Genomic DNA, 72089 nt, shown 5'->3' with positions numbered 1-72089 from the left:
GGAGGAAGAGCATTAGACACTTATTTTTTTTTAAATTTATGGTGCCTGTTAAATAAAGGTGATTGAAGGGTAAAGTAGGTCAGATTTTAGGAATTTAAGGTTAGTGATGATGAACAAAGACTATGGGGCATTCAAAAAACATGTTCTATGAAGAAATATCCAATTGCATGTTTATACCCATTCTCTATTCTGTAAAAGATTGTTTCCTAATTAAAATTGTGTATGTGTGTGTGTGTGTGTGTGTGTGTGTGTGTGTGTAATAGGTATGTATTCAGAAAATTCAGTGGTATGGTATGTAGTAAGGAAGCCCATGTACTTTTATTAAATAGGACACTATGCTTCTCTAAATATAGCTATAGTCACATAATGAGCTAAACTGCAATGTCACATGAGGATGCAGTTCAGTAAAATACCTTCTTCATATAGCATATCTAGGAGATTTGTGACTGATATGGAAACATGAAAGGTCTACAAAAGGGCCTCAGGACAAAGACAAGCTATAAGCAGTACAATCCTTGAAGTGATAAGGGCTGTCAGGCAGTGTTCCTTCTATAATTGAAGACAAAAAAGGTGCTGGCTCGACACCTGGGTACTTAAGAATCTGACTGGAGTCCTGAATCTGGCAGAATAATTCTAGACATTAAACTAAAGCTTATCAGCAGGAAATGGAGCAGCTCTAGTGCAGAGGCCAACACCCACAATAAGACTCCAGGGGACAGTCACAATTTAGGATTATGGCTTACTTTGATAAAATGGATCTACTCCCAGCAACCTCATCCAGAACTGCAGTAGCAGATGGCATCCAGACTATAAAGGGGCAGGTGCAAACAAGGCCTGACCACTCTATACAAGGGATATAATTTGATTCTGGCCAAAGTCCCAATCTAGGAACCAAGACTAGGGATATGAATAAATAGAAGAAAACTACAGATAAACTGAAAAAAACTACCATGATTAAGAGAAGTCTAAAACATAAATACAGAAGAAGAGACTAGTTCTAAAACAAGTTTAAGAACTTAAAGAGAAAAGAATAGTTAGCCGTAAGAATTCCCACATTGGCTATAAGAAATGAAGGAACTTTTTTTTAACATAGTCATACTTTTTTTTTTAATTGATATTTTATTTTTCCAATTACATGTTTGTTTGGGGTTTTTTTGCAAGGCAAATGGGGTTAAGTGGCTTGCCCAACGCCACACAGCTAAGTAATTATTAAGTGTCTGAGACCGGATTTGAACCCAGGTACTCCTGACTCCAGGGCCGGTGCTTTATCCACTGCGCCACCTAGCCGCCCCTCCAATTACATGTTACAGAAGATTTTTACCTTTAATTCACTTGTATAGTTATGTTACACTCTGTGTTTCAAATGCCCTCTAATTTATCTTTACTTTTCTTTTTTTAGAAAGATATTATTTATTTTGAGTTTTACAATTTTCCCCCCATTCTTGCTTCCCCCCTACCCCTCCACAGAAGGTATTCTGTTAGTCTTTACATTGTTTGATGGTATACATTGATCTCTGTTGAATGTGATGAGAGAAAAATCATATCCTTAAGGAAGAAAAATTAAGTATGAGAGAGAGAAAAATTACATAATAAGATAATGTTGGATGTTTTTTTCCTAAATTGAAGGTCTTTGTTCTTTGTTCAAATTCCACAATTCTTTCTCTGGATACAGATAGTATTCTCCATCGCAGATAGCCCAAAATTGTCCCTGATTGTTGCACTGATGGAATGAGAAAATCTATTAAGGTTGAACATCACCCTCATGTTGCTGTTAGGGTATACAACGTTTTTCTGGTTCTGTTCATCTTGTTCAGCATCAGTTCATACAAATCCTGCCAGGCTTCCCTGAATTCCAATCCCTCCTGGTTTCTAATAGAACAATAGTGTTCCATGACATACATATACCACAGCTTGCTAAACCATTCCCCAATGGGACATTCACTTAATTTCCAATTTTTTGCCACCACAAACAGGGCTGCTATGAATATTTTTGTACAAGTGATGTTTTTACCCTTTTTCATAATCTCTTCGGGGTATAGACCCAGTAGTGGTATGGCTGGATCAAAGAGTATGAACATTTTTGTTCCCCTTTGGGGCATAATTCTAAAATGCTCTCCAGAAAGGTTGTATGAGTTCACAGTTCCACCAATAATGTATTAGCATCCCAGATTTCCACATCCCTTCCAACATTGATCATCATCCTTTCTGGTCATATTGGAATGAAGGAACTTTTTGAAGGGTGTGTAGATTAAGATTTGGAAGGGTGGAAGGACTCTTACAGAGGTGGGTAGAATAAACAATTAGAAGGTAAAAGAAGAAGAAAAGTTATTCTTTAAAAGGATTTGGATTAGTAAGTATTGGTTTAGAAGAGACTAAGAAAAAGTAAAGAGAAAAAATAGGATAGAGGGGAATTATAACAGAGTAATAACTGAATATGAATGAAATGAGCTCTCCCATAAAACAGAAGCAGATAGCAGAATGGATCAAAAATCAGAATCCAACAATGTGTTGTTTAAAAGACTGTTTAAAGATTGTTTAAAATGAGAGATAAAGTCAGGTGGCTAGGTGGCATAGTGGATAAAGCACCAGCCTTGGAGTCAGGAGTACCCGGGTTCAAATCTGGTCTCAGACACTTCAGTAATTACCTAGCTGTGTGGCCTTGGGCAAGCCACTTTGCCTTGCAAAAACCTAAAAAAATAAAATGAGAGTTAAAGAGTTAAAATGAAGGTCTGGAGTAGATTTTTTTCTACTCCAGCTGACCAAAAAAACAGGTAGCAAGCATGATCACAACATGAGATAAATAAAATAGATTTAATTAAAAGAGATAATCAGGGTAACTACATTTTGATAAAAGGTATCATAGACAAGCTATATCAATACTAAAGGCATATGCATCAAATACTATAATATATAAATTTTTTAAAGACAAGTTAAATGAATTACAGGTAGAAATAGATAGTAGTATGATATTAGTGGGGGACTTAAATCTGCCACTCTCTGAACTAGATAAATCTCAACAAAAAAATAAGAAGTTTAGATAAGCTAAATAGCATAGATATCTGGAGAGAACTGAATGTAAATAGAAAGGCATATACCTTTTTCTCAGTGATTCATGTTGCCTTTACAAAGATTGACCATATAAAAATTTTATATTAAGAGCAGAAATATTAAGTGCATCCTTTTCATATCACGATGCAATAGAAATTGTATTTAATAAAGGAGCGCAGAAACAGAATAAAAACTAATTGGGCTTTAAACAATTTAAGCTTAAAAACGAGTGGATTAAGAAACAAATCACACAAACAATAACTTCATTAAAGAAAAATGACAATAATGAGACAATATATCAAAATTATGGGGGGGGGGGGAATGGCTAGATTGTGCAGTGGATAGAGCACCTGCCCTGGAGTCAGGAGTACCTGAGTTCAAATCCAGCTTCAAACATTTAATAATTACCCAGCTGTGTGGCCTTGGGCCCACATTGCTTGCAAAAATCTAAAAATAAATAAATAAATAAAAATAAAGTCTAAGTACAATCCAAAACAAATTAAAATATAATTGGAAAAGTTCAAAAAAAATAACAAAATAAAATTTAACAACAGTTAAAGGCCACAGTAATATTAACATGTGGTTTTCTAATCCAACATGTAGATCAAATGAATACATTTCTATTTGAGATTGACATCACTTGCTTAAAAGGTAAGATGAAAAATCTTACCCAAGTAGTAGATTATCTGAAAATAGATTGTTTCAGATGTAACTCAATGATTCCATAAGAAGTATTACTGCGGGTGGCTAGATGGCACAGTGGATATAGCACTGGCCTTGGAGTTAGGAGTTCAAATTTGACCTCAGACACTTAATAAATTACGTAGCTATGTGGCCTTGGGCAAGCCACTTAACCCCACTGCCTTGAAAAAAAATCTAAAAAAAAAAAGTATTACTGCAAAGACACAAAAATTTAAAATTAAAAGAACAATTTTTACTACCAAAAAATTGATCTAGAAAACAGAATGAAAAGCAGAAATTTGGAACTTCTAGAATGCATAAACCAGGTCCAAACAAAAATCCTGAATGCCATATTTCAAGAAATCATAATTTGCCAATATATATTAGGACTGGAAGTCATATTAAAAATAGAAAAATACAATGTCACCCCCAGAAAGGGTCCCAAATTGAAAATGTCCAGGTTTGGATACCATAGTCAAAATCCATAGCTTTCCCATCATAGAAAAAATATTGAAATTAGGCATCAAGAATGTCCCAAATACCAAAGAGCCATATTCAAGACCACATAATCCTACATTGTAACAAAAGGATAAAAAAAATCTGGTAATATAATATTTCAAGCACAAATTAAAATTTTTAATGTTAAGACTAACTTATTTTACAAAATTGAATATAATTCTAAAATGGGGAAATTGAACCTTTAATTGAAGAACTTTCAAGTATTCCTGATGAACAAACCACACAGAAGAGGAAAAACTTAGAAAGTTAAAAAGGAAGAAACTGGAAAGTGAGAAAAAAGCTAGCTATATGATGGTAATGTATTTAGTTGTTTTTTTATTTAGGTTTTTGTGTCTGAGACCAGATTTGAACCCAGGTACTACTGACTCCAATGCTGGTGCTTTATCCACTACTCCACCTAGCTGCCCCTTCTTTAGTTCTTTTTTAAAAATTTAAATTAGTTTAATACTAAAATGACAGGTAAGGCAAAACATACCTAGTCAACAAGTCTTTAGAAGCATTATAATTTAGCAGCCAAAACACCAAAGGAGTGAATCTTATAGTAACAGACTCCTATAGCTTAAAATATTTTTCACATAAATTTCTAAATGGGTTTTTAGTATTCAAACCAAAAAAACCCTCAAAATTTAATTACTTCTTACATTAAATTAAATTAATTAGATGATTGAGATGGTTTCAGAGTAGTGACTGAGAATTGAGACCTGGTTCCAGGAAGCAAGTAAAAATTTGACCTATTAAAACCCATGGTTCTGAGAAAGGTTAAGAATAGAAGGGACTGAAGTAAGGAAAAAAGAAAAAGATGAAGCATGGTGTGCAGATAGTGACTGGGAAGTTGGATTATAGTAAATATTGTACAGAAATCACTACTCTTAATGTATGTAATATATCAAATTATATTGCAACACATTCAATAGACATATTAGCAGAATGCTAAAAAATTCTCTAGTTTGTGCTAAAAGATAGTTTTCATTCATAGTGACTTAATGTAAAATTCATTTGACATCACACTCAGTTTTCTTAGAAGATTGTTGCCTTTAGCAAGAATCCACAGCTGAGAATTTTTTTATAATCAAAATGAGTAATAAAGAATTTCCTCCCAAAATGTTCAGTTCAATGGTATTGTGAAATAATTCCTGGTTATACTGAACAACTTTTGTGACGATTTTAAAGTTCCTTTCATATGAAAAAAAAACAAAAAGAACAAAAAATTATTTATTTTCATGCTATCTTAGCTTTAAAATATTTGAGAATGACATTCTAGTGAATGTTGGAATTTGAATTAGGAAGATTGTGATTTGAAATTCTTTTTCTTACTAATAAAGTTAATTCTCAAGGATTCTATTTTCTCCTTTATAAAATTAAGTATTAGATTTAATGAAGCCTAAAGTTCCATCCATCTCATTTTAAATAATTCTAATGGTTGTGAGTGTAGCTGGGAAAGGGCATACGTGTCACCACTCTCTCCTCCCTATCAGCCATATTCTATTTTTGCTTTTTTTTTAATTCTAAAAGAAACATAATGGTTCATTAGGTCCAAAACCCTCCTTTTCTTTCTCCTTCATGGAGTTTATAGTAATTGAAATTTAGGAATACAATCACAGTAGCTTTGAAATGAGTTGTAGGAAAATGATTAATACTGGCATATGTTTGTCCTAACTCCTAATTTGAAATTATGAAACCTCTGACTCTTTATTGTTGAGGCAAAAATCCAGGTCACTGGAAATATTGAGGTTAAAAAAAAAAAGTATAGTAACTTACAATATATGCTAACAAACAAGCACCGGGTAGAGAGGACAGGAAAAAGAGTCAACCTTTTCTTGGAACTTTCCTTTATGTAGGAAGAAGCAGATATACCTGCTAGCCTCTGGCAAAGAATTCTATTTTGGGATGCCTATAGGGGGACAGGGAGACTCTCCTCAATCTTTTCCTTCTCTGTCAAAACTCAGTCTATGTTCAGGGCAGTTGAGGACATCCTCCTCCTCCTTAGCCTATCTCAGACTGTATATTTCTTGGGGGGAAAAAAAAAGGTTCAACATGTGACTCAATTCTACCATTAATATATGTTACTATAACACCACTTACAAATCATTTGCAATGACAGGAGGTGAATGTTTGACCTTCTAAAGTATAAACTCCAAGATGCCAGTCTATTTTCAATTCCTATTAGACTAAAAAAAAAAAATTTCCAAAGAAATCATTTTTTTTTGGCCTCCCTGTTTTAGGGTCATTCAAAAAACAGTCTGAGCCATACTTCCACAATGCCCCAACTGATTTATTCCACCTTGTTGGTTTTAATAAAGGAAAGGAAACTTGGTTTTAATAAAGGAAAGAAAGTAGAAAGGTTGAAAAGCATTGGGAAGAAATGCAAAAGAATAGGGGCGGCTAAGTGGCGCAGTGGATAAAGCACCGGCCCTGGAGTCAGGAGTAACTGGGTTCAAATCCAGTCTCAGACACTTAATAATTACCTAGCTGTGTGGCCTTGGGCAAGTCACTTAACTCCATTTGCCTTGCAAAAACCTAAAAAAAAAAAAACCCAAAGAAATGCAAAAGAATAAGAGAGGATATACTGTCTCTCCTACTTGGGGGTACAAATATCCTACTTGGGGGTACAAATATAGAGGAGCACGTGAGGGGAAAGTGCATCTCATGAGCCTCAGTCTTATTTGAACTGAACAAAGGTTTGCACATAAACAAACAAATGAACACACACAAAGACACACACACACACACACACAAACACACAGGACACCTTGTATTGTTGGTAATTCATCAAATCAGAAGTCTTAAATTCCCCAAAAAGTAATTCTACCCACCTTGATCCAGTTGACTGAAGGTCAATGAATCAAAACACAAGACTAGAAAATAATTAGCATCAAAGGAGGATATGTCACCAGGTGCATGGATAACAGTGTCCTGAATAACAGGAGATAAACTCATAGAGTTTTAACAGCCTTAGGCTGACATTACAAAGGACAATCTTAGAGTTAGAGCATGCTAATTTGGGGGGTTCATGAGGTATGTTCAGTGAGGTAATGGTAATCTGGTTAATCTCATCAGAATACTCTATTTTGATAGGAAATCTCTAGATAGAGGAGGCCTCCTTCAAGATAGAATCCTATCCATGTGGCCTACAGGCTCCATTTGACACAAATCTGGTGTTATTTTTTTTCCCAAAAAAAAACCTAATAGCACACTGTTTCAACTATTTTTTACACAGATAAATATATTAAATTAATGACAAAAAAAGTGCGAATTGGAATAAAGAGAGAAGAATTTAAGGAGGGTAAAATCAGGAAAGGAATATTCATAAGCAAAACAATCTTCAATTTTGTAGAAGGGGATATAAAGGAGAAGGTTAAAAGAATAGAGTGAAAGTAAAAACTGGTGATCTCGATCAGGCCTAAGGCTGGAGAGACAGAGAAGAGGCATCAGAACACTTAAGTTAGAGATAACTAGTATTGACCAGATTCCTTCTCTATTATCACTTTCTCCTTTGGAAAGAAACAGGGGACAAAAAGAGTAAGTATAAAAGGATTTGGGCAGCTAGATGGTTCAGTGGATAGTGCCCGTAGTGTCTAGTTGAATCAGGAAGATTCATCTTCTTCCTGAAATCCAATCTAGCCTCAGTCATTTATTACATGACCCTGGGTAAATCACTCAACTCAGTTTGCCTTAGTTCCTTATCTATAAAATGAGCTAGAAAAGAACTGACAAACCACTCCATTATCTTTGCCAAGAAAATCCAAAAATGGGGTGACAAAGAGTCCAACATGACTGAACAATAAACACAATAAAAGGATGCAATGGAGTTGCTAACATTAATAATCACAAATGTGAACCTGAATGTGGGGGGGGGGGGTAACAGAAGAGTTCAGAAAGTAGAATCCAACAGCAATTTCTTAGCTGGGGTCTTAGGCTAAACAAAACAGAATTGTTGTCATCTTTTCATAGCTTCCAAAAAGCAAGGGGAAAAACAACATTAATTCAAAATAATACCTAGACTCAAAATGGGTCAACAGTTTGATGAACAAATGAGTGTAAGAAAACTAATAGTTAGCTTTTCCTAGGTAATTGCCTTAGATATTTTCCCTTTGCTATTGTTGCTGCCTGTTGGCAGTTTTGAAAGGAAAAATATTCCCAAAGTCAGGAGCCTAGGGAGTGACCAGAGAGAAAATATATACCCCAAGGAGAGACCAGGAAGAACAGCTGAGGAGTGATACTAACCACAGAAAGGAAGATATCAGAAAAGGGAGTACCTTGCTAACTTATAGAACCTACTACTACACAGATGACTATCAGCACTGTTAGGAAGACCAAAAAAAAAAAGACATGGAATTGATACAAAGTAGGAACTATTTCAATAATAATTTCCTATTATTTTAATATCAGTTATCAACTATTAAACAATAACAAATCCATTTTCCATTTGACCACCATATTCTTTAATTTTATAAAAAAAGAAAAAGCAATTTAACATATTTCAGGATAAAAAAAGAATTTAGAAAGAATGAAGAAGAAATAAAGGTGATTATTAAAAAGTATTTTTGACTAATTATATATAATCCTAGGTCCAGTGAAGCTCTCTCCTCATTGGAGATGAATAATACCCTTCCTATGTGAGGGGCAGGAGAGAGTTATCAAGATCAGGAGAGTACCAGTCTTTCTTAGACTTCTTCAATTTGTCCTTAAATTGCTTGTAGTTCCTATCAAGCTTTGAGTCACTGCCAGCACTTTTAGTTTCCAGTTTCAAGAGGGAAGATGGAAAAAGTCAACTTCATTTCAAGTTGCTGAAGGAAAAGATTCTGGTATGACAGTAGAAGAGTCTTCATCAGGGCAGCTAAGTGGCAAAGTGAATAAAGCACCGGCTGAGTCAGGAGTATCTGGGTTCAAATCCAGTCTCAGACACTTAATAATTACCTAGCTGTGTGGCCTTGGGCAAGCCACTTAATCCCATTTGCCTTACAAAAAAAAAAAAGCCTAAAAAAAAAGAAGTCTTCATCATGTCTCCATTTCCAATTTGCTTCACTAGAAACTTTGGGAAACTCCCTCAGGATCTCTTCCTTGGTTGAGCCAAATTACTTCTCTCCAAAATGTGAGAACTCTTTCCCTCTATCTTGTCTTATATGTATTCTTTTATATATACTTTTTCTGATTTCCATTTTGCTATGATTTGGGTAAATGGGTTTCTATAACAATTTCAGTATATTCATTGTGGAACTGGTATTTGGTAGAGAACAGAGTTAAGCCTTGGTCTTCCAATATTGAAACATTGCATAAAAGTTAGTTTGAACCTGAAGAGAACATTCCCTAGATTAGGGATGGGGAAACTTTTTTTCTGTCAAGGGCCATTTGGATATTTATAACATCATTTGCAGGTTATACAAAATCATCAGCTTAAAAATTAGCCTGCTATATTTGGTCAAGCATTTAATTCATTCACCCCTAAAATGTTCCTGGATTTAATGAATTTTACAACCCATCTGCTATTGAAGTGGCAGTGCCAGACTAAAGATTTCTTGGGCCATGTGCCCTAGATTAACAATATCTAAGGAAACCATAGATATAACTATAGCCTGGTAGCCTCTCACTGAGGAAAGCTGAGTGGCCTCTAGTCCCTGCTCACCTGTTTCCCCTCCTGATAGAAATTAAAATCTCTATGTGAGAAGGGGATAGGGGAGAAGAGGCTAGAGATACCCATTCTGCTTCCCTTCAAGTCACATAATGAAACTATCATGTAGGGCCCCCTCCCCATATATGGGGCCTCATAAAAACTAAGAAGCTAGATTAACAGAGAAATAAATCATTCAAAGAACTCAATCTAAAAAAGCAAAAATAATCAAGACAAAAAAAATACTGAGTGGAAGAAATTATAAATTTATGATCAGGTAGATTTCCAAATGTATATTAGCACATAATCAAAGAATAATTAACACAAATATATAAAATGTTTTTTTGGTAAAAATAGCAGAAGGAGACATCCTATCCAGGTCCTTCCATCAGTCAATACTAATTTATAAAGCACCTACTATGAACCAGTTACTGTGCTATACTTATATCAGGCATACAAAGAAAAGCAAAATACAGTCCTGATCTCACGATCTAATCAGAAAGACAACATGCAAATTACTATGTACAGACAAGCTATATACAGGATAAAATGGAGATAATCAATTGAGAAAGAAAACTTAAATCAGGAGAGATTAGGAAAGATTTTCTATAGAAAGTGGAATTTTAGTTGGGTCTTAAAGGAAGTCAGGGAAGCCAAGAGTTGACATGAGGAAAGAAAACATTCCAGACTTGGGGGACAGACAGTTGATGAAAGGAATGTCTTGTCTGACTGTCAATAGATCACAGAGTAAGGAGATGGGGAAAGAGGGAGAATAAGGTTTAAGAAGACTGGAAAGGGAGGAGTGGGACTATATCAACTGAATATCAAGCAGATTTTATATTTTATCCTGGAAATGCTTGAAGTCACTTGAATTTATTGAGGAAAGGGTTTCATGGTCCAACCAGAACCGTATTATGACCACTTTGACAAGTAAGTGGAGGATGGACAAAGAGACATATAGGAAGGAGACCAGCCAGCAGGGTATTGCAATAGTCAAAGCATGACTGTAGGGCCTACCCTACACAAAAGTAGTCATAGCATCAAAGGAAAGAAGGAATTTCAAGGACAGATGTTGAAAAGGTAAAATCAACAGCCCTGGCTTTTTCTAAGAGCCAAATATGATACTATTACCTAAAAGTTGGAGAAAGTTATAGATCAAGACATTGCACATATACTGATACAAAAATATTGGATCAAATGTTAGCGAAAGGAGAACAGCAACACCCTAAAAAGATCATTCACTCTAAATATGTTGGAATTTTACTAGGAAATTATAGTTGTCTCAATATTAGTAAAACCATAAACATAAAAAGTCATGATGGCAAAACAATAAAAACTACATGATTATATCAATAGAAACAGAAAAGGGTTTTTGACAAAATGCAATAGTCATTTACGGGGGAAAATAAAACTTAGGAATTAATGTCTCCTTAATATATAAATAAAATCTATCAAAATTAAGATTTGCCATTTTTTTGTTATGAGGTCAATTCAATAAGATGGAGGGTGGGAAATGAAGTAAATGTGCTCCTTATTATTCATATTATACTAGATAATTATAGCATATTGAGAATTACAAAGCACTTTACAAATATATCATTTGATTCAACAACCCTGGAAAACAGGTATTATTATTATCAACTCCATTTTATAGATAAAGAGACTGTAGCAGATGGAAGCTAAGTGACTTGTACAGGATCACACTGTTAGCAAATGTCTAAGATAAGATTTGAACTCCAGTCTCTCTGACTCTAGGTCCAGAGCTCTAACCATTGTGACAACCAGCTGCCTCATAATAATGTTTCTAAAAATGCTGGAATGAATGAAAGCAAGGGGGGGAGGAAGGAAGGAAGGAAGGAAGGAAGGAAGGAAGGAAGGAAGGAAGGAAGGAAGGAAGGGAGGGAGGGAGGGAGGGAGGGAGGGAGGGAGGGAGGAGAGAGGGAGGGAGGGAGGGAAGAGAGAGAGGGAGAAAAGAAGGAAGGAATGGGAGGGATGGAAGGAAGGAATAGGAAAGAAGGAATAGGAAGGAAGAAAGGAAGAAAGAAAAAGGAGGAAGGGAGGAAATAACAGCTAGTATGTATTGAGTATTTTAAGATTTGAGCTTCACTTTACATAGATTATCCATGATCCTTGCAACACTTCTTGCAGCTAATTTCCAAGGAGTCGGTCCTTCTGACCAGACACTTCCAGCTTCCATCCTGGGTGCAGTGTGCCCCCTGGTGGAAGGTGGCAAAGGGCCTGGTCAGGCACCTTTCCTCTGTTAGCACAAGGCAATTTCTACCTCCTGCCGAGGTATTTCCTAAATCAGGTGCTAAGAGAAGCAACTTTCCTTTTGACCTCAGGTCTTCCATCTGCTGCACCCTTTCCTGAAGAATCTCCAGGCTTCAGAGGGAAGAATAATAGTGAAGTTGTGAGACCTCCTATCTGAACATCTGAATGTGATTTCCATTTCATTATGCACTTGCCTCTAATCTAGTCACCAGTCTCATTTGAGAAGAGTCACCCTCTACTCAGTGATGAACATTCTCAAACCTAGTCATACCCTTCACTTCCCAATGATTCTGAACCCTGTAGTTCTTCTCAATCCTTTGACCCCAATGTTCTCTAGAATTCTCTAGAATTCCAAAAAATTTCTCTTCATTCTAAATCTTTTAATCTCCTACTTCTCTCTTCTACTTTATTACTAAAATATTGCCCTCCCCACTGATGACACAGTCTCCCTGACCATGCTTTCCTGTATTGCCTCTACCTTCACTAATTCCCTTCAGCTCACTTGTTGGATGCTGAGGAATTGAAATTCTCCTTGTTCCCCATTGCAACTTCCAGGATCTCCCTATGCTTCCAACACTCAGGAAGCTCTCCTCCTTTGGGGTTCATGCAATTTGTTTCTATCACCTAATCAAAATCCTTATGGCTGTTGTTTACAGACCTCCAGATTATTATTATCATCATCTCCATTTTATAGATAAAAAGACTGTAGCAGATGGAAGCTAAGTGACTTGTACAGGATCACACTGTTAGTAAATGTCTAAGACAAGATCACTGCCCTTCCTTCCTCAATGGTTTTGTAGATGTCCTCCCCAAATCCTGCTCTCATACTAAGGGACTTCAACATACATATTGAATATTGACTCTCCTTCAAACATCCTAATTACTCAAGTTTCTCAGCTTACTTCTTTATCCCAACTCAGTGATATATAAAGATGGTCATAACTTTGATCTTGTCATCATCCACAAATGTACCACTTCCATGTTCAACAGTTCTACAATAGTGTCTTTTCACCTCTTCCTTTGCCTTCCCTTTATAAAACTCTACTCTTCATCAGCACCATGACCCCTAATCCCTTGTCTCCTCATTTCTCTCACTCACCATCCCCTCTTAACTACTTTCTTCACTTTTTTCATCTTTTTGCCTTGGTGAACAAATTCAACTCTACAAGCTGTCCTCTCTTGAATTCCTAACTCCTTATAATTCCTACACTTATGTCCTGCAAGTCCACAAACCTGGATCATTCCCACTATTTGCCACCTTCACTCCTGAACATATATATATATGCTGCTGAGGGGAGGTAGAGAACATCAATTCAACCGTTCTGATTGAGTCCACTGCAAATTTATGTAACACAACTTCAATTGGGCCTGTACTTATGCTAGGAATCCTTCTATACCTGTCTTAGCAGTTCATTATCTCACTCTTCACATAACTCTTCTATACTTTTTCATAACTCCTCAAGCCTTCCATGGCTCCTCTCCTTCCACACTCTCAGCTGAGAATCTTGTCTCATGTTTTACCAAAGGAAAAAAAAATGAAGACTTTTAATTTTTTTTTTTTGCAAGGCAAATGGGGTTAAGTGGCTTGCCCAAGGCCACACAACTAGGTAATTATTAAGTGTCTGAGACCAGATTTGAACCCAGGTACTCCTGACTCCAGGACTGGTGCTTTATCCACTGCACCACCTAGCTGCCACCTAGCTGCCCCCTAAGACTTTTAATTTTGAGCTCCCTTTTTTTCCTTCTTTCCCATCTCCTCAGATTCCTTCTGCCAATCTCTTCCTTCATCCTTGTCTCTCATGATGAGGTGACCTCACTCCTTGCCAATGCTAACCACTGTACCTGCTCAAAAGTATTTATTTAAATTTTTTTTTGTTTTTGCAAGGCAATGGGGTTAAGTGACTTGCCCAAGGCCACACAGCTAAGTAATTCTTAAGTGTCTGAGGTCGAATTTGAAATCAGATCCTCCTGACTTCAGGGCTTGTGCTCTATCCACTGTGCCACTAGCTGCCCCTCAAGAGTATTAACTCCCACTGTGCTGACCATAAAGAGAAAAATAAAAATATTTTCTACTAGAGAAAAACAACATGAACTCAGATAAGTAACTACAAGCATATACAAAATACATATAAAATGTAAACAAAGCAAAAGGGGTTGGGAATTGGCAGTAGCAACTAGAGGGGTCAGGAAAGATCTTTTGTAGGAGATTTTACAAGGCAGATCTGAGAAGGCAAGACATTCCCAGTTTGGGGAAACCCAATTTTCCTCAGCTCAGTTAGGTTAAGATTCATCTACCCTGGGTCAGTTTCAGCAATCATAGTCAGAAACAGAAACAGTCATAGTCAGAACAGAAACAGTCAGAAACACAAAATTCATAAACTAGGATGATACAAAAGAGAGTCATTGTCCAGAGCGGATATCACAAAGGCATATTAATGTTTAAGTTTTTTTGTTGCAAGAGCTCAGAGGGGGAAAATGGAATATTATATATGAGGAACATAAAATTGGTCAATTCAGCAACACATAATGTGTAAAAGATATAAATGCGCCATAAGATTGGAAGAATAAATTGGACTCAGATTATTAAGGGCTTTAACTCACCCAGAAGAAATTAAACTGTGACCCAGGGCACATGAATAGATAAGACAGTTCAATGACAACTTCATAGCTAAGTTCTTCCATTTGATGGTTCCCCTTCATTCTCTGCCATTATTAATTAAATTCTAGAAAAACCATAACAACAGTATAAGGAAAAGACATTAAAATACAAAAAAAGCATAAAAAATTTTGATTTTAAATGACAAAACAGATTTGTGTTTTATTTTAGAGGCAAGAGGAAACGACCAGAGCTTCTCTGTCCTCATTATCATCTCCCATAATTTAAACCCTCAGTTCTTTTTCAAGGGCTCACCCTGCAATAACTATATTCTCCTTACTTCCACAACTTGGACCTGTGGTGAGCCAGTTCAACTCTACACTGTTCTCTCATCTTTTTGCTGGTTTTAGCCTTAACTTATTCCCCACCATCTTCAGCCTTAGTACCTATTCTTGTGCTTGCGAACAAAGTTGAAGAAAATTACAAAACTGTACTAACTGAGGTCACTACGAATTTATATTACCTAGTTTCATCTGGACCTTCACTGTGACAAAGCTATCTCTATCCCTGTGGCTTTTCCAAACCTTGTCATTCCTTCTCCAACTTTCAGTGGTTCTCTTTTCCTCCCACCTTCTCATCTGAGAACCTTGCCTTATATTTCAGGAAAATAACTGAGGTCATTTGTCAAGAGATACTTTTTTATTCCTCATCTTTGATTCTTCTTTCACAGCATGATTAATATGGAAATAAATATAATATGATTATATATGAATAACTTATATCAAATTACTTGCTATCCTAGGGTGGGGGGATGGAAGGTAAGAGGGAGAAAACTTTTCAAAAATGAATGTTGAAAATTATCTTTACATATAATTGGAAAAAATAAATAATAAAATTTTAAGTAAATGCTAAAAATTAAAAAAATAAACATAAAAAATATAGCTCAGAATTCTATCACCTCCATTAACCTATTTTTTTCTTTAGTTTTTTTTTTAACAAGGCAATGGGGTTAAGTGCTACGTAATTATTAAGTGTCTGAGGCTGGATTTGAACGGAGGTACTACTGACTCCAGGGCCAGTGCTCTATCCATTGCACTACCCAGCTGCCCCCCACCTCCATTAATCTTACTGCTAATGATGCCTCCTAAGACCCACTTGATTCCATTCTCCAGGATGTCTGCTTATTGCCTTAAGATACAATTTAAAATTCTGGTTACTACGAGACTTCCCTTTATATTTTTTCATTGATATTCTTGACATTTTGTTCTTCCAAGTGAATTTTTATATTCATTTTTTTCTAGCTCAATGAAATATATATTTTGGTAGTTTATTTGGAATAAATATTCCAAATATGTAGATTAACTTAGAGTTATAATTTTTAATATATTAGCATGACTCATCCATGAACAATTACTGTTCCTCAAATTATTTTAATCTGACTTTATTTCTATAAAAAGTATTTTATAATTATGTTCATATAATTTCTGGGTTTGTCTTGGTTGGTATGCTCCCAGGCATTTTAGACTGTCTGAAATATTTTGTACTATCTCTTCTTGCAGTTTTGTAATGATATATAGAAATACTGATGATTTATGTGAGTTTATTTATATCTTGCTACTTTGCTAAAATTATTGTTTCAGGTAAGTTTTAGTTGAATCTCTAGAATTTTTTAGTTATACCATCATATCACCAGCAAAAATAGCTTCATTTCTTCATTGTCCATTCTGATTCTTTCAATTGCTTTTTCTTCTTATTGTTATTGCCAGCATTTCAACTATAATATTGGATAATATTGGTAATAATGGGCATCCTCATTTTACTCCTGATCTTCTAGGGATGACTTCTGGCTCATCCTCATTACAGACTATGCTTGCTGATGGTTTTAGGTGAATGCTTATTATTTTAAGGAAAAATCCATATATATATATATATATATGATTTCAAGTGCTTTCATAATGAATAAAGATTGCATTTTATCAAAAACTTTTTCATCTATTATATAAACATTATTTTTGTTGATTTTGTTATTGATATTATTAATTTTGCTAACAGTTTTCCTTATTGAAATAGTCTTGAATTTCTAGCATAAATCCTACCTGGTCACAATGCTTAATCATTGTGATATATTATTATAGTTTCCTAGATAGTATTTTATTTAGGATTTTTGCATCAATATTCATTGTGAATATTGGTGAAATTTGGTTCATGGTTTTCTTTCTTTGTTTTTACTCTTTTTATTTTAGCTATCAGCACCAAATTTATTTTATAAAAGAAGTCTGTTAAAATGCCTTCTTTATCTATTATTTAAAATAATTTATTTTCTATTGGAATTGGTTGATCTTTAGTTATTTGGTAGAATTCTCTTATAATCCAGACTCAGTTACTTACTAGCTGTGTGATACTGGGCAAGTCACTTAACCCCAATTGTCACTTACTTACAAAAAAAAAGAAAAAGAAGAATTTACTGGTAGATCCATGTGGTCCTGATGCCTTTTTTCTAGGAAACTCATTTATAGTTTGTATAATTACCTTTTATTTAGTTAAATCCATTTCTTCTACTGTCAATCTGGGCAGTTCTTAATTTTGTAAGTATTCTATTTCTCTTCAATTGTTAAATTTTTTGACATGTAATTGGGGAAAATAATTTTTAATAAATGTTTTAATTTTACTCATTAATAGTGAATTCAACCTTTTCATTTTGATACTAGAGATTTGATTTTCTTTTATCTTTTAATCCTATAACCAATGATTTATGTTGTTTTTTCCATAAAATAAGCTTTTAGTTTTATTTACTAGCTAAATGGTTTTCTCATATGTATTCAATTTTTTATTTTTTTTTGTATTTTTGCAAGGCAATGGGGTTAAGTGACTTGCCCAAGGTCACATAGCCAGATGATTATTAAGTGTCTGAGACCGAATTTGAACTCAGGTCCTCCTGACTCCAGGGCCAGTGCTCTATCCACTGTGCCACCTAGCTGCCTGTATTCAGTTTTATTAATCTCATTTCTAATTTTCAGGATTTACAATTTGCTGTTTAATTGGGAATTTTTATTTTGTATTTTATTTTTTAAAGATTTTATTGATTTTGAGTTTTACAATTTTCCTCCAATCTTATTTCCATCCCCCTACCCTCCACAAAAGGCAATTTGCCAATCTTTACATTGTTTCCATGGTATACATTGATCCAAACTGAATGTGATGAGAGAGAAATCATATCCTTAAGGAAGAAACATAAAGTAAAAGAGATAGAAAGATCAGACAATAAGATATCAGGTTTTATTTTTCTAAATTAAAGGTAATAGTCCTTGGTCTTTGTTCAAACTCCACAGTTCTTTCTCTGAATGATGGTACTCTATTGCAGAGAACCTCAAATTGTCCCTGATTGTTGCACTGATGGAATGAGCAAGTCCAACGAGGTTGATCATCATCCCCATGTTGCTGTTAGGGTATACAATGTTTTTCTGGTTCTGCTCATCTTGCTCAGCATCAGTTCATGCAAATCCCTCCAGGCTTCCCTGATTTCCCATCCCTCCTGGTTTCTAATGGAACAATAGTGTTACATGACCACATGTTCCATATACCACAGTTTGCTAAGCCATTCCCCAATTGAAGGACATTTACTTGATTTTCTATTTTGTATTTAAATTTTTTTTATTATATGTGGAAATAAGAATTTTCTTCTCATTACTGCTTTTACTGTGTCCCATATGTTATTTCCTCTTTAAACCACATCTCATCAGAATAAGTTTCCCATACTGCATGCCCTCCACCCTGTGCTCCCCTCCATTATAAAAGTTCTTCCATTCATGCCTCTTTTTTATGAGATAATTTGATCCATTTTATCTCTTCCTATCCATTTCTATTTTTTTCTTTTTTTTTTAAGTTTTTGCAAGGCAAATGGGGGTTAAGTGGCTTGCCCAAGGCCACACAGCTAGGTAATTATTAAGTGTCTGAGACTGGATTTGAACCCAGGTACTCCTGACTCCAAGGCCGGTGCTTTATCCACTACACCACCTAGCCGCCCCTATTTCTATTTTTTAAGATCATCCCATCATAATTCATTTAAATCCAGTCTTCTAAACATTATATTTCAAACAATTAGTAAAGGAAAGTATCCTGAAGTTTTAGAACTAGAGGGTAAAATAGAAATAAAAAAATTTCAATTCATATATTCTCTTTTTAACTAATAATAATATTGTTAATAGCTACAAATATCATTTCTCCTTATAAGACAGTAAACAATTTAGTCATTAAATCTCTTATGATTAGTGTTTCATGTTTATTTTCTAATGTTTCTCCTGATTCTTGTATTTGAAATTTGAATTTTCTGTTCAGATATATTTTCCTCAAGAATATATGAAAGTCCTTTAATTCATTATATTTCATTTTTTCCTTTGCAGGTTTATACTGAACTTTGCTGGATATATTCTTGGTTTCAAACCCAGCTCCTTTGCTCCTGGTATATTATATTTCATGTTTTTTGGACTGTTAACGCAGAAATTGCTAAATCTTATGTTAATCTGACTGTAGCTCCACAGTCTTTGAATTTTTTTTTATATTTGCTTGGAATATTTTCCTCTTGACTTGGGGGGAATTTGAACATTAGCTATAATGTTCTTCTGAGTTTTCATTTGTGGATCTCTATCAGGTAGTGATTGAAAAATTTTTTTTTCTATATCTATTTTATCCTCTAGTTCTAAAATTTCTGGGTAATTTTCCTTACTAGTTTCTTGAAAAACAATGTATAGATTAATTTTTTAATTATGATATTCAGGTAGTCAAACAATTCTTTATACTATCATCTCTCCTCAATCTGTTTTCCAGGTCAATTATTTTTCCAATAATATATTTCATGTTCTCTTCTGTTTTCCATTCTTTTGATTTTTATTATTTCTTGATTTCTTATGAAGTTATTAACTTCCTCTTGCCTAATTCTATTTTCTTTGCTAAGTGTTTTGGATTTCTTTTTCCAGCTGTTTGACTTCTGGTTCATATTTCTCTGGATTTTCTTGCACTTATCTTTTTTTCTTTTCCCAATTTTTCCTCTATTTCTTTTATTTGATTTTAAAAGTCCTCTTTAAGTTCTTCTAAGAACTCTCTTTGGAAGTTTGAACCCTGTTCTCTATCATCATAGTAATTATCTATAGTCAGGTTCCTTTTCTATTGATTACTCATCTTTAATGGTCTACTTCTTGGCTGTTAACTTTATATTAGGGTCAGACTTTGTTCCCAGAAAATTAGAAATAATGTCTTAGGCTTCAGATTTTTCATGTTATTTTCAGAGTCCTATAGAAGGGATCTTTGATTTGTTGGTTCATCCACTGTGTTATGATACAAGACCAGGTTAATGAGTAGCTACAAGTAACCCCAAGTACTCCTTTCCACCCTTAAGCTCTGACCTGGCCCTTCCACCCAAAAACTCTCTTACTCCCTGTACTACTGACCTCAATTCTCCCACTACCACAAGCAGACAGAAACCAGGTACTGGGATCTCCTACAACTGATAATAATCAATCCTCTCTGTTTAGTAACCACAAGCAGAGCCCCACCCCTCTGCTACCACATTCATTGACTATAAATAGGTCAAGCTTTTCCTAATGGCCTTTTAAATTGTCTTAAGTTGGACAACTTCTTTACTCTGACTTTTTATTATTTCTGCCCTAAAATTCTATTTGAGGCATTTTTTTAAGTTAATTGGAGCAAAACTTGGGAAGATCAGGTAATTTCTTGCCTTATTCCACCACCTTCCCATAATCCTCTTCCCAGAATAATTCTGTTTTAAAATTAGCCTTATTCTTTAAAATTTGCTCAAAATTCCTCTTTTGCTTATCACTAATAAAGGAAAAAATCTCAACAATCATAATTATTATGATTTGTGAGTTTCTTGTAGTAACTGCAAAATAACATAAAGCCAATGGGGCAAGATATAAGTGATGAAAGTGAAAGGCACAGAGGTTTAGAAATAAAAATAATCTTATTGATATTGATTTTTCTATATTATAAATCTTACAAAGGGAGGCAAATATGGATTCAGGTCTTATCTCTAACTAACTAAAAACAACAGTGGTTGAATGGGGGAGTTAGAAGGTAGAAAGTGGAAGGTGATATTAAACACTTTCCAATCATTTTCTCTTCATTGTTTTCCCTTCCATGTATGATTGCAAACATCTTTCTTTGAGGGGTGCAATTAAGGCAACCATTATAGAGGAAGTTATAATGAGAAGAAAAAAGAGAATGTTTGGAAAGACCTGACTACAAACATTCTGAGGATGGGGCCAGACCAGATTTTTGCTATTTCCACCTGAGGCAGCTCAAAAAGTGTTTTGAGAAAAAAACAGCCTTGAATAAACAGGGCTTTCGAAAATCTGTTTACATGAGGATATCTTCTACTAAATTTTTTTTAAAATATCTTTTTGCTTTCTCCTGGGGGAAATTAACTATCATTTATTTATTCCTTTTTTTGCTCCTTTTAAAGTAAAATTTCATCTATTATTACATTGGAGAGATTACAAACATTTTCATTTTAATTTTTTCCTTTCTAAGTATTGCTTAATATGTCTGCCTAATATAATACTGATTAGTTCAATTTCCTTTATTGATTGATTATTTATTACCCAGAAACTCTTGTTTCTTGGACTTTTCATTCTTCTTTCCCTATACTGAATGAAATGTATTTCTGTACCCAACTGCATGTGTAGTTATGTGTGTGTGTGGGGGGGGGGGGGGTGTCTAGGAATAGCAAAAAGGACAAAAAAAAAACCTTAACAGACCCAGATGGACTGATAGAAATGGAAGAGAAAGGCCAGAAGTGAATTCTGCTTCATGTGATGGTAAGTATGCCAAATTTTGACATTTCAGTGGATCTTCTGCAGGAAGACAGGAAATAACTTATGTTGGACTTAAAGGTCATGCCCTTTGGGACAGGAAAGATTAGTGCATAGAACATTACCCATGTGCAATGAATGCTGTCTTGGTCACTTCTCGGAGGGGTGCCCCTGTGGCCTGCGTATTGGAGAGTACCTGGAGCCAGGTGCTAAACCACTCCCCAAGTGCCACCCTTGTCCAATTCACTGTGGAAATGCATTTAAGTGAGGGGTCCGGGAAGAGAAGCCCTCTTCTTTCCTCCCCTTTGCAAGATGGCCATTTTTGTCTCTCTAAGCTAGCACTACGAGTTCCCGTGGTTGGAGAACTATGGCCTCTCTTCTCTTATGGCTGTTTGTCCTTTCTTTCTTACTCATAGGCATCTCAAGTCACTTGCTTTCTCTCCAGGAAAAAAGGTTTTAATCTGTGAACTTTGCAGGCTTACAGAATTAAAAAAATCTTGAGATATCTCAATTCCAGGGCTAGTTCTTTCATTTTCACAAGAGTTCTTCAATCTTTATTGGTGGCACCAATTTCTCCCACAAAAGATCTATGGAAGACAGGGACAACTAATGAGGGCAAGGAACATTAGATAAGCAATGGCATTTTCTGTACATTCACTGAACGTCATGGTTTGGAGCTATTTGTGTTCTAAGGTAGCTGAGAGGCCACTATTATCTTGAATGCAATTTGTTCCAGTTCCAAGACTCACCATTACTATCCATGGAATTGCTGATCCATGAACTAGAGTATCTCTTTCTCTGGGAATCTCATGACAGGTATTGAGAAAGAATATCAAATCTTTGGCCTCTTAGAGGACTCTGCTGAGGGGCTGCCCCTTTATTTTATGGTAGCTCATAGAATATTCTTTTAAAAATCTTCATCTTGAAACAGGGCAGAGGCAGTTTCAGTTCTACCATGACATTACAAAGCAAATGACCTTCCAACAATCCCACCCACTGCTCTTTTAAGCTCTTTCTGGGAAGAAGTTGTTCAAACTATGCAGAGGAGGAAAAAAACTTCCCCAAAGGAATGAAACTTGTCATTTCCTTAAAATATTTTTGCCTCTGAGGGGGCAAAGACATAAAAAGGTCCAGAGACTGTTAGGCTGTGGGTGGAATAAGGAAGACCTACAGTTCAAATGGAACTGTCTAAAAGCAATCCAATACAATTGGGCTATATCTTTTTGGAAGTTGTTTCTGAAACCTCACTGGACTGAAAAGTTCTCCCTCTTTCCAGATAGCATTGCTTCATCATCCAGAAGCATAAAGGTGAAAGGGATAAATTGCTGAGTGAAGACTCCTCAGGGTCTGGAGAAAGTGACCTCTGTTCTGTGTCAAGAAATATTGTAAAATGGCCCATTCCCCCTTCCTGAGGATATTGTAAAGGTCTTATCTGCACAGCTTATCCCCCCCCCCCCCCCACCAATATGCCATTGAGAAAGAATTACCCCAGGTCACATCTGACCTCACCAGCAATTGTAATTTCCTGCATCCTGAGGGCAGAAAGACCCTGACAGGTGAGCCCCTGACAGTAGAGGGGGACAGGATGTGGAATAAGGTAATGCAATCAAACTTATTTTATCATAGTGTATAAAAATCTGTCTTGCTTCTCCCATTTCACCTCACTCTTCCAGACTTGCTGGTGGAGGTGATTCCCTATTTCTGCAGAAATTGAATAAAACTGCTTTTTGTTTCTACCTTGAGAAGTCTCTCATTTAATTAATTGGGTGTCCCACACAAAGGTGAGTTACTTACTCTAATAGTCATGATGCCGGAGAAAAATGTAGTTGGCTAAAAGTTCCGACAGAACATGAAAGAATTCGTGTAAAAGATCAACTCTGACCCAGAAGAAATTTTAGAAACAAAGTTTATTTAAGTATTGCTATGGTTAGCAGAAGCTAAATGAGAAAGATCTATGAGAGGATAAGCAGTAAGGAAAGCTATAGTAGCATAAGAAGTTTACCTGAGGAATCAATCACACTCCCCAAGAGTGAGCTAGCTTCATCACAAGACAAGCCATCAGTGTAAGGACTAAGGAAGGATAATAAGGGTGTGAGAGATTGTTTGGGGGATGACACTCCATTGGAAGGGGCTGCCTCCCAAAGGAAACTGAGCAATCAGAGAATAAGTAGTTAAAGAAAGGTATAGGGGCTCAATAAGTTATTTTGGGGGATCATGCTCCCCCTCCCCAAAGCAGACTGACCTCCCAAAGGAAGATGGGCAAGCAGGGGATAAGTAATAAAGAAGGAAAATAAGGGTATAAGAGGCCGTTTGGGGAGTCATGCTTCCCCAGAGCAGGCTGTCCTCTAAAAGAAAGTCAAACAACCAAGATATAGACAATAAAGATCAGTATTAGGGGGTGTGAGAGATTATTTGGGAGATCACATTCTCCCAAAGTGAGTTGCCCTCCAAGGGAAGACCTGCAGCTCAATTGAGGAGTGAGTGAGCTTTTAAAGGGGCAGGTAGATGAAATAATTAAGGTATATGTTGATGGAGCTAAGTAGAGGCTTGTTTTGTGCGTGGGGGCAGGAATACACAGAGTCTTTGCCAGAAAGGGGCAAGGTGCTTTACTAAAAGTTGATTGACTTCCTTTCAGACCTTGAACAATGGGATTGGGGGGGAGGGTGACATCAATATTATTGTAAGGTATGTGGTTAATGAGGAGGGAGATTATAAAACACATTTTTCTTTCCAATGTTTCTCCTACTTCAGATAGGAGCTTGATGAAAAAGCTGATGCTTATCGGGACAAAATTTCTTGCTGCAGCTAGGGCCAGTTTGCCATTAGGGAGTAGATTAAGAACTATGCATGATTTTTGGATGAATGCAGGTCTAATTATATCACTTCACTATTCAATAAACTCTAGTGGTTCTGTAGTGGCTCCAAAATCAAATGCAAAATACTCTGCTTGGCATTCTTAACCTTGTAGCATTGGCTGCTAGGTGGTGCAGTGGATAGAGCACCGGTCTTGAAGTCAGGAGAAAAGGAGTTCGAATCTAGCCTCAGACATTTGCCACTTAACTAGCTGTGTGATGTTGGGTAAGTCACTTAACCCTGATTGCCTGGCATCCAGTACCATCTCCAATTGTCTTGATTTATATCTGGCCACTGGACCCAGTTGGCTCTGGAAGACAAAGTGAGTCTGGTGACTTAGCACAGCATCCTCCTCACTCAAAGCTAATTCATGTGCTTGTCATGGCAACACCTCCCTGATGTCATGGTCTTTTTCAAGAATGAAGGACAAACACCATCACCATTCTATTTTCCAGTGACACTTAATGATATTTGCTCTTTGATTTAGTGACATGGGCCTCCTAGCTGTTCCAACAAATAAAAAAAAGATACCACTCCATCTCTCCACCTGGGCATTTTCACTGACTTGTCTAGAATTTTCTCCTCCTCTGCCTACTGACCTCCCTGGTTTCCTTTAAATTCCAATGAAAACCCCATCTTATACTGTAAGTTTTCCTTAATTCCTATTAATTCTAGTGTCTCTAGTACCTCTGTTATTTTCTACCTAAATTCTATATAATTTGTTTTGTGTGTGTGTGTGTATATATATATATATATATATATATATATATATATATATATATATATATATATATTGCATGTTGTCTCCCCCATTAGATTTTAAGCTTCTTTGTATCCCTGGTGTTTAAAATAGTGTCTGGCACACAATAGATTCTTTAAAAATGTGTATTTATTGATTAGTTGATTAGTATGAGGACTGGAAAAGGACTATTATAAACTTGGCAAAAGAAACCAGAAAAAAAAAGATAAAGCAAAAAAAAAATCTTAAACCTAAGGATCTGAAATATGTGATTTGAAAAATGCAGTCTAATAAAAAGGCCCAAGTGTAAATGCATAAAAAGTCTTTTCCTGTTTTGGGAGTACCTTTTCAGTTTGTCCTAATTAATCAACAAATATCTAGTCTGGATATAAGGAGAAAACATTTATTATGGAAAAGTCATTTAATGGGCAAGAATGAATTTCATCAAGTCTTTGTTCTCTTTTATTGAATTCAATAATACATTATAATAGGCCTAGAGTCTTCCAGTTTTGAGTATTTGAGGTCCAATTAAGACTTTTCTTTCTCTTAATTGACAAAAAAGGATTTCTTTTTGTAGAACTGTTTACTAACAGAGAAGAATTTCTTGGGCAAACAAAATCTAATGGAACCTTAATGGATTTGATGCCCTGATGATAATAATGAGGATCTAGCAAGTCAAATAAATAAATAAATGCCCTGAACTACATAGGTTTCTTTCTTTCCCTGTAAAGCCCTGCCCTAGCTTTAGAGGAAAGCAAGATATTAAACGATCGTTCATTTATATTAAAGCCCATGGAACTTTTAGGACATTTGAGTCTTACCCTTGTTAATCAAAAACAATAGCACAAAACCATGAGATAATGCATTGCAAATACATTTATTACAAGAGAAAGGCACATGCATGTCGAAATTCTTTCCTAAGTAAGATGCCCAGCAGTATGGGGAAAGACTTGGTTGATATTTAAATTACAAGGAAAAAGGGAAGTCTTCGGAGAGGAAAAAAGATGCAAAAAAGTAGCATGCTAGACTAACTGCAAGGGCCTCATCTGAGCAAAAGCAGTTTCTTAGTCTGATGTCCTCAGACTGGTTCTTGTTTACTTCCAAGGACACAGTCCAGCTTGGGGTATGAACAACAAATTATGTCAGCTGAGTTGGGAAAAGGAGAGGGAAGATTGTTCTTGACATATCCAGAGCTTCCAGTGTGTCTGGAAAGTATATCATCTCAAGAGGACAAGTTCAAGGGATTGCTTAACAATCTAGATACCAAAAGGCAGACTTTAAGAGCAATGTCAATAATCTTTTAAGAAAATTCCTATAAAATGTACTGGAATCAAGCAGAAGTCTCAGTAACTTGGAATATTTCTCAATAAAGATTATTTTTTCCTATAATCCTATATAGTACCTACTAGGATTCACCCTCTATTCAAAGAATTGAGGTCATTTCACAGAAAACAAAGAGGTTTTAATATGGGCATTTAGGATTTTTTATCTAATAGAACCATAGTAAATCTGTTTTTTGAGTGATGGCAGGTGTTTGGGCCAGGCAACTGCAAGCTGCAATATGACTAGGTGCTGCTGCTTCTGCTCTGGTTGACCTTGGCCTCAGGGCAGGGGCTTTTGTTTCACCTGGGAGAGACTAAGGAATGCTTCTTCATCAAAGAAATGTTCTTTGAGACCCTGGTTATAGATTAGCACTGAGGTAGTGTGGGGACTCTCTTTCCCAGCACAGGCCCAGACTCTGACCTGAAAGGAACTCTGAAAGAAACCAACCATTGGCACCAGTCCCTGCTCCAGAGTGGATCTCCTTCTTCATCTTCCACTACCCCCATCCCCAGTCCAGAACTGGGCTAAGTGCAGCCCTGACTCTGGTTCCTAGACACCTCCTTACTGGCCCCAGTAGGAGATCCTTCTCTAAGCTTGCCTATACTCCATGGAAATCTAGTTCCCTTTCTAGACCCTTTGGGACTGGTGTCCTGGGGGACTTGCTGGAGACCTTCCTGCCTTCCACTTTAGGGCTGGGGATGCATGTGGAAGTGAAAGTCAGTTGGAAAGTTGGTGTTATCATAGCAGGATGATTCAGAAGCAGTATGATTCAGATTACCTCCCACTCCCCATATGACCAACCACCAGATTGGCCTGCTCTCCAATTCTACACGAATGGCCATTTTTTCAGGTGGTAAATTAAAGGTATAGCTGGATATACAGGTTGGCAAATATCCAAACAACTACCTTGAAATTACTTCCAAGGATAAATTAACAGAGCTACAACTGTGCTTGCTAGTTCTTGATCAGGTGGAATAGATCTAAAAGGAACAGAGTTACTGAAGGTACCAATGAGGAATGCTTCTGTATGACTAGCAAGAGCTAGTGATATGATTGTTTATTGCTCAGACTGTCTTCCCCCTCCCTGGCATCTGGCCAATGCGACACCTTAAGAGTTTCTTTGAAGTCAAAAAATTGGTGTAAAGTTATTTCCTATAAAATCCCTTTCCTTTCATCCCACTTAATTGGTATTTTCCCCTCTATCACAACCTGGGTACTTGAATTTTGCACGAAAAACAAAATTGAGAATATATGTTCCTATGGTTCCATGACAGCCATGCTAATCTCAACCAGGCTGGGGTTAATAGGCACTGGACTTCACAGAATCTTCCCTCCCCCAAAGGTTATAGGATATTGCTCAAAGCCTACAAAAGCTTCTTCTATATTCTGGAGAAGAGCTTGAGCTAATTAGGATACAGCCTTCATTTCATGGCCTACCTTCTTTTATGTCCAGTCATCTGTCCTAATCATTTGATTAGGTAAATAAGCAAAACCACTTCTTTAATTTCTGATTTACTTTAACATGCCTACATTGCATGTGACCAAAATACCAAAAAATAGGACACCCTAACCTCACTACTGTCCAATTAGTCCTGGCTTCACCAAGATGATCTGTGACTGTAAACAAGGTGGCAGAACTCAGATACCAAGGGAATGAAATTTTTTTATGTGACTATTTTTTGATATGTGTATTTTGTTCTTTGTATCTGAAATATTATTGCTTATGTATAAGAGATGTTGAAAAAAATCAATGCAGAACTGACAATCTTCATCATTGTCTATATGTTTTTTAAAAAACAACCACTGTGACAACTCTCCAACTCTTCAATAAAAGGTCTAGAAGTTAGGGACTCAAGTAGACATTTCAATCTATTTTTAGTAAGGCCTTTCCTGTAAGTTTGCACAGGCCCCCTTGTACCCTTTGAGACCCAAATAGATATTAAGGGGATGTGAAGTTAAGGAAGTGTGGAATGAGCAGTTTTCTTCCCTTCTTCTCTCTTTCCCTCACAGAGAGCTGTTAAATTTTATTTAAGATGCAGTAAAATATTTTCTCCATGGATCCTAGATTTAGTTTTTTATATGGATTTTTCAGTGAAATAAAACTTGTTCTAGTACTTGTGATGCTTGAGATGAAATAAAAGTTCTTAAAAAATCAGAAACCAAGGAGAATAGTAAAAGAAACCTGATATGAAATAACCCCAAGGATTTGAAGGTGATCTTAAATCTCTTGAGACTCTCTTAGTTTAGAACAAACACTCCTAAGGGTTCAATTAGAATTAGGACAGCTTCTAAGAAGTGAGGGAATCAGGGATTTGCCTGGGCAGTCTCCTCAGACTCAGCCTTTAGGAATCATTCTGGGCAGACCTTACTATTTACTTTCTTCAACCCATAATACTCATTATTTATTCTATTTCAGACATTCAAGCTAGGGTAGATTTGTGAGTTATATGACTTCTGTCTCTGGATAGCTGTGTCTTAAAGAAGACAATGCTCTAATATTGTCCCTAGATATGAATTCAAAGTAAACTCGCCTTATTTTGACTTTTTTGGAAAGAGGGACAATTACCAAATAGATGATGGGGGTAGAATTATTTCAATCTTCCAAGCTGTGTCCAGCTGATGATAGACTTATCATCTGGATGGGACATTTCATGCTAGTCCACTCCTGACATAGGATTGACCTTTCTTGCACAAGAGGGTCTTTCAGAACTCATGTGGTGGGGTGGCTAGGTGGTACAGTGGATAAAGCACTGGCCCTGGAGTCAGGAGTACCTGGGTTCAAATCCGGTCTCAGACACTTAATAATTACCTAGCTGTGTGGCCTTGGGCGAGACACTTAACCCCATTTGCCTTGCAAAAACCTAAAAAAAAAAACAAACCCAGAACTCATGTGGTGTGAGTTATGGGAAGCCATGGTTACCCTCATGCTACCAAGATAGTGGAGTATAACTTTTAAAAATAAGCTTGTGAATCGGAAATTAAGTAAATGTCCTTCAATTGGGGAATGGCTTAACAAAATGTGGTATATGTATGTGATGGAACACTATTGTTCTATTAGAAGTCAGGAGGGACTGGAATTCAGGGGACCCTGGAAAGATTTGCATGGACTGATGCTGAGCAAGATGAGAAGAACCAGAACATTGTGCACCCTAGCAGCAACATGGGGGTGATGACCAACCTTGATGGACTTGCTCTACCATTAGTGCAACAATCAGGCACAATACTTATTTTTCTTCCTTAAGGATATGATTTCTCTCTCATCACATTCAACTTAGATCAATGTAGACTATGGAAACAATGTAAAGACTAACAGATTGTCTTCGGGTGGGGGGAGGGAAGCAAGATTGGGGAAAAATTGTAAAAAATTCAAAATAAAAAAATAAGTTTGTGTGAATGTTTACATATGCTGTCATAGGGAATATGGGGCTTAGAGGCCTAGCTCATTAAGGAAGAGGGAGAGACCTGTCCATCCTGATATGTTTCCACAGAGTTCACAGGAACGTTATAGTCTGAAATGTCAAAGACAGGAAAATAGAATATCCTACTGAATATTCAGATATTTTCCCAGGGCCTTGGTCAGCAGAGCTTTCCCAACAGCTGCTCCTCTACCCTGACTTTTTTGCTCCCTTAACCTACCTGTGTTGTTCCCAATCGCCTAAACTGCATTCATTTTTTTTATAAAGATTTTATTTATTTTGAATTACAATTTTTCCCCTGATCTTACTTCCCTCCCCCACCCCCACAGAGGGTAATTTGTCGGTCTTTACATTGTTTCCATGGTATACATTGATCTAAATTGTATGTGATGTGAGAGAGAAATCATATCCTTAAGGAAGAAATATCAAGTATATGAGATAGCAAGATGGGTGGCTAGGTGGTACAGTGGATAGAGCACCAGCCCTGAAGTCAGGAGTTACCTGGGTTCAAATCCGGTCTCAGACACTTAATAATTACCTAGCCGTGTGGCCTTGGGCAAGCCACTTAACCCCATTGCCTTGCAAAATCCTAAAAAAAAAAAAACAAAAAAAAACAAGATCAGACAATAAGACATCAGGGTTTTCCCCCCTAAATTAAAGGTAATAGTCCTGGGTCTTTGTTCAAACTCCACAATTCTTTCTTTAGATACAGATGGTATTCTCCATTGCATTCAGCTCCAAATTGTCCCTGATTGTTGCACTGATGGAATGAGCAAGTCCATCAAGGTTGATCATCACTCCCAAGTTGCTGTTAGGGTGTACAGTGTTCTGGTTCTGCTCATCTCACTCAGCATCAGTTCATGCAAATCCTGCCAGGCTTCCCTGAGTTCCCATCCCTCCTGGTTTCTAATAGAACAATAGTGTTTGGGGTGGCTAGGTGGGGTAGTGGATAAAGCACTGGCCTTGGAGTCAGGAGCACCTGGGTTCAAATCCAGGCTCAGACACTTAATAATTACCTAGCTGTGTGGCCTTGGGCAAGCCACTTAACCCCATTGCCTTGCAAAAAAAAAAAATAGTGTTCCATGACATACATATACCACAGTCTGCTAAGCCATTCCCCAATTGAAGGATATTTACTTGATTTCCAATTCTTTGCCACCACAAACAGGGCTGTTATGAATATTTTTGTTCAAGTGATGTTTTTACCCTTTTTCATCATTTCTTCAAGGTATAGACCCAGTAGTGGTATTGCTGGATCAAAGGGTATGCACATTTTTGTTGCCCTTTGGATAAGTACACAGCTCCACAAACGATGCAATAGTGTGCCAGATTTCCCACAATCCTTCCAATAATGATCATTATCCTTTCTGGTCATATTGGCCAGTCTGAGAGGTGTGAGGTGGTATCTCAGAGAAGCTTTAATTTGCATTTCTCTAAAAAGTAATGATTTAGATCAATTTTTCATATGACTGTGGATTGCTTTGATCTCCTCTGTAAATTGCCTTTGCATCTCCTTTGACCATTTGTCAATTGGGGGATGGCTTTTTTTTTAGATTTTTCAAGGCAATGGGGTTAAATGACTTGCCCAAGGCCACAGGGCTAGGTAATTATTTATTAAGTGTCTGAGGCCAGATTTAAACTCAAGTACTCCTGACTCTAAGGCCAGTGCTCTATCCACTGCACCACCTAGCCGCCCCAAGGGAATAGCTTTTTTAAAAAAGAATTTGACTCAGTTCTCTGTATCTTTTAGAAATGAGTCCTTTGTCATAAATATTAGTTGTAAAGATTGTTTCCCAGTTTACTGAATTTCTTTTGATCTTGGTTACAGTGGTTTTGTCTGTGCAAAAAGCTTTTTAATTCAATGTAACCAAAATTATCTCTTCCTTAGTCATTAACTGCTTCCCTTTCCATAGATCTGACAGGTAAACTAGTCCTTGATCTTCTACTTTGCTTATAGCATTGTTTTTTTATATCTAAATCCTGCATCCATTTAGATCTTATCTTGGTATAGGGTGTGAGGTGTTGGTCTAATCTAAGTTTCTTCCTTACTAACTTCCAATTTTCCCAGCAGTTTTTATCAAAGAAAGAGTTTTTATCCCAATAACTGGACTCTCTGGGTTTATCAAACAGCAGATTACTATAATATTTTCTTGCTATTTCACCTAGTCTATTCCACTGATTCACCAATCTATTTCTTAGCCAATACCAGACAATTTTGATGACTGATGCTTTATAATATAATTTTAGATCAGGTAAGGCTGAGCCACCTTCTTTTGTACTTTTTTTCACTGAATCCCTGAAAATTATTCACTTTTTATTTCTCTATATGAATTGACTTATAACTTTTTCTAACTCATTATAGTAATTTTTTGGAATTTTGATTGGTAGGGCACTAAACAGGTAGTCTACTAAACTGCATTCTTGTTTTGGTTCAGCAACTACTCAGTTCTAAGTCTAGTTCAGTTGTTTCTTCTGTGGTTTATACAATCTGCTTTTATATTTCTATTTGGCTCCTTATTCATTGCAATTATTTTACCTTGCTCTCTCTATCTCTACATTCTGACCCTAAGTGAGGAAAAGTTGCTGGCCTAAACTAGATTCTTCCATCTCATTCAGATAGTTATTTTCATTCTTTCCTCTGACAAATCCCCAAATCTCTGCCTGTTATAGACTAGCCCAGCCCAGTCTGCTTGGCCATGCTATTGTTCAAAAATCAAAAATGTCAAAACCCATCTCCATCTTCCCATCATCCCCACAGTCTTACAGCTTGGGATACCAAGATAATGATAGATAACATGTGCAGAATATTTAGGATTTACAAAATGTATGACATGATCATCTTAGGAAAACTGGCAAGAGACGTATCTTCTTGACTGGGGGGGGGGGCTGGAATCAAGAAGACTGGAGTTCTAGTCCAGCCTTAGACACTTTCTAACCAGGTGACTGGGAAAGTCATTTCATCTTTGATTGCCTCAGTTTCCTCAGCCATAAAATGATAATACAAGCATCTACCCCAAAGGGAACTGAGAATATTTGTTGTACTTACAAGGCTTATTTCCTTCATTCTTGTGAAAGTGTTAAGAGAGAGTATTCACAGGCACCTATTTACTCTCTAAAAATTGCAAATAGGCAGGGGAAAATAGATTGCTAGTCCCTTGTGGTGTTTGTTGGGTGGAAAAAAGTGAAAGGTAACATAAAACATAAGAGGAATAAGGATGAAAATACCTTTCTTTCATCTGTGAACAGGAAATCACAAACAAAATAGTTTTGAAGATGTAAAATCTTTAAGTTTTTCATATAACCAATGTAGTTAAAATTAGAAGGAAGGAAGAAGGCTGGGAGAAAAATTTTGCAGATTTCTCTAATAAAGATCTCATTTCTAAGATGTATGGGAAACTGATTCAAATTTACAAGAATTAATAGCACTCTCGGTAGATATATGGTCATTGGATGTGAACAAAAAGCTTGTAGGAGAAGAAATCAAAGTTATCAACAATAGACATGTGAAGAAAATGTTCCAATACACTAATAACTATGTGCAAATTAAAGCAACTCTGAAGTTGTACTTTCCACCCAACAGATAAGCAAAATAAATAAACGAAGGAAATAATAAATTTGCTGGGGGATTTATGGAAATATAGGTACATTATTATACTGTTGTTGGAACTGCTTACTCTTTAACTAGCAATACTGCTACTAGGTCTATACCCCAAAAAGATCAAAGAAAGAGGAAAAGAACTCATGTATACAAAAGTAATACAGCTCTTTTTATGGTGAAAAACTGGGGCAGGGATAAAGGATACTAATCAATTGGGAAATGGCTAACAAATTGTGGTGTGACTAATGCAATACTATTGTGCTACAATAGATAAAAGGAACAGAGCAATTAGGTGGCACAGCAGATAGAGCACTGGCCCTGGAGTCAAGAGGACCTGAGTTCAAATTCAGTTTCTGACACTTAATAATTACCTGTGTGACCCTGAGCAAATCACTCCATTGTCTTGCAATAAATAACTAAATAAATAAATTAAAGGAACAGTTTCAAAGAAACCTGGGAAGACTTCATAAGAAATGGTATAGAGTGAAGTGAGCAGAACCAAGAGAACAATTTATACATTAACTACAACATTGTAAAGACAAATAAATTTGAAAGGCTTAAGAACCACAATTCCATGCTATTCATAGCTCTCATCAGAAAAGAGATCTGTTTTTTTTTAATACATGACCAATGGAGAAATTTGTTTTGCTTGATTAATATTATGTGATTAAAAATATTCAAATTAAAACAACTTACAACTATCACAACTTTCTTTCTCTTCAAGTTTTCTTCCACTAAATGACATGATTATACATGTATAACTATATTAGATTACATACTGTCTCAGGGACTAGGGAGGGACTGGAGAAACAGATAGAATTTGGAACTAAAAACATTTTTTTTAGGTTTTTGCAAAGCAATGTGATTAAGTGACTTGCCCAAGGCCACACAGCTAGGTAATTATTAAGTGTCTGAGGACAGATTTGAACTCAGGTCCTCCTGACTCCAGGGCCAGTGCTTTATCCACTGCGCCACCTAGTCACCCCTAAAAACTTTTTTTTAATGCATGTTAAAATTGTTTTTACTTGTTATTGGGGAAAATTTTTTTTAAATAGATAATCATAGATTTTTGCTAAAAAGGTATCATAGACATGGATTATTATTATTATTATTATTGAATATATATGCCCTAAATGGCATAGTATCTAAATTCTTGAATGAAAAATTGTAGAGTTACAAGAAGAAATCAACAACAAAATTTTACTAGTTGGGGACCTTATTTCTTTTCTCAGAACTAGATAAATCTAATCATAAATAATACAGGAGTTAAGGAGATAAGTAAAATTTTAGAAAACTGAAATGTGATAGAACTTGGAAGAATATTGAATTGGAATAGAAAGCAGAATGCCCATTTCTTAGCTATGCATGGTATCATTACAAAAAACTGATACTGAATTAAAATTTAATAACCACAAAGGAATTCAGAAAAGCAGAAATATTAAATTCATATTTTCTGATCATAATTACATAAAATTACATTCAATAAAGGACCTTTAGAGTATAGCTTAAAAATGAATTGAAAACTAAATATCCTATTCCTAAAAAACCAATGAGTCAAAGAACAAGTCATAGAAACAAAAATTTAACAATGACAACAGCTAGATGGCACAGTGGTAAGCCTAAAGTCAGGAAAACTCATCTTCATAAGTTCAAATCTGACCTCAGACACTTACCAGTTAGTGTGAGTCATTTGACATTGTTTGCTTCAGTTTCCTCATCTTTAAAATGAGCTAACAAAAGGAAATGGCAAACTACTCTAGTTTCCTTGTCAAGAAAGCCCCAGATGGGATCATGAAGCATCAAACACAACTGAAAAATAACTAAACAGAAATAATGATTGTGAGATAATGTATCAAATTTTATATAATACAACCAAAGCAGGGGACAATTTATATTTCTAAATATTTACATCTGTAAAAGAGAGAAAATTCAATTAATTGTGTGAGCAACCAAAAAAATAAAACATAGAAAAACAAGAATAAAAAATCTCCTAATTTGAAAATCTAAATAAAAGTTAAAATAGAAAGTAAAAAATACATTGAACTAATCAATAAAACTCGCACTCCTAGACATTGACTAATTTAATTTTTTTAAAAGAAAGATAAAAATTAAATTAACAGTGTCAAAAATGAAAATGAAGAATTCACAAGCAATGAAGATGAAATAAAACAATTACAAAGAGGGGGTGGCTAGGTGGCGCAGTGGATAGAGCACCAGCCTTGGAGTCAGGAGTACCTGGGTTCAAATCCGACCTCAAACACTTAATAATTACCTAGTCATGTGGCCCTTGGGCAAGCCACTTAACCCCATTGCCTTGAAAAATCTAAAAAATAAATTATGAAGAGCTATTTTGCTCAACTATATGTTAATAAAACTGATAATCTTCATGAAATAGAGGAATATTTACAAAATACAAATTGCTGAAATCTACAAAAAAGTAAATAAAATCCCTAAATAACCCTATTTTAGAAAAAGAAATTGAACAAGCCATAAACAAGTTACTGAAGAGAAAAAAAAACGCTGGAGATGAATTTATAAGTGAATTCTACCAAACACTTAACATTTAATTCAAATACTACATAAAATGTTTGCTAAAATAGGAAAAGTCCTAATTCCTTCTGATACAGAATATGGTTTTAATATCTATACCAGGAAGAAACAAAAAGTAAAGGAAAATAAAAACCAAATTTCCCTAAAGAATATTGATGCAAAAAATTAAATAAAATACTAACAAGGACAGTAAAACAACATATCACAAAGATATTACTACCAGACTAAATTTATACCAGGAATTCAGGGTTTATTCAATATTAGGAAAATGATAAAGCCTAACTAACTGTATCACAAACAAAAACAATAAAAACCAGACAATTATTTCAATAAGATGAAGAAAAAAGTTTTGATAGAATACAATATACATGTCTGTTAAAAATAATAGAAAGCATAGGAAACTTTTCTTTTTTTCTTTTTTTTTTTTGGAGACCATCAGTTCTTGGTCTGCAGTTAGATAGCATTTTACATCATCATTTTTGTGGATCATTATATTGATCAGAGTTGCTAAGTCTTTTACAGTATATTATTATTATTATTATTATTATTATTATTATTGTTATTATTATTATTAGTATTATTATCATTATCATTATCATTATTATTATTATTACATTGCTGTTACCATGTACGTTGCTCTCCAGTTCTTTTCCCTTCACTTTTTATCAGTCTTTTCAGATCTTTCTTAAACCATCCTCATTTCTTACAGCACAATAGTATTCCATCATAACTTGTTCAGTCATTGCTTAAATGATGGCCATCTTCTCAGTTTCTAATTCTTTGCCACCATGAAAATAGCAGATGGAAATATATTTTTTAAATAGTATAGGTTCTTTTCTTTTTTCTTTAATCTCTTTGTAGTATAGTAGCAATATTGTTGAGTCTGTAGGATAGACACAGTTTTATAGCTCTTTGTACATAGTTCCAAATTATTCTCCAGGACATGGCAAATAAAATGAAACAGGTAAATTCAGACTTTTTTTCAGGCAAGATAAAAGTTTATTAACAGTGACTCATATAGGGGGCATCTAGGTGGCACAGTGGATAGAGCACCAGTCCTGGCCCTGGAGTCAGGAGTACCTGAGTTCAAATCCAGCCTCAGACACTTAATAATTAACTAACTGTGTGGTCTTGGGCAAGCCACTTAACCCCATTTGCCTTGCAAAAATCTAAAAAACAAAAAAAAAACCAAAAGCAATGACTCATATAACCATTAATAAAGTGGGCCCAACTGACCTCCACAATTATGCAAATCAATCCAAAGGGAGGAAAAAGACTATTTTTACTGAACCTGGAAAGGAGACAAAGGTCAGGTAGTTGGCAAGCTTTATGATTAGATGTAGCTGGGGAAAGGGGGTTGACCCTCAAGTATGGTTGATCACACCCATCTCTGACAATTTAGTAATGGTACTTCCTTTTTGAGGACAGTTATGTGGCAAAGAGTGTTGGGCCTTAAGATAGGAAGTTATTTTTGTGAGTTTAAATCTGTCCCAAGATATTTACTAGCTGTTTGACCCTGGAAACTAGCTGTTTAGTCCCATGGAAGATCAAAACACATACTCAGATGATGACAAAATTGAATCTTCTGTATCCAAAACCTCCAAGAGAAACAGAAAATGGGTTCAGACTATGGAGGAGCTCAAAAAAGACTTTGAAAAGTAATTAAAGGAAGTGGAGGAAAAATTGGGAGGAAAAATGAGAGTGATGCAGAAAAATCATGAAAACCAAATCAACAACTTGATGATAGAAATACAAAAAATGCTGAAGAAAATAATATGTTAAAAACCAGTTTAGGCCTAATGGAAAAAGCAAAACAAAAGACAAATGAGAAGAATTGCCTCAAAAAGCAGAATTGGTCAGCTGGAAAAGGAGATAAAAAAGCTCTCTGAAGAAAATAACTCCTTCAAATGCAGAATGGAACTTTATAAAGGAAGCTGATGACTTTGCAAGAAATAAGGAAGAAATAAAACTCTTCCCCCCTGCAAAAGCCAAAAGTTAGAAGAAAATGTGAAATATCTCACTGGAAAAACAACCAACCTCAAAAACAGATCCAGAAAAATAATTTAAAAAGTGGGCTATTTGAAAGCCAAGATTGGGAAAAGAGCCTACACTTCATTTTTCAAGAAATAATACAGCAAAATTGCCCTGAGATCCTAGAAGCAGAAGGTAAAATAGAAATTGAAGGAATTCACTGGTCACATCCTGAAAGAGATCCCAAAAGAAAAACTTCCAGGAATATTATAGCCAAATTACCAAACTTCCAATTCAAAGAGAAAATTCTAAAAGCTGCCAGAAACAAATAATTCAAGTACCAAGGCTCCATAGTCAGGATTACACAGGATCTGGCAGAATCGACATTAAGGGCTCATAGGGATTGGAATATGATATTCTGGAAGGCAAAAGATCTTGGTTTACAAGTGAGAATCAACTACCCAGAAAAACTGAACATCCTCATTCAGGGGAAAAGATGGACTTTCAATGAAACAGGGGACTTTCAAACTTTCCTATTGAAACAACCAGAGCTGAAGAAAGTTTGATCTCCAAGTACAGGACTCTGGTGAACCATGGGGGGGGGGGGGGGGGGGGGAATGAGAAGGACTAACTATGAGGAACTTAATGATGTTGAACTGTTTGTATTCCTGCATGGGATGAAGATATTAATAACTCATATGAACTTTCTCATTTATAAGAGCTGTTTGAAGGAGCATATATAGACAGGACAGAGGAAGGAGTGGAATATAATGGTATAATATAATAAAAAGATGGGGTTAATGGGTGATAAAGGAAAGTACTGGGAGGAAGGGAAAGGAGATGAAGAAGCTAAGAAATTTCACATAAGAGTCAAAATAAAAAAGCTTTTTCAATGAAGTGTAAAGGGGGAAGACAAGGGAGAATGAATGAGCCTTCATTCTCATCAGAAATGGCTCAGAACTGATGCTGAGTGAGATGAGCAGAACCAGAAAAACACTGTACACCCTAACAGCAACATGGGGGTGATGAGCAACCTTGATGGACTCGCTCATTCCATCAGTGAAACAATCAGGGACAATTTGGGGCTATCTGCAATGGAGAATACCATCTAGATACAGAGAAAGAACCGTGGAATTTGAACAAAGTTCAAGGACTATTCCCTTTAATTTAGGGAAAACAACTGATATCTTATTGTCTTATTTTGTTATCTCTTATATTTTATGTTTCTTAAGGATATGATTTCTTTTTCTTCACACTCTGTATCAAGGTACAACATGGAAACAATGTAAAGACTGACAAATTGCTTTCTGTGGGGGAGTTGGGGGAGGGAAGCAAGATTGGGGGAAAAATTGTAAAACTCAAAATAAATAAAATCTTTAATTAAAAAAATGGCTTAGAGAGAAAATAATATACATACTTAGTAGGGTGAGGAAATCTATCTTACCCTAGAGAAAGAAAGGGATGGGATAAGGGGGAATGGGGGGGAGGGAAGGGGGGAATAGGTGATAGAAGAGAAGGAAGATTGAGGGAGAGGGTACTCAGACGCAACACACTTTTGGATAGGGCCAGGATGAAAGAAGAGAGAGAATAGAATAAATGAGAGTGGGGAGGAATAGAGTGGAGGTACAGCTAGTAATAGCAACTGTGGGGAAAATATTGAAGCAACTTCTCTGGTGGACTTACAATTAAGAAGGCAACTCACCCCAGAGACAGAGCCATTGGAATTTGAACACAGACTCAAGTACATTTTTTTTGAAGATTTTGAGTTTTGAGTTTTACAATTTTTCTCCCAATCTTACTTCCCTTCCCCCACCCCCACGGAAAGCAATGTGTCAGTCTTTATTTTGTTTCCATGTTGTACATTGATCCAAATTGAGTGTGATGAGAGAGAAATCATATCCTTAAGGAAGAAACAAAAAGTATAAGAGAAAACAAGATCAGACAATAAGATATCTGTTTTTTTCCTAAATTAAAGGGAATAGTCCTTGAACTTTGTTCAACCTCCATGGCTCTTTATCTGGATACAGATGGTATTCTCCATTGCAGACAGCCCAAAATTGTACCCGATTGTTGCACTAATGGAAGAGCAAATCCAAGGTTAAACATCATCCCCATGTTGCCGTTAGGGTATACAGTGTTTTTCTGGTTCTGCTCATCTCGCTCAGCATCAATTTATGCAAATCCCTCCAGGTTTCCCTGAATTCCCATCCCTCCTGGTTTCTAATAGAACAACAGACATACACATACCACAGTTTGCTAAGCCATTCCCCGATTGAAGGACATTTACTTGATTTCCAATTCTTTGCCACCACAAACAGGGCTGCTATGAATTTTTTTGTACAGGTGATGGTTTTTACCCTTTTTCATCATCTCTTCAGGGTATAGACCCAGACCCAGTAGTGGTATTGCTGGATCATCAAGTACATTTTTTTTCTCTCTCTCATTATTCTTGAGGTTTCTCACTTTCTTGGGGGCAGGGAGGGGGGTTTATGTTTACTCTTATAACAAAATTATTGTAATAATAGTAATAATAAATTAAAGTTCACTTTCAAAAAAAAGAAAGAAACCAGGAAGGGTGGGAATTCGGGTAACCCTGGAAGGATTTGCATGAACTGATGCTGAGCAAGATGAGCAGAATCAGAACATTGTGCACCCTAACAGCAATATGGGGGTGATGACCAACCTTGATGGACTTGCTCGTTCCATCAGTGCAACAATCAAGGACAATTCTGTGATGAAGAATACCATTTGGATCCAGAGAAAGAATTGGGGAGCTTGAAAAAAAGACCAAAGACTATTACCTTTCATTTAAGGGGGAAAAAGCCCATTTTCTTACTATGTAATTCTGCTAACTCTTATACTTTATTTTTCTTCCTTGAGGATATGATTTCTCTCTTATTACATTCAACTTGGATCAGTGTATACCATAGAAATATTAGAAGACTGACAGACTGCCTTTTGGGGGGGGGGGAAGGAAGGGAAATTAGGGTAAAAGTTGAAAACTCAAAATAAAAAAAAATTTTAAAGTGATATATCGGGGTGGCTAGGTACAAAGCACTGGCCCTGGAGTCAGGAGTACCTGGGTTCAAATCTGGTCTCAGACTCTTAATAATTACCTAGCTGTATGGCCTTGGGTAAGCCACTTAACCCCATTTGCCTTACAAAAAAAAACCTAAAAAAAAGTGATATATCATGACCAAATATGAAATTGAAAGTTTATGGGAGGTAAAATTTGATTATGTAAAGTTGAAAAGTTTTTGCAAAAATAAAACAAATGCAACTAAAATTAGAACAAAAGTAGGAAGGTAGGAAAACATTTTTAGCACATTTCTCTGGTAAACGTCTCATTTCTCAAAAATATAGGGAACTAAACCAAATTTATAATATTAAGACCCATTCCCCAATTGATAAATGGTCAAGAAGATATGAACAGTTTTCAAAGGAAGATGAAATACTTTTAATAATAATAATAAAAAATAATAATAATACTTTTAAATTACTAATAATTAGAGAATGCAAATTAAAACAATGCTAACACCTATTTTACACCTATCAGACTGAGTAAGAGAGGTAGAAAAGAAAAATAACAAATGTTGAAGGGAATGTGGAAAAATAGAGAAAACTTTTCATAATGGCAAAGTAGATGAGGGATGATGAACTAGTCACAAAAAATTAGATGAGGGGATGTCTATTAATTGAGGAATTGCTATATTAAAGTAATATATACAAGTAATCATTGTCTGGTTTCTGTTTTCCTCTGAAGGAAAGTGGTAGGTAAGAGATATTAGACTAGCAAACTGAATATCTACAGACCCATTGGCTCCAGGATAAGATACCAGACACTGAGGTCCTTTATCAAACCAAACTGTCAAAACATTCAAATTCTATTTAAAGAGAGTGCATCCACATTGTTCAAATGCCAAATATATGTTTGCCTAAAAGATTAACTCTCCCTTACTATACATTCTATGTAGATGTTTTTCTTTTTTTGTATATTGCTCTTAGAAATATCAATTCATGAGGGAAACTATGTCTGCTGGTAGTGGCTTTCTATGATAGAACTTACTTTGTTTTATGAACCATGTACCCTAATCCTTAATGATTAATGTCCTTTCCAAAGACAATGTCATCTCATTTTTGTCTCTGTGTTCCTCTCCCATCTACCACTTGAGTAGACCTCACACCCATAAACTCAGATATATCTTACTCTTGAGTGAAATGATTGACTATAGATGTACATTACTGTATTTAAAGAATATGATCTCTCAATATATAACTCCCCCCCCCCCCTCCAGACTAAGTCTACCAAGCATTCCAATATATTCCCTCCATATTGGGAATCCCTCTTCAATGGGTTCCTTCACTCTCTGTCCCACTTTTAGTCCTTTGGTTTGAGCCTATTCCCTCTGCTATCTCCCTCCCATTCTTTTTCAACTTGTCCAGAGATGATAGGAATCAGTATTCACTGATTTGTCTATGAACTTTATAGTGGTAAAGAACACATTCCCTTCTGTCTTTTAGCTCCTTTCTTCCCATTTATGAAATTCCTTACCAAAAATACATTGATTCCCCTTGAGGGTCAAGACATTTAGTCCAGTATCAGTTTAATTTTTCTGTTTTCACTTCTCTTGTTCTTTACATTATTCCTTATATCTTTAGCTCCTTATATCCCATGTGGCACCTTTATGTTCTGGGGAATTGAAAACTGATATTTTATTTTGTATTATTTTATTAAATCTTAATCAATTTACTATATAGTTTTAGTTACTCTCCCTAAGTGAACTTGAACTCCCTCTGAAATAAGCCTCAAACTGCAAGCTCCGTATTTGTAGGGAGCCACTCTCCATCATAAGAGTAATCATTTTATACATTGCCATCTCAACCACCCTGCTACTACTACATATAAATTTGCCTTAAGCATATTATAATAATAAGAACAAATAACTTGGTCTGTTCTACAGTTTCATTAACAATCACTCTGCATATTAGCTCCCCTTTCTAGAGTGTTTCCCCCCCCACAAAAATTCAATGTAATCAGGAATCAATAAAATGCCTTCTTGGAAAGTGTCAACCAGATTGCAAGGTCCCTGTTCTCCTTTAGGAAGTGCCAACCATGGGACTTTCTAGAGGATGTGGATCATATATTCAACAAACGGTGATGTAATTTAAAGTTAGCAACCTCAGTACTGAACATTCACAAATGAGATATGCCTATGTTGCCCAAGATTGTATAGGCTGATAAGTTCCTCTTTACTGACAATAAAAGAGCTGTCATGATTGTCAAATGCATCCTTGGCTATTAGGGGATAGTGGGGGAAGGTATCTTGGATACCATTTATTGGTAATTGCTAACTTTCTAATAAATTGATCATGCTTGGAATTCTGTGTCTCAGTTTCTCTTTATTGCATATTGATTACAACAATTCTTTCTTTTACCCCAAAAGTCAATTTTTTTCTTTGTTAAAACATTACTCTCCAATGAACTGCAGACAATTTTATGAATTTTATATCATTCCAGTTTTACAGATAAGGAAATAATAGATTAATTGAGGTTGAATGATTTCTCCAGAGTCACACAAGGAATAAACATCTTAAGATTTTAATTCAGGTTTTCCTGCCTTTAGGTTAATCAATCTATTCACAAAAGGCTTCTGTTACTTGCTTTTATATGCTTCACAGAGTTGCTGTCAAGTTCAAATATGATTCTGAATGCAAAGATCTTTAAACATTTTATAGCACAATTTAAATGACTAGGTTTTAGACAACAGATAAATTTCAGACCTATACTCAAAGTCTTACCATCTTAAATGGAAATATAGAGCTTTCCTTCTATTTGCATAATCTTTAAAAATTCAAGTTCACCTTCATGCCAAGGTGGAGCATTGAAGCAGAACTAAAACAAGAATACATATTTATACAAATATTTATTGAAAAAGAACTTCTCCATAGTCAAATGTTACTTTAGCAGATTATTCAAGTAAGGAAATTGCAAACAGTAATTATAGAAACCAATATACAGGTAGCAACCAATACAATCAGGCTTATTCGGCAGTATTTAGATTGCTTCCATTGTCGTTCTTTCTTTTTCAACAAGGCATCATATCCAGGTGTATATGAGTCCCCCAACCAAAACCGTAGATCATTAGGGTTTTCCTAAAAGAAAAATTATAAAATCAACATAATTTCAAGAAATTATTTTGACTAATTATATGCAAAAACTCCACAATTAATAGGGACACATCTTGAAACATTTGAAGACAGAATAAACGGTAAATCTGTTTTTGTGGTTGACCAGCTAAAATCAGAGCTGTCAAATTTCAGATTTTGCTTCACTTATCTAAAGAAGTCAACAAGAAAAACACAACTAACAGCTACTGATAGTTGGATACTGAATTCGGTGAGAGGGAAATCTGAGGGTTTTGAATAACAAAAATATCTGACACATTAAAACCACATCTTTTCCTATCTCAGCAAATTTATCATTATTTGTAAACTTTAAAGTGTTATAAAACATTATTTTTTTTTGGAACAAGTTATTTAACATCTCTGAGTCTCAGTCTCTGCATCATTAACAAAATACTTCTGTTACTTGTACAATCTATCAAACAGGATATGTGTAAAATGAGTGCTTCTTAAAATTTAAAGTGACATGTAAATCTGGTAATACTATCATAAGCTGATTGCAAAGAGCCCATATTTTGAAAAATCTGTATTAGCTTCAGTAGTTTAAAATTATAGAATATATTTTTAACATATAGGTATAAAGAATCTAGGAACTGCTTTATTTTTCTAGATTGTAAAGGTAATAGGAAGATGAACTGGATGAATTACAGATGTTAAGCTTAGAGAAGAGAAGACATATTAGGTGCTTAATAAACACATGTTCATTGGATGATTGATTGACTAATTATGAGGGATGGAAGAATTACCTTCAAGTTTGAAGTTTTGACAGCAAGTATGTTGCTTGAAGCTCTAGGTAATTTTTCTATAAAACCATGTGTCAATTAGAAGTCACAAAAACTTTACCTTGATAAATTGATCTTAGAAAATGCAAGGGAGGGGCGGCTAGGTAGCACAGTGGATAGAGCACTGGCCTTGGAGTCAGGAGTACCTGAGTTCAAATGAAGCCTCAGATAATAATTACCGAGCTGTGTGGCCTTGGGCAAGCCACTTAACCCCATTGCCTTGAAAAATCTAAAAAAAAAAAAAAAAATGCAAGGGAAATGAAAGAATCTAGCTAATATTTGAAAGAAAGTAAAACTCATAAAGTAGACAGGCATTTTAAATAAAAGATTTGAAAATGTGTCCTCTTTTCTTCCATCTTTTCCTTGCACACTGAATGAATAAATGAACTGCAGACAAAAAAGATCAAAAATTATATATATAGAATGATATAATAATGAGAATTGAAATACAGTTGGAATTATTTGCTTTAGATAGGTTTTTCAGTTTATTTTGTTATTCACATGCATTATTTACACACTACAGAGATATTGTTTTAAATGGATAAGATTCACAGATGATAAGAAGTTGACATTCTTTGTAAATGAAGGAAGTTTCAGCCTATTGTTATGGAAGAAATATCTCTTCTCTGAGTTCATGAGGTGGGTAACTACTGCCAAATATACATTTACCACAACGCAGAAATTATGGAGGTGAAAACCAAGGTGTTACTATTCTCAAGCATAGATTCTGGCCTCTGAAAAACTTGGACAATCATGAGAATTCTGACAAGTCTTTTTTTTTTAAGATTTTTCAAGGCAATGGGGTTAAGTAACTTGCCCAAGGCCACACGACTAGGTAATCATTAAGTGTCTGAGGCTGGATTTGAACTCAGGTACTCCTGACTCCAGGGCCAGTGCTCTATCCACTGCGCCACCTAGCTGCCCCCAAGTCTTCTTTAGGTTGTTTTATTTTTTGCAAGGCAAATGGGGTTAAGTGGCTTTTGCCCAAGTCCACACAGCTAGGTAATTATTAAGTGTCTGAGACCGGATTTGAACCCAGATACTCCTGACTCCAAGGCCAGTGCTCTATCCACTGCACCACCAAGCCGCTCCTCCCTAAGTCTTCTTATAGAAAAAAATTTCAACAGAATGTCAGATGAATAATTGTTTCATATATTGCAATTGTGTATATTCCTGTTAGATCATACTGTTGTTGTTTGTTCATTTTTCATTCTCTGAGAGAACCAATGACATCAGTTGGCTAATGTCTTGACTTGCAAATCAATTGGATGTACTGAGGCTGAGTTGTGTAGAAACCTCATTTACTTCTCCAAAGTCATAGGAGTTGACTGGCAATGACCCTAATGCCTCCCAAACTAAGATTCTTCCTAGTCTCAGCACAACACCCATTTAGTAGTTAAAGATAAAGGAAAAATTGAAGCAAAAGATGGTCTAGTTTGCCTTCACAGAAGAATCATTCTGAGGGGTGGCTAGGTGGCGCAGTGGATAGAGCACCGGCCCTGGAGTCAGGAGTACCTGGGTTCAAATCTGACCTCAGACACTTAATTACCTAGCTGTGTGGCCTTGGGCAAGCCGCTTAACCCCAATGCCTTGCAAAAAAATAAACTAAAAAAAAAAAGAATCACTCTGTAAGAGGAAAATCATAATTTTTATTTGCTATTTTGGCTTTCTTGGCAAAGATACTATAGTGGTTTGTCATTTCCTTCTACAAATTACTTTATAGGAGTGGGTTAAGTGATTTGTCCAGGACCACACAGATAGTGTCAAAGGCCGGATATGTTCATAACTGAACCCAGGAAAGCAAGTGAGATTACTAAGAAAGATTTTAATATTGAGAGACAAAAGAAAAGAGCCCAGGAAAGAACCTTGTGGGATGCCCACAGTTAGCATGATATCAGGAAGAAATAATAAAGAAGACTGAGAAGAACAGTCAGGTAAGTAATAGGAACACTGAGACAAAATTGTATCATGAAAACCTAGAAAGGTGACAGTATACAAGGCTGCAGAGAGGTTAAAAAAAAATTAGGATTGATAAAGGACCAGGCTATTTGTCCATTTAGAAATCATGAGTAACTTTAGAAAGAGCAATTTCAGTGATATAATGATAATTGAAGCAAGACAGTAAAAATGCATAGATTCAAGTAAGAAAGGAAATAAAGGCATTGATTTTAAATGATTTTCTAAAGAATTCAGCTGAGAAAGAGAGAAGAGGTATAGGACGATAGGTAGAATGATTTGTAGATGAATGAGAACTTCTTAGGAATAGGAGAGACCTGGGTAATTTTTAGGTATCAGGGAAACACTAGTGGATGGGGGCAATTTTCTAAATATATGAAGGAATGAAATCAAGAATTCATTTAGAATGATTTGCCTTTGCTTTTTAAAATATACATATGTATACTTACCACAAAACTGTCACTACATCTTACCAAAACTGCCACTGTATTTTACCACAAGTATATGTCTGTGTCAATGTTTGTGTATTTGGATGCATATAGATGTTTTGAATGCATATCCAGTGAATGAACAGGGAATGCATATGGTTCCTTTTCCCAATCTAGGCACTTGATGTCTCAGAGGTCAGATGCTTTGATGATGACAAAGCTGCTGGTTGCTTCTTTATCCATGAGTAACTCAGTACTGTAGAACTTTGGTGTTTTAAAACAATTTAATAATATTATTCTTCATCACTGAACAAGAAGAGCTCATGACTCACTGGTCCTTTAAAAGGCAAGTAACTATGATTACTGAGTCCTTCCTTCACCTCCTCCTGCTTAGTGGTCAAGAAGGGGATTGCTTCATGATTTTAAAGGACAAGAGTACTTCAGCGCTAAAGTATACATGGCCAGAATTAGATTGGTGTTTTATCATCTCCAAACCACTCAAACACTGAGCTAGCAGATGTGATTGACCAAAATCAAGAAGGTCAGCTTTGTGCTTCTCCTGTCAAATCTCCAATAACATACAAAATAATTTCACAGGAGATAGAAAAGCTTTAACAATTGGTGGGATATGGAAAAATCTTTTATGGTAGTTAATAAGAATAAGCCTTTAGAAAGCATTTTAAGATTTGCTAAGTATTTAGCAAATTATTTCATTTTATCTGTACAACAACCCTAGGATATAGGTACTATTGTTACATTTTACAACTGAGGAAACTGTGGGAGACAGAGGTTAAAGTTTCTCTGGGTCACATAGTTTTTAAGTATCTAAGGATGGGTTTGAATGTAGATCTTCCTTATTCCAAATAGAGAGTTCTATCCATTGCATTACCTAGTTGTTTTAGCTTAATTGTGGACAGGGCAGGGAATTCTAAGTGTTGGAGGAAAAATAGGAGTTATTCCAGGTATGGGGCTTAATATAAACCAAAAAAAAAATCTGGAAGTCAAATATGTACTTTTTCTTTGTTCAAATTACTTTCTTAGTCTATGCTGTCATTATAGTACAAAGAGCTAATTCTGGTAGAAATATTACACCTTTAGCTGATCTTTGGGCTTCTAATATAATCATGTGATACTTTTTTTCAGTTATCATTTTTTTTTGCAAGGCAATGGGGTTAAGTGGCTTGCCCAAGGCCACACAGCTAGGTGACTGAGGTCAGATTTGAACTCAGGTACTCCTGACTCCCAGGCCGGTGCTTTATCCACTGTGATCCACTGTATCCCGGCTGTCATTTTCAAAGTAATGAAAGAGTCAGGAAGATATCTTCTTGAGGTCAAACCTGTCTTCAGACACTTACTAGATGTGTGACCCTGGTTAAGTCACTGAACCCTATTTGCCACAATTTACTCATCTGCCAAATGAGTTGGAGAAGGAGTTGGCAAACTGTTATAAATGGCTTGTGAATACTTAGTCTAGAGTGATTAAAATGTTTTTTTTATTAAGATATCTCAATAAATGGTACACTTCTCTTAAGGTGGGAGGGGGCCCCCAAAACGTTAGAGGCACTTTCTTTTATTTATTTATTTATTTTTTAGGTTTTTGCAAAGCAGATGGGGTTAAGTGGCTTGCCCAAGGCCACATAGTTGAGTAATTATTAAGTGTCTGAGGTCAGCTTTGAACTCAGGTACTCCAGACTCCAGTGCTCTACCCACTGTGCCGCCCAGCTGCCCCTAGATGCACTTTCAAAAGCTTTGTTCTTACCCCTTCACACCAAACATTGGCTGGGGTCACAAATCTAATTGATACATTTGCCCCCACCCCATAGGTTTCTCCACTTTGCTCTTTATACTAAGGAGCAAGAACAGCTACTTCCTCCCCCAGGGGCAAGGAACAATAGAGCAGACTCCCATTCAACCTATGCAAAGTTGTTTAAACTTTTCCTTTTGTCTTAACTTTCCCCTTCCAGTAAACAGGTGATCTTTTTAGTTTCCACAAAGACCAGACATCCTGGTTTTTGTAATGTATTATCCTCACAGACTTCTGTGAGATTCTGGTAATATTCTTTCTCACCTTAGTGAAAGCAAACACTTGATTCTTTCCCACACAAAGCATTCTAGTATCTTTACCAAGAAAATGCCAAATGGGGTCACAAAGAGTCAAAGAAGATGGAAAAGCAACTGAATAATAACATTTAATAATTCTTAATTTCTCTCAATCTTTTTTTAAGGCAATGAGAGTGACTTGCCCAAGATTACACAGTTAGGTAATTATTATTAAGTGTCTAAGGCTGGATATGAATTCAGGTCCTTTTTACTCCAGGGCTGGTGCGCTTTTCACTGCACCACCTAACTGCCTCCTCATTAATCTTTTTATTTCAGTCTCAAACATAATAGATTTTTGTGTCATGACAATTTTTTTACTTTCTCTGCACTGAAGTTAATTTTGACACAGAAAACAACCAACAGGCTTGTATGAAGAAAAAAAATGAAAAAAAGCAAAACCAAAGCCCAGGCAGGCTACTACAAAAAGAAAACCTGTTTCTTATTCACTGAAGGTGAAACTTCCATTTTTCAAATAATCAGTGTAGGCCCAATGGCAATTTCCTCTGCTATCTGAGATACTAATTGCTCACCTCTCACACAGTTCAGAAGATGAATTTTATTGATTTAACTTAAGTACCTTCAAATAGCCAGAGAGGTTAGACTGCAGAGAATGCTTATCATAGTCTTGGATGGTCCAAGAAGGGATCTGCTTTCTTTCTTCCAAGGCCTCTTCTAGCCTTATGTCCCCATACAAAGGATTATTCTTCAGTTTGAAAGTGGAGGTACTCGGTTCACCCAGAATACAATTGACAGTCATTGGGTCTTTCACACTTGATTTGCTACCAGGCTGCTGAGCAACATTTCTCTTTTCTCTCTGTCAAAGATTTAAGGAAGAAGTCATTTATAGTTCGTTTACCAGACCACTCCAAAGCTGTTACTTTTTTACTCAGAGGGTAAAATGTTAGCTAAAATTTTAACTTTGAAATGTGGGTGATACTTGAAAACCAAATGGAAATGTTAGTCACTAGCCTGACCTTATGAGTTTGGGCCGCTAGGTGGCACAGTTAGGCCAGGCACCGGACCTGGCACAGTTAGGCCAGGCACCGGACCTGGCATCAGTAAGACAGCTAGATGCGTTTAAATTTGACACAGGCATTATCTATGTGACCTTGAGCAAATCACTTAACCCTGTCCGGAAGATGAGATGGAAAAGGAAATGGCAAACCACTCCAGTGTTTTAGGAGTGGGACACAACTGAACAACTGGAATGTCTTTCTCATTCTGGAGTGAGGATATCCCTCCAAGGTGTTGAATATGTGAGACTCAGAAATTGTTCCTAGGAGAGGCCAAAGCCATTTATTAAGAGCTGAACCTTCAAAGGGTTCAAACTCACTCTAGGAGGCTATAGAATCTGAAATGTTCCCACTTTGCAGGGGCAATAAAGGCTAAGCAATAGATGAATTTTTCATGTGGCAAGATTCTGTTAAGCTGTTAGAGTGGTGGATAAATTACTTGGGACAGTGATAACTTTTATATGATTTCATTTTATGATAGCAATGATCATGCTGTGCTTCTACTGCTACTAGGCTGATGCATCTGACTAAATGAATCTAAATTGAACTGGTTGTCCCCACTTTTAGTTCTGTCATTTCCTGGATTTTATGCTGTATATGTTGCTGTGCTCATTTTTGTTGCTTTTAGATCTATCATTTTAAAGAAAGTACAAACATTGTAGTTCTAAAAAGTACATTTTAAAAATTCTTAAAAATATTACTAGGTCTGTTGGTGTGGGGAAGTAGGCATTTTTTTTTCAAAAGTATCCTGCATGCCTGTTATTTCTTCTGGCCTTCTGTCTTTGCCATGCATTTCAAAAGTATACTATAATGCCCTTTTCTTTTTTCCCCTTTTTGGGGGGGCAGGGAAGAGGAGGGTACCACTGTTTCTAATGCCACTCTCCCTTCCCACTTCTACTATTGGGGAAAAATAAGGAAAACAAAACCTTTGTAAAAAGTTGCATGATAAAGAAAAACAAATTCCCACTTTGATTATGTTCAAATATATTTGTCTCCTTTAATTCAAATATATTTGCTTCCTTAATTCTTTATAAACTTGTTCCATTCTGTATCAATCTTCCCAAGTTTATACATTGCTTGCTGTGAAATAATATCCCATTACACTCCTTGACCTAGTGATATCATGTGAGAAATTATTTGTTCCTACTTATATTTAATAACTAATTATTGAATCAGGACCAAAGTTTTCCTCTTTTCTACTTCCTCATCCAGAAACTAAATAGAGAAATGTCTCTAAGAGATTTTTTCCATCAGATTTTTTTTCATGGTAAAATTCTTGTTCATGATGTTCTAGACTCTTTTGGGGTTTTTTTGCTCATTCTCTTGTTACAATATTTTATGCTGGTATATTGTCTTTTAAAGGCTTTATTGAAACTTTCTATTCAAACTTTTAGACTTTTAGTCTTTCTTTTATGTTCCTGATCACTTACCTCTCTGTTTCTTCTGCTTTCTTTTCTTTTTTACCTCATTCCACTTATAGAACTACACAAAATCTGGTTGCTCTTAAGAGTACTAGAAAAACTTAGACAAGTAGACAAGTAGTGTATGTGGAAGAGGCTTGAACATGTATAATTGAGATGCCTATAGGAAATTTGGTTTGAAATATTAAATTAATATTTAATCAGTGATGTTGGATAAGAACTCAGGATAGAGACTAAAGCTAGATATAAATCTGGAAACAATCCACATATAGATGATAATTGAATTCAGAGGAACTGATGAGCTCACTAATGGAAAAATCATAGAGGTCTTTCATAAAAAAAGTCCAGATTCATTACCAAGTTTTCCTACTAATCTGCCCCACAAGTACAGAGGTCTTCTGCCCTCCTTGGGGTGATGATAACCTGTCTGAACTCATTCCCCCTAATAATACTCCCTCATTCCAATGATTGAGAACTTCTATCATTATATAACCCCATTACCCCACCATCTCTCTTAACTTAGTTCCAAAACGCTTATGTTTGATTTAATATATATCTTCCACTCTACTCTGGAATTCCTGTTCATGTGTAACAAACTTGCTTTCATCTTAAAACTTTTCCTTTCTTGTTCCTTCCATCTTCCATTTATTGAGAAAAATGGGAAATAAAATGCAGACTGGATTGAGAGTTCCAAGAATCATTTGTACCTTTCTTGAATAAACGAAACTGTAATAAATGGGAAAATCTGAACTGTCAATTTGAGATTTTCCTGGGCAAAAAAAGAATTTCTCTATTCTCTTTCATTCGACAGAACGGTTAAAAAGTTATCTGTTGTCAAATGTCCCTCAAAATAGAGACTTTATAATAAAATGGTAATTGTTCAAAAATGAATTTAATATGTTAACAATATCTCAAATACTTTTCATATGAGAGAAATAAAGGTTCATTTTAAACTCTTCTACTCCCTATGTTTTCTTTGTTGCAGAGACAGAATTTATCCAAATATTGAATTAGGAGATATTTAGATGGAGAGGTTAAAATGAGTAGAGAAGTGGATCTAAGAAAAGGCATGTGCAAAATTCTAAAATAAGGAACAAGAAAAACTAGAAAGTGACATTAATGTAACATTTAAATGTTGACAGAAGATTTTGCATCTATTATCCTACTTGATTCTCACAAATTCTTTCTCAATTATTTTCCCTATTGACTTAAGGACTTGCCCAGAGTCACACAGTAACTTTCTGAGACAGGATTAGGATGAATTTCTTTCATTCTATATACTGTGACCAAGGTGGTAAGAAAAGAAAGCATCTTGTATGGAAAAAAAAGAGACCCTTCCCAAATGTTACTTTTAAGATCAGTAGTTCATTTTCTGTTCAAAGTCACATGCCTCACAAATAGAGAACTTGATAAGGATAGAGAAAAAGAAGTACCACTTGACTTTACATACTTCTGAGTCTTACCTGTGAGTAGACCAGGTTATGCCAGTGCTGCACAGCTGGATAATTGCCACCTGGAAGCATTGGGAGATTGACTTGAGGAAGGACAGAGTTCTTTACCAAAGATTTCACCTCAAGTTGTAGGAACTTGTCAGGGTGGTTGTTATTTGGCAGAACTGAAAGATCCATATTTTTCTGTGTGCTGAATATAGCTTAGACTGTTGTTTGTATGGTTTCTTCCATTATTGATGTTCCAGTGAAGGATCTCATGGTTGCCTGTAACAATATCTGCCTGGTTTTCAGTTGCAGTCTCCTGAGAGAAATCAAGCCTTGAAATGATATATTAGATGTCAGGTTAGATAAGCAGAGATGGAAGTTTACATTTTGGGTTTTCTGGATTAAACAGGCAGGTTGGCACTTATTATTTGCAAAGACTAAGAGACAGTGGATTAAATTTTACCTACCATGGTCTTATTATTTAAAAAAAGACAAAAGATAGACTTTTTTTTTTTAGTTTTTGTAAGGTAAACCGGGTTAAGTGGCTTGCCCAAGGCTACACAGCTAGGTAATTATTAAGTGTCTGAGACCAGATTTGAACTCAGGTACTCGTGACTCCAGTGCTGGTGCTCTATCCACTGTGCTACCTAGCCACCCCAAAAGGTAGACTCTTAAAGACTCTGAATACTTCCAGAATCCTTCGGCAAATTCACTTGTAAATTTATGTTCTTACTGAGACCTATGAGACTAACTTTTTCCACCTCAGTTTATACCTTAATGTGCCTCTCTAGTGCAACTTCTAATCATGTTCAGGTGTTTGGCACCCCATCCTAAAAGAGGAAATAGTAAGCTTTTGCTTGATGGTCTCTATGAGAGGTCCAGCTCTGAACCCTTAGTATCTACATTCATCTGGTTAGTACACTCACCCCAAACTGAGGAGTCGACTTTTCTCAAATTCTTTAGCATCTTTATGATTCTTGTTGGCCCCTAATAATAAATCACATTGTATCAAGGGTCACTAGGTGTTCCAACTTCCTAAAAGGGGAAGATTAGCACTGCTTTTGTGGAAGTCTTTAGCTTAAATGATAAAGCACTCCTTTAAATGGGATGTCTGATATCCAGCTCCTCCCACTCGTCCTGAGTTGTGCTGACCACTCCAACCTAAATTGAAGACCTGCTTCCTTCTTTGACTGGATAAGCTGGAGGTGGCTTTTCTGTCTCAACTTCTTTTTTTTAGGTTTTTTTTGCAAGGCAAATGGGATTAAGTGGCTTGCCCAAGGCCACACAGCTAGGTAATTATGAAGTGTCTGAGACCAGATTTGAACCCAGGTACTCCTGACTCCAAGGCCTGTGCTTTATCCACTATGCCACCTAGCCGCCCCCATCTCAACTTCTGATAGTAAATGGTATAAAAATTTCAGTTCAAATTTGATATGGGATGTTTGGTTCTCTAACCAGAACCCCCCCCTAAATGCCTACATAATCAGCAAACCTTGAGAAATATCAATAAATGTGAATGTTAACCTAATTCTGTTTTGTTCTTTCTTAAGGTCAAACTCTGAAAGTTAATGTTTGTCCCTTATTAGGACAAACTATGAAAGTTAACACATATTTAGTTTAATTGTCATTTCCAAGGCCAAACTCATTGTGGTCCTTCACCCTATACTAGAGTAGAACTCTGAAGAACATTTCCAAAGAAAACTTGGAATGCCTCTAAAAGTTTAACATAGTCCCTTTTTTACAAGAGGTACTGTAAAAAGAAAATCTTTTGTTCAGGCCTTTTTCTTCAATAATGAGGTGAACACAGACAGAGAAAATAAAAGCAGTCTATTTAAAAAAATATCAAGGTAGAAATACATTGGTGAACTGGTCATGATGGCCAACCCTGGGGATTAAAATTAGGACCACTTTTAAAGATAAATTTTCCTAATAAAAACAAGATAATTCTGACAGGTACACATTTACAAAAGGGGATGAACCATCACAACACAAATAAAAGGGAAAGAAGTGCTTAAGGATTCAAACAAAATAGTAAACATTCAAAAATTAATCCATTACAGACATCCAGTGTAGAAATAAAGCCCATTAAATTGAAAAAAATTTTTGGCAACACAATGGGGTTAACTAGGTAATTATTAAATGTCTGAGGTTGAATTTGAACTCAGGTCCTCCTGCCTCCATGGCTAGTGATCTTATGCCATCTAGCTGCTCCTTAAATTAGTATTGATAGACACCTTTAATCAAAGTATTCTGGCTTAATAATGCCTTCAGTCCACATGTGCCACAAGTTCAAGTAGTGTTTCATTACTTTCCATTTATAGGAACAAGAAAGTCTCTTTTAGAGTTCAAAGATAAGTTCTTTGACATTTTCTCAAAAATGCTTTGCTAAGAATAGCAGCAAGGATGGATGTACTTTGTTGGAAAATGAAGCTTTAATACTCTCTTAGATCAGGTTTGATGTTCTGACACCCCAGTTCCTTGGACCTATTTATTGTATGTTTTCACAAAGCAGGGTCCTCCTCCCCAAGCAGAGATAAAATAAGCCTGAGACTTTCTTATCACTGGAAGGAGTTCCTCAGTCCCTGCCCCAAATCTGCTCTCCTTCAGCTTCATAGATTCAATCTCTGCAGGAATCTGAACAGCTGGATTGGAGACCACAGGGTGAGCTCCCAACTGTTCCAATATAGCGTGGGTTCTCAGTCCCAACTCTCACTATCTCTCAGAAGAGAACTCTTAACTTATGCAATCTCCTGCACTATGGACTTTTGTTTCCCTGAAAGCCTAGCAATACCTAACTGCTAAAAGCTTTGACCCAGTTCATTTTCAGTGTCAGTATGCCAACAATCCAATTTGTTCAACCCACTTATCAACATCTAAGAAATGTTAGTGTGGCATTTTCATTTATCCTTTGAGGCAAACTTCTCTATTATCCAGAGGGTTTATCCTTCTTCCTGAGTGGGAGACCAGTCCCACAGAGAGGATACCCCATATGTGTTCCTAAAAGGTCTGGTAAAAGGGAGACATCATCCAATCACATCACTATCTTCCTCCATATCTAAAGGATATGGACAAAGTAAACCTTTTTGGTTAAAATTGTTCAGTGATCTTTAAGTGCTCATTTTGTCTCAACATTAAATCTGAACTAAGAGGGAGGTTGCTTTAAGACCATGCTTCCAACATATGTGAACAGAGAAACACATAAGAATCATTTAAAATTTTTCTCTTTTTCTTCTAGCTGGATTTGAGTAAACCATCTAAATTTCTGGACCAAAATCTATCATAGTATATTTTAAGTGTATTGGAAGAGTGTTATAATTTTCATATGGAAGAATACAGAGGGTGTGACATGAATATTTGATAGTCTGAGTACAGGCATTTAATTGCATGGCAAACATAGGTAGTTATTTTCATTTGTAAGGTTTTTATGCCCCTCAAAATGATTAATTTTTTAAATTTTTTTAAGTTTGTTCTTTTTTTTGTAAGGCAATGGGGTTAAGTGGCTTGCCCAAGGCCACAGCTAGGTAATTATTAAGTGTTTGAGGTCAGATTTGAACTCAGGTACTCCTGACTCCAGGGCCATTGCTCTAGCCAATGCGTCACCTAGCCACCCCCAAATGATTAATTTTGTGAAGGTACCATCTACTACTGTTGGTTGTTTGTTTTTTTTGCCATCCACTACTAAGAAAAAGGTACACTCCTTTCTATTACAATTCAATATTTTCCAAAAATCTATCAAACCTTTTTCTAAAATTCTATTTATCTCCCTATCTTCTTTCTATTTCATGATTAGATCATTTAGGTCTGAGAGAGGATAAATTGAGGTTTCTTATTACTATATATTTCCTCCTATATATCATTTAACTTTTCCTTCAAGAATTTGGAACACTATACCATGAAGTTCATGTGTATTCAGTACTGATATTAATTCATTTTCCATGGTACTTCTTAGCAAAATATAATTTATTTATCTTCTTTAATTAGGCCTACTTTTGGTTTTGCTTTGTCTGAAATCATGATTATTGCTTTTTTAAAACTTCAGATTCTTAAAATATTTTGATATTTTTGTGCCTCTTTTACTAAGCTGTTAATTTTTTTTTCATAATTTTCTTGACTAGCTCTCATTTCTTTATCCAAATTTTCATCCACTGTTCTTTTTTTTTGAAAATATTTTTCCTCCAGTTTTTTTCTCTTTCTATCTCTCTTAGGATTTATTATTGGGATTGTATAGTATTTGTATTTTATTGATGCTTTGTAGATATTTTCATGTTAATGTCTTCTTTGAAATTGTTGCTTCAGTTTCCCCGACACCAAAAAAAAAAAAAAGCTTTTTATGGTCATTTGTTGTTGTTTGCTCATTTTTCTAACCCGTTTCTTGACTTTGGGCTGTTTATGAGAGTTGAGCTCTGCTCATCTCTGAAGAGGAGGCTCATGCAGTTTGTTTCTGTTTTCACAGCTCAGTGTAGAGTTGAAAGTTTTTGGTGCTTCTAATTTGATATATGATCTAGGAAAAGGTCTGCTTACTCTCCTCCTGCTTTGGAGTCTGGTTTCTACCTAGATGGGGCCCCTGCTCCCTTGAGACTGTATTTACATATCTCTCTCTCTGTCCTAGAACTGAGTAATGGATGATAGAACAATAGATTGCATCCTTTCTGGCTCCCAATGTTAGTATCAGGGTCCCCTGGGATCTCTTTCTGAGCAGCTGTTTAACCCTTAACTATCCCTGGACATTGGGCTCTTTCTACTACTGCTGTTGCCCTCACAGCTGGGTATTTCCACCACTTTCTTGCCAAACTTCTGACCAACTGCCTCCTCAGTGCCTGCAGGACTCTTTTGCTGTCTCCCAAAGCTGCCCTGAATAGGAAAAATGACTCACTGTGACTCTTAATTGGTTTTCCTGCCCAGAATTGGGTTTTACCTGCTTTTTAGGTTGTTTTGAAGAGGGTTTGTTGGAAGAGCTTCAGATAAATGCTACTTTCACTCCACCATCTTGACTTTTCCCCTAAGATGTACTTTTCAATTTTTATGTTTTTAGTTATTTTGAGTAGGTGCTAGGAGCCAACAACTACTAAACAATTTTGTATACTGTTTATTCTTTATAAAACAAGAGGGATGTGGAGTGTGTGGGGGTGGGGGTGGAAATAAGACTGTAAATTTTTGGAGTTTTTTTCCTGAAGAATCTTGTATCATTTTGGCTACTTCTGCAGGAATTAGAATTCTCCAACCTACAATACAGAGACTGAGGAAGGGCTCTGAATCCATGGTCCCAGGGTGGACTCCGGATCTTCCTTACAATCTGAGTGCCATTCTTCTAGAACCTTGATTTTATAGGGTTGATAGCAAAATAGGCATGGTAAAATACAGACTCTAATTAGTTGATAGACCCTGCTCTTGAAGGCCAAATATGTCATAGTAGCCTGGAAATCACAGACTGGGTGAAGCATGGAGGTATTTCCACTTGAAGTAGGGGAGCTTCAGGCAGAGAAATGTCATCTTTTTGTATTGGAACCTTTTCTGTACTGTGGGGGTGTTCTCCATTCTGTGTGGGCTCTTTGTGAACCCCATTTTCTCAGTTGCTTTGATCTTAAAAAGTAGGACTGACCTTCGTCAAGCCTTTAGAGCAACAGAGCCAAACAGTCTTGGGTAGCACTGCCCAAGCATGAATTGCTGCCTTACATCAGGTATTAGCCAGTCCTCTAGTTGCTCCAGTGGTGTGCATAATGAAAAGACACACCTACACCAGGTGTAAGTCACTCCCTAAATGATGTCCTTGATCTACCTACCACAAAGGAGGTGTACAACATCAATGTTTGTGAAATTCCTGTATAGAAAGGGGTCCCTGAGAAACTCCTTAGAAATATAACTTTGGCTGGGTGTCTTTGGGTCTGAAAATAATCTGACAGGACACAAAAGCTTGACTCTGGGGGTCACAGATATACCATAAATTTGGCTAAGTTTAGAAAGCACCCTTGTTAGCCTAATTATCTTGCTGTATCTGTAAAATTCCTGCTTCCTCCCAGAACTTCCTCCCCTTCCCCAGATGTGAGTAAATTTCATTCCCTCAAACTTGTGGGAAGCCCTGGAATATGTAACTCTCTCATCTCAGGCAACATGTTCAGACATAATACAAAGACCTTTACCCTTTTCCTACTCTGTCTAGTCCCCTATCTATACTGAGCCATATGTTTACATATGTTTGTATTAGTATGACAAGACAATATATCTAACTGCTCTCTTTGCTTCTGTAACCTGCTTGCTCTCAGTACCCCCCCACACACTCAAAACACTATAAAGACTCTATCCCATGAACACTCAGGTACTGCCTGATTTGGGTCCTCTTCATCCCCAGGCCGTCCTGGAAATTAAAGATCTCCAAACTTATCAAATTTTGGTCTCTGTCTCTCTTTTTGGGTTCAACATTTGGAGGCCCCAGAGAGATCTTAGTGTTTTGTGTCATCAAAGGAGACCATGGGAACCTCGAGTTTAGGTTCCAATGGACTGTCTCTTCCTTTCCTAGGGGAGCTGACCCCTGATGATGTTCCAGGGCCCCAGGACTAGGTAGACATAGTCTTAGTATGGACCTCTCCTCGACTGCAATCCCCCATTCAGTCTAAGTGGAGATCCTGTTACACCTCCAGAGGTAAGTTAGTTCTGGTTCGTGTCTAGACATTTGCTTGCAGGGGAATTCCGTATTAGACGTGATGTTCAGGTCCCCTCTTTTGGGTGCTCCTTGTGATAGCAAGGAACACATCTGGTCGGTCTTTGGGAAGGAGAGATGGTCAGATGAGGCACTGAAATCTCTCATCACGGCATTCCTGAGACATCAAGGAATTTTCCATTGGCCTGTGTTTGTGGATATGTGCTGAGATTGTCAGTTTGGAAAATTCTGTTGCATTTGTGTGATCTGTGCTTGTGCCTCATTTGTCTTTATGTGTTCAGATTGTCTATTTGTGTGTTTGGGTTCTTCTATTGATTTGTTAAATGGGGAGAAAAGTTCCCCTAAAAAATTTGCTTGGGTTGCCTCATTTAAATTGCTGCTCTTTATTTTTAGGCAATATTAATCTAATGCTCTCACTGGCTCTCCCCTTGAGCTTGCTTCCTGCCTGTGTTACAGTGGGTAATGGGATCCCTCCCTCCTCACCCCTGTGTTGTCTCTCTTGAGCACTTCCAAGAGGGATTTTTAAATTTTTATTTAAAAAAGGAATGGATTTTGGTGTTAAATTGACTGAGGCCAAACTACTCACCCTGTTATTTTACTATTATTAGAAGGACCCCCCCCCCCCATTCCCTGTTTATGTTCCCTTCTCTTTCCCATTCTCCTTGATTCTGTGCTGCCAGAGTGTCCCCCCCCCCCCTTTCAGGAGAGAAAGCTCCTTCAGGGAGAATTTGTAAAGTAAGTGTTAAAAGGGACCTTATTTTGAAGTTAAAGAAACAGTAAAAGAAACAGAGAATATTACCAAATATGTTAAACAAAGAAATCATAGAAAGGAATGCTATTTTATTTTTAAAATAGGGAAAATAAATTTCAGGAAGACGAGAGAGTTAGGTTAATCCTAAAGTGCATAATATGGTTACCAAGATATGCCTATACAGGGGAAACTAAATAGTTAATCTTTTTCCAGAATGATATGGCATCATTAGAACTTCAGGAGTTTATCAATATAGATTCAGATATTGTTAGTTATTACAGAAAATTATGGGACATGTAAGGGTTGAAGAATAGAAGACCAACCCCCCCAGAAAGAATCTAGGATGGTTTCTCTCTATAAAAGTTGTTCAATTTACTCTGAGAAAGGGGGGCAAGGGAATATTCTAATTAGGCTAAGGGATTTTTGAATGACTGTTTGCCTTCTCCAGGATTTTAGCAGTTATAATCAAGAAATGTTAAATATTAAAACCTTGGACTGGAAAAATGTACTGTGAAAAATAGAATCATATCTGTGGTTTATATAGCTGTATAAGCTATGTGATTCTAGTTCAGAATAATATGAATTAAAGTCAAGAAGAGCTAATGAAAAGGAATGGTGGAAAATGTGAGTTGTATAGTTTGAGTAAGAGATTCTGAAAGTACTGGAAAGAAAATCCAGACATAGAGACAATTGGAGATTTTTGAACCATTTGTTAAGTATGGAAAGTGGTAAAAGTATGTAGCCAGAAGGTTTGAGCAAGGTTGACCTTGTACACCAAAGACGGATTCGGGGAATTTTGGAAAATGGTTTACAAATCATTGTAAGAAAAGAAGAAAGTATAGAACTATAAGTCTATAGTGAGATATGTGTTTATATGAGGTTGGGGTGATTTAAAATTGCATTAAATTGGTACTTTTTTTTGCAATGTTTGGCATTGAATTGATTAGAAAAGTAATAAATCCCATAAAGTGAAGTTTGATATGAAAGCAATTGCTAGGTAAATGTTAATTTGATTATGTTATTATTAATCCTATAATGATAAAGATACATGTAAATTGAATTAAGGGGTTTGTAAAAAATATGTTTGAGTTTGGATTCTGATGTTTTATGGCCCCTCTAGAGTCATGGGAGTCAGGACAGACTTGTGAGTTACATTTAGAATAATTAAACAAGGGGAAGGTAATATTTTACACTGATTGGAATGCAGATCATGTGTCTGGGAAAAATCTGGAGTGAGTGAGTAATGACAAATAGTAAAGGGGAAGAATTAGTACATATCACTTTGTTATCTCAAATTGTCCAATTCCCAGAACATAGAATGTTCTAATATTAAGAAATGTTGGTCAGTGAAGATAGAAAGTTCTTATAAGTGAGAGCATTGAGAAGTTAAAATTGCACTGATGCCCTGGAGTCAGGAGTACCTGGGTTCAAATCCGGTCTCAGACACCTAATAATTATCTAGCCGTGTGGCCTTGGGCAAGCCACTTAACGCCATTTGCCTTGCAAAAACCTAAAACAAAACAAAAAAACGAAAATAGAAGTGTATTTGGAAGAAGGGATAAAATAAATTATAAAGCAAAAATTCAGAAGAAGTTTGCATGTAAAAGATACTTAATTATAAAGTTAACTTTAAGAGAACCTGTTGTTTTATGTTGCTTTAAGAGAATGAGATGTCAGCATGTTATGATATTGAATAAATATGAGGGGCTTTGGAAAATGATTACAAAATTGAAAATTCTGTAACCCTAATTAGATGACTTATCAGTAAAACTGAAGGGTGTTGTCAAACATGTGATCTGCTTTTGGAAATGTAAACTATTTTACTATAATGATGTCAAAGATAGAATTAATGATTGTTAATGAGGGAAATTATCAAAGCATGACCCCTGCGTTCCCTAAAATTTTAAATGATGTGTTGGACCTTGCTCTAGATCTGTAAGTCCAGGTATAACTGTAATAATGGAAAGATTACTTTGTGAAATCTAATTCTTAATGTGTTACACTTATTACTGCTTTGTTAAATTTAGAGACCTCAGCCCCTGAATTTCCAAACCCCACTCCCCCCACCCCTGTCACCAGTTCCTGTTTGTTCCCCCTTGGAAGATTCCTTCCCTAGATCAGAAGGGGGGAATACAAGAGCAGGGAAGGTAATGAACATTCCTAGATGGAAAAATCCTGCTCTGTCTTCCCTTCCCCCCTGAACTAGCTTACTCCCCCCCCCCTCAAAAGATTCCTTTGCTGAATAAAAAAGGGGAGGAGAAGGTAGCAGGAGGATAGTGGGGAACTGGCAGCAAAATTCTTAGCTCAAAAACAATAGAAAGAGAGACAGTAAAACTCCTGCAGCAGGTTTTGAGTATCTCTTGGTTTTTGTTGACACATTTTCAGAATGGGTAGAAGCTAATGAAAGAGCCTTGGAAGTAGTTTAGAAATTCTAAATGAGCCCCTCCCAGATTTGATCTCCTGCTAGGAATCAGGTCAGACAATGGTCCTGCCTTTACAGGTAAAATCTCTCAAGGAATACTCCAGATCCTGGGAGAACTTGACTGCTTTTTGAATGTTTAGAAAGTAACCCTATTTAATGTATTCTGATGACAGGGAAACTCAGAGTACATATACGTGATATATGTGTAAGGAAGGGAGCTGATTGATTATGACCCCCCCAGTCTAAATTGTCAAATGGATTCACTTGGAGATCTAAATAGGTAAAACAACTATTTTAGATCACGGGACTTTTAATTAATTTTCTTTTTATATCAGATACCAGGATGGTCAGCAAAAGGAAATGCTACTGGATAAATGTCATGTTCTTGCAGTCAAGGAAGCCAAGATGTCAGGTGACTGGGATGTGCAGCCAAAGGGGCGACTTCTCAGTATGACCTGAGGTTGGACCCTTTGACTTGATTTCCCCAGAATGACATTTGGATAATGTCTCATCTGGAAGAATAAATCTGGCCTAAGACATTTGACTACCACATGACCTCTTCCTGGACACTGATATTCAATACTTATAAGGGAATTTTCCTTCAGTGTCCTGGATCTTTATGGTTACTAAGCAAAACAGAAAAAGAAATTTTAGCTGAATTGGATCTAATAGCCAGAGATAGGTTAGGTGTGTTAGGTGTATGTCTCTGATACCTGCTAACAGCTACATGTTAAGATAGGAATTAAGTTTCTTTAATTTTTAGAAGAGATATTTAGGTACGAAGAAGCATGGGAAATTCTTAGGATAATTATAGTTTTAAGGCCTAGCTTAAGGAAAGGAATATGAGTCAGATGAGGATATCAGGAAAAGGAAAATCAACGGTATTTTTGAGAATATGTTGAAAAATTTCATTTTGGTTAAGGATGTTTGAGCTATTATTGTAATAAGAGCAAAGGCTAAGATTGTTTTATTTTAAACCATATGCTGGGTACTCTGAGCTAAGATGATTATTGAATGTATATTACAAGCTTAAGACAGTATGATAATTCTCATTGGGAGTTTGCTCATATAGTAAAATACTAATGAAAGTTTATTGTGTTAAGGTTAAGTATGTGCATCAATATGGCAATAAGGCAAAATGTAAATTGCAATAAACTCTAAAATTTCATTGTCGTGTGATGAAAATATGTGTTGTGATCTGAGTAAAATGTTAAGCAGTTTCTTTACCAGAAGACAAAGTCTCAGTTTGTCACCTGAGCTGGAGAGGACTTTTTTGGAACAGATTCAGAAGATGCAGAAGGACATCGGAGATCTCTAGGAGAGAAGAGAACAGAGGAGAGACACTGGACCAGTTCATCTCTACCATTTCTCACCTATGTATACATTATATAGTCAAGGGATCTGTTTTTGTAATCTCTCCTTGATAATGTAAGTGTGATACCCCTACTTATACCCTTCTCTTTATGAAAAGGAGGAGAGGCAGGGTGCAGATGTTCTCCATTGAAAGAAAAGGAGGGAGACTATTGGGTGGTATGTTTATATCGTCTTAACTCTGATGTAGCTGGCCTGTACAACTTACAGAGATAGGTGGATTGAGATGTAATGATGATAGCTGGATCCTTTGTAAAGATGCTTGTAGTTCATGATTATCCAAGTTACGAAGATGATAACTCAAGGGTTTGAATTATTTTGAAAAAAAAAGTGGGAAATGAAGTACAATATCAATGTTTGTGAAATTCCTTTACAGAAAGGGGTCCCTGACATCCTTCTGGGCCCTGAGAAATTCCTTAGAAATATAAATTTGCCTAGGCACATTTGGGTCTGAAAATAATCTGACAGGACCCAAATGCTTGAGTCTGGGGGTCACAAATATACCATAAATTTGGCTAAGATTTAGAAAGCACCCTTGTTAGCCTAATTATCTTGCTGTATCTGTAAAATTTCTGCTTCCTCCCAGGACTACTTCCTCTTTCCCAGATGTGACTGGAACCATAAGAGAGTAAATTTCACTCCCTCAAACTTGTAGGAAGGCCTGGAATATCTCAGGAAATGTGTTCAGACATAACACAAAGGCCTTGACCCTTTTCTACTCTGTCTAGCCCCCATCTGTACTGAGCCATATGTTTACATATGTTTGTATTAGTATGACAAGACAATATATCTAACTTCTGTCTTGCTTCTGTATCCTGCTTGCTCTCAGTACCCCCCCCCAAAAAAAACACTATAAAAATCCTATCCCCTGAACACTCAGGTACTGTCTGATTTGGGTACGCTTCATCTCCAGGTAGTCCCGGAAATTAAAGATCTCCAAATTTATCAAATTCTAGTCTCTGTCTCGCTCTTTGGGTTCAACAGAGGTACTTAAGAATCATCACTTTTTCACTCTCTCTTCCTATTCAACTCCTGTCCAGGCCCTTCACGTTTCTTCTCCCTTTCCTTTCTCTAAGTTGTATTCATGGGCTCCAGCTCCAGCTCCATTCTTCTGGACCTATGTGGTCCCAGCTCCATGCAATTGGATTGATGCTGTTTTAAGCCCAGTCACTGCCTTGTGGCTCTTTCCTTTTCCATTTTTCCTTTTTTTAACTTGACTATCCTCTTTGTTACTCTCTCTTTGTATTCAACTCTTTTTTATTAACTTCATTATCTTCTTTGTATTACTATCTTCTTTAAGAAATTCACTATTGGGGTGGCTAGGTGGTGCAGTGGATAGAGCACCAGCTCTGGAGTCAGGAGGACCTGAGTTCAAATTCAACCTCAGACATTTAATAATTACCTAGCTGTGTGGCCTTGAGCAAGCCACTTAATAACCCCGTTGCCTTGCAAAAAAAAAAAAACTAACAAAAAAAGAAACTCACTATCTAGCTGATTCACCAAAGGACCTGATGGACTTTATGTGGTAACATCCCATTTATGCAACCTATGAATTAAAGTCTAAACTTTTCTAACCAACTTGAGTCAGAGTGAGTTCTTCACTCAAATGAAACACAGCTGTTATCTCCCAACCCAGTTGCTCTGGCAACATTTTTGATGTCCCTGGTGGAAGCACAACTCTGACACCACACTAAGTGATAATAAGATGATTATAAGATGGTCACCTACTCATGTTGGATAGGGAGTACAAAAAAATAAGTTGAGGGAATTTCCAAAGCATTAAGGCATTCCACTTAAGCTAGGTTTGGAATGACTTTAGTAAAACAGGATGGAGATAACTTTGTCAGTATTCTTGTGATTATGCAAGAGAGTCTCATAACTTGATAAACAAGTAGTGAACAATATATTAAAATTTGAGGTCTATTATAAAACTGATCTGATTTATGTGGAATATTAAACTTAAATTAATTGATTCTTAAACTTAGTAATACTAATAGGTATAGAGTGGGAGTCTGAATGAATTATTTCTCCCACATCTATCTTGCAAATAGAGCAACAGAACCCAGGCCCTAAATCTCTTTCGGTAGGTCTATTTAGATCCAGGCCAAGTTGTGAAGTAGGTGGTTTAATATTCAATTACCATCTGTTTCCTATATCATGTACACCATCCCTTCCTATTATGGACTAAAATTTTTTTGGGAATGAATTTCCTAGGGAACTTTTCAAATAGTTCTGCAAAATCATTTATATCAAGTGTATCAAATGAATTTGTACCCAGTATTGAAATATTCCTTGATCCTTGAGTCATGTGAATAGGATTGAATCCATTAGTAAGAGGTGTTTTTTAAACTTAGTGAGAATCTATTTAAAATATCTTTAATTTCCTTCTGATTAAAAAGAAACTATAGGATAAAGAAAATATCCAGATTCAATATGGGTATATTGTAATGATTTAGAAAGTTACCAAATCATTTGTATGATTCTGATAGCAGAAGCAAATTCTAAATTATTTTATTGTTTATGTATCTATCCTAAGGCATTTTCATTGTATGTACATGGGGACTTTTGGCTTACTCTATAATATTCTGAGACACAAAGTGAGGCAAAACCCTGAATTAAGAAAACTATCACCATTTAGCCACTTAATTTAAGGTACTATTGAAGAGAGTAGGACTTTCTAGTCTCTCTGAATCCTCTTAATCTCTAGTAAGGTTAGATCTTTGATGAAGTCTTAATATACCTATATTTCCTACTCTCTTACTTTTTCTGTAGAAAACCAGAAAGAGTCAAGTTCTGTCAAGAAATTGCTACATATTCTGGATGACTTCTTATGAGGTCAGAGGACATTTTTGGAAGCTATTCCTTTCTTAATGCAATCAAAGATTACATTAGCTTTTTTGGCAGTCACATTACATTGCAGACCTATATTAACCTTTGTGCATGTTGAATTTGATATTACTGAAATTAGTCACATCGTGGACTGTCAAGAACTTTTAAGTGAGGCAAAGCTGTTCAAAATCATCAGCTTTTCTCTCTCTTTGAGAGTCTCTAAGGTCTAGTGACAAGACCAGCCTTTGTAAAGAAATGGGGCACTGCTTTACTGAAACTAGGTAAAATGAAAGAATGACAGATGCTGTCAAAGCATTTTGAAATAAACAGAGAATTCAAAGTAAATGCCTTAAATTTTTCACAATAGGTTTAAGAAATGAGGTCCTCAGCTGGGAGATGAGGAGAGGAAGAAAGATGTCTGAAACTTAAAGAGAGAAAATGTTTGGAGCAGCTCCAATGAGGAACAAGACAGAGAATCAATTAGAAGATGAATATCTAAGAAAATGATGATGATGGTGGGGCAGCTAGATGGCACAGTGGGTAGAACATCGATCCTGAAGTCAGTAGGACCTGAATTCAAATCCAACCTCAGACATTTAAAAATTACCTAGCTGTGTGACCATGGGCAAGTCACTTAACCCCACTGCCTTGCATAATGATGATGATAGTGATAATAATGTTGAGGAGGATGATATTGCTAACAATCAAGAAAAGTAAAAATAAATTAAACTAGATGTTATGACATTCTAGCTCCTCAGAAATCAGAGGTGTTTCTCTTGGCCCCAGGGTTCTGAACTTCAGTGGACTAAGTTGGTTGGGTGTTTAAGTCTGGAATCAGTATGGCAAACCCCAGGAAATAAGGAGGGGGGCCAACAAGTTGCCTAGAAGTAAGGGGCAAAAACAGCCTAGTTGGAAAGGCGCAGGTCAAAGGACTTTTGGGATCAGGTCTGTGAGTAGCCCATGTATTTTCAGAGATAAGGAGACAAGGCCTAAAATATTAATGAATTGAATAGACAATAGCAAAGACATTAGATCTATTCTAGATGAAATTGGCTTATTTAGAATATACACAAAATTCATCAACAAAATCTGAAGTATTAGTTTTCATAATTAGTAAGATATATTATCTTGTTCTATTCTTTTTTACACTAGACCTGTGACTTCAATTGATATAAGCAAATTCTTCCACCTATTTAGACAGGCAATTCATATAATTTTTTTTTTTAGCTTTTGCAAGGCAATGGGGTTAAGTGACTTGCCCAAGGCCACACAGCTAGGTAATTATTGTCAGAGGCTGGATTTGAACTCAGGTACTCCTGACTCCAGGGCTGGTGCTCTATCCACTGCGCCACCTAGCCACCCCAATGCATATAAATTTATGTTTTAAAGTGAGTTCCTTAGGGCACTAAGAAGTTAACTGACTTGCCTAGTATTATCAACTAGTAGTGTCAGGGGTAGGACCTGAGAACAGAGCAGTTAGAAACAGTTGTCATTTAAAAACAAATTTAAATTTTGTCTGCTTTTCTCTCTCTAATGACAATTATGAATCTCTCCATTGTATTAACAGTAACAGGAATAGCAAAATCCTGGAATAGCATGCTCTGTAAAGTTCTTTAGCAAAACTGATAAGACATAAAGGTCCTGAGTTGGGAGGGTAAGAGAAACTAATAAATGGATATATTAACCTAATTCAATTTATTTTTTTCTGAAAACCAAATTCTGGAGACTAACATAAGTTAGTTTAATTCTTTTTTTTGGCAAGGAAACGGGTTTAAGTGACTTGCCCAAGGTCACATAACTAGATAATTATAAGTGTCTGATGCTGGATTTGAACTCAGGTCCTCCTGACTCCAGGGTAGGTACTCTATCCACTGCTCTCTCTAGCTGCCCTGTTTAAGTCTGTATTAAGGAGAAACTCATGAAGGGCAACATAAATAGAGGGTAAGAATGTGAGTCAATTATGTTGGAATAATCTAAAAAAAATGAAGGGATGAGAAAGAGAAATGCAATGGCAGAAGAGAGAAAAAAGGATCCAGTGGTAAAATTATCTCACATCAAAGAGGCACACAAGGATGAGCTTTTTATTTTATTTTATTTGTAGCATTTTGCAAGGCAAATGGGGTTAAGTGGCTTGCCCAAGGCCACACAGCTAGGTAATTATTAAGTGTCTGAGTCCAGATTTGAACCCAGGTACTCCTGACTCCAGGGCCAGTGCTTTATCCACTGCGCCACCTAGTCACCCCAAGGAAAGCACAGAATTATTAATTATAATTTTAAATGTGACTGAAATTAGCTCACCCATAAAACAGAAATGGATAGCAAAAAGTATTAGAAAACAGAACCTAGCAATATGTTGTTTATAAGAAATCACAAAACAGACACACAAGAATTAAAATTAATGGTTGAAGCAGAATATGATGTGACTCAGTTGAAGTTAAAAAAAAAAGGCAAGGTAGCAATCATGATCCAGATAAAACAAAAGCAAAAATAGACCTAATTAAAAAGAATAATTGGGAAAGTACATTTTGCTAAAAGGCACCATAGACAATAAGATAATATCAAACATTTTTACAATAAGCTTCCCCAATAAAGACCTCATTTCTCAACTATATACTGAGTATAGAACTAAGTCAAATTGATGAAAATGAAACCCATTCTCTAAATAATAAGTTGTGAAGGGATAGGAATAGGCATTTTTTAGAAGAAATGAAAGTTATCTATAGTTATTAAATCACCACTGATTAGAGAAATCATCTCACACCTATTTAAAATGACAAATGTTGGAAGGGATTAAGGAAAATAGTTGCCCTGATGAATTATTTTTGGTGGAGTTGTGAACTGTTCAACCATTCTGGAAAACTAGCTAATTATGAACCTAGACTTTCTACTTCTGCCTCATATAAACTATTTGCAATAAATGGAATGCACTTTCTCATTTCTTGCCCTTTAAATTCCTTTCTTCTTTTTTTTTAAATTTTTGCAAGGCAAACGGGGTTAAGTGGCTTGCCCAAGGCCACACAGCTAGGTACTTATTAAGTGTGTGAGACCGGATTTGAACCCAGGTACTCCTGACTCCAAGGCCAGTGCTTTATCCACTACACCACCTAGCTGCCCCCTAAATTCCTTTCTTCTTTCAAGACTCAACTAGTTTTAGCAATCTCTTGGGCTACTAGTGCTACCCTGTGATTCAATTATCTATGTACTGTACTTATTTGGGCATATCTTATATCTTTCCAATAGATTATAAACTCCACAAAGGTAGGGTTTGTTTCATTTTTGAATCACCAATACCAAACAGTGTCCTGTATAGTCTAATTGTTTAGTTATCAATCATTTATCTTCTAGCTCTTTGAAACCCCAGTTTCAGCCAGAACTTGGTAAAGAAAGTACCAACAGGGCATGAGATCAAATTAAAGTTGATATTCTGTTGCTATTAGGGGATAACTTTTGAAATTCAAAACTGCCTTTCAAGAAGAGAGTCAAGGAATCTTGAAATATGGTATAAAGGCAGTAATGTAGAAGGCATGATTTTCCTTCTAATCACTAAGCCTGCAGAGAAGCTGAATAGCTGGCTTGAGAAACACTACCAAAGTGGACAGTGACTTGTGCAGCTGCTTGGCCTCCTTAAGTAGCTCCTGCAGTTACATAGGACTAACCTAACAAGTTAGTCACAGACCATTTAGTGTAGAGTACCCAGTGCTGTTTAATTCCTATCTGGATTCCTTCCATTAGCAATGTCAAAAGATTTAGAACAGAGGTTGTTAAACTGGGATCCAGTGATTTTTTTAAAATATATCATAAAGGGGGGAGGGGGGAGCCAAGATGGTGGTAGGAGAAGAGCCTCTCCTAGGTGCTCTGTCAAAAATATTTCAAAAATCTTAAAATTATGACTCTAACTAAATTTTCAAGAGTCAGAATCCACAGAAAAATACAGTGAGGCAACTCTCCAGCCCAAGGTAACCTGGAAAATAGTGGGAAAACTCTGTTCCACAGGGTTAAGAGGGCAGCCCCGCCAGAGTGAAGAAACTTCAACCTCCTGGGAACAGCCCCAGGGTCCCTGGGAGCCATGGCTCCCGGCAGCAGAAGCAGTTTCCTGACCTGCACCTGTTGGGAGCCAGGGTCTCTAAGCTGTTTGACACAGTCATGGCAAGAAGACTCAAGGCAGTCACACTGCCTGATGGAACAACATTTCCTTCTTCAATATATATATAGGGATTCCATGTATACCCATATTTATAGGTCTATTATTGATTGCAAAACTTACTCATCCTAATAGTGGAATGACTATAAAGGAAGGATTTCAGAGAAATTCTTTGAATAAAACAGATTGTGAACTCTGTCCAAATTTAACAGAACTGCCTCTCTCTGAGACATACAAAAGGCTTCAACATTATGAAATCTTGGGAAGATACAACACTGGGAGTTCCAAGGAGACATCAGAATATATACAGGGGAACCAGATACAAGATGGGTCAGATAGAATTCCAGGGAAATTAACAGTTTTGCCCCCCTTACCATACACAGGAATATATGATAAAGATGGTGAGACAATAGTTAGTATAGGTAACCAATATGTGAACTCTAACAGCCTTAGTTTATTGGGAAAAAATAAAAAGTCATAGAAACCATAGCATCTACCAACAAGAACTAAAAGGAAAATTGGTTATTGGAGTCAATGGAAAGGGGAACAAACATAACTACCCTCACTATAGGTTGTCAAGGGAGCATATCAAAAAAAAATTACA

General features: G+C 36.2%; 1 protein-coding gene and 1 pseudogene across 1 annotated transcript; one reads left to right on the top strand and one right to left on the bottom strand.

Moving 5' to 3' along the window:
* The first annotated feature begins 26662 nt into the window (after positions 1–26662).
* LOC141502899 (transmembrane emp24 domain-containing protein 4-like) lies at positions 26663–27605 on the top strand (annotated as a pseudogene).
* Positions 27606–43952: 16347 nt separating this feature from the next.
* On the bottom strand, positions 43953–53641 carry MINAR2 (membrane integral NOTCH2 associated receptor 2). The gene is made up of 3 exons (XM_074208406.1): positions 53344–53641; positions 50024–50260; positions 43953–44150 (listed from the first exon to the last, which is right to left on the bottom strand). The coding sequence occupies exons 1-3, from the start codon at positions 53506–53508 to the stop codon at positions 43971–43973; spliced, it is 582 nt and encodes a 193-aa protein (XP_074064507.1). The 5' UTR covers positions 53509–53641; the 3' UTR covers positions 43953–43970.
* Between the last annotated feature and the right edge of the window lie 18448 nt (positions 53642–72089).

This window comes from Macrotis lagotis, chromosome X, assembly GCF_037893015.1.
Source record: "Macrotis lagotis isolate mMagLag1 chromosome X, bilby.v1.9.chrom.fasta, whole genome shotgun sequence".
Classification (NCBI taxonomy): domain Eukaryota; kingdom Metazoa; phylum Chordata; class Mammalia; order Peramelemorphia; family Peramelidae; genus Macrotis; species Macrotis lagotis.
This window is presented reverse-complemented; position numbering and strand designations above follow the sequence as displayed.

Bases quoted from the DNA above. Each gene is read 5' to 3' on its own strand.
- MINAR2 (XM_074208406.1), bottom strand. From the start codon at position 53,508: ATGGATCTTTCAGTTCTGCCAAATAACAACCACCCTGACAAGTTCCTA. The intron at 50,261-53,343 runs GTAAGACTCAGA...AATCTTTGACAG, and splicing joins ATAACCTGGTCTACTCACAG to AGAGAAAAGAGAAATGTTGC. The intron at 44,151-50,023 runs GTACTTAAGTTA...TTTTTCTTTTAG, and splicing joins ACCTCTCTGGCTATTTGAAG to GAAAACCCTAATGATCTACG.